At 52.2% G+C, this 60948-nt stretch overlaps 1 protein-coding gene across 2 annotated transcripts; it reads right to left on the bottom strand.

Annotated features, from left to right (window-relative positions):
- Positions 1 to 1711: 1711 nt before the first annotated feature.
- On the bottom strand, positions 1712 to 27335 carry ADRB2 (adrenoceptor beta 2). Of its 2 annotated transcripts, none has more exons than XM_063413526.1 (2): positions 25921 to 27325; positions 1712 to 5025 (listed from the first exon to the last, which is right to left on the bottom strand). In XM_063413526.1, exons 1-2 carry the CDS (start codon positions 27092 to 27094, stop codon positions 4991 to 4993), a joined length of 1209 nt encoding a protein of 402 aa, XP_063269596.1. In that variant the 5' UTR covers positions 27095 to 27325; the 3' UTR covers positions 1712 to 4990. The 2 variants fall into 2 exon arrangements, with proteins under 2 accessions (XP_063269596.1, XP_063269595.1); XM_063413525.1 differs by lacking the exon at positions 1712 to 5025 and adding an exon at positions 17408 to 17756 and having other exon boundaries at positions 25921 to 27335.
- Positions 27336 to 60948: the final 33613 nt, after the last annotated feature.

Genomic DNA, 60948 nt, shown 5'->3' with positions numbered 1-60948 from the left:
TGAGAGCTGGAGAAAATCTATCCCGGGGGAAAATCCATCCTGGGGGAAAATCCATCCCGGGGGAAAATTAATCCCGGGGGGAAATTAATCCTGGGGGAAATCCATCCTGGGGGAAATCCATCCTGGCGGAAATCCATCCCGGGGGAAAATTAATCCAGGGAGAAAATCCATCCTAGGGGAAAATCCATCCTGGGAGAAATCCATCCTAGAAATCCATCCTGGGGGAAAATTAATCCTGAGGGAAAATTAATCCTGGGGGAAATCCATCCTGGAGGGCTGCAGAGGTTGGGCAAGGCTCTGGTGTGGGTGGGTGCTCAGAGGTGACTTTGGGAATGCCCACAGACAGAGCTGCTGACTTTAGGGGTTCTCAGTGGCTCTAAAAGGCAGGGGGTGACTCCAGAGGGATCTGGGCAGTCTTTCAGGCTCTCCTGTGACAAAATTCCCAAATTCTCCTGGAAGTGCTGCCTGCAGCTCTTGCCAGAGCAGTGTGAAACCCCAGGGTGCTGCTGCCTGCAGCATCTTTATGGATTAGGGCTCTCCAGGATCTCCACAGGTTTTAATTGGGATGATTAATTTTCTCGCCATTAATTCAGCCAGAAATGTATCATTTTGATGCTTTCCTTGTTTGGGGACCGATTTTCTCCCCTGCCAAACGCCCTGGGGAAGCTGCCACGCTGTCACTGCCACGCTGCCCTGGGTCACCTGGGGAACAGCTGGGATGGGGAGGAGGAATTGAGGAGCTGATCTGAGATTTGGGGGAAGAAGGGCCCAGGGGACAGCCCAGTGCTACACAGGGGACCCCAGATTCCTCTGCTGTCATCCTGTGAAACCCCTGGGGTGCTCAGCACCTTCTTCATAGCCCTCCACCCTCCTTTTTCCTCCTCCTCGGTTTGTTTGATGCCTCCTCCCCCTGCAGCCCCTCAGGCACTGCCCCGCTGCTGCTCAGCTCCAGTGCAGCCCCCCAGAGTTGCAGGGCACCCCCACACCTGAACAGGAGTTTTTATATTAGGAAAGAGTTGGGGTTTCACCCCTGAACTTTTAAGGAAGAAGAACCAGGAACTCTTGTGCTTCTCTCACCATGACTGTCCCAGTGCCAGCACAGAGGCCCTGCTGGTCCTTGAGCTGTCCCTCAGGACCTGGGGCTGTTTTCCTTTGGGCACCAAGGCACAAACCCCTCCCGGCTCGTTGGGTACTTAAGAGAGAGCCCGGAGCCTCTGGGGGCTTTTGGGGGTGTCTGAGCAGGGGCAAGGGCCCTCCCTGCCCCCTGCACAGCTTTTACTCCTTTGTTCTGTACAGTTTGTTATTTTTGCTTTAATTAAAACCTTTTTGCTTTTCCAAACCCCTCCAATCAGCTGCCTGGCTGATTTTTATAAGCCATTTCTGGGAGGCTGCTGGCCTCCCTCAGAGTGTGATGCACCTTGGTGGGGCTGACAATTCTCTGCCCTCACACAGAAATTCATCACCCCAGCCCAGTCCCAGCTGGAGTTACACCCACCCACCACCAGCAGCACCGGGGATCCCTGGCAGGGCTCTGCCCCCTGCTCCGGTGCACTCCGGGGGTTTGAACCCCCCTGGGTGTCCTGACTGCACCCAGCCCCTCCCTCTGCCAGCCACAGCCCTCCCCAAACTGCCCTGGCGTTTTTGTGTTCCCGCCGGCCAGGTGCAGCCCCTCCCTCCGGAAAAGAGGAAAAAAGCAGAGCGGGAGGAGCAGGACTTTCCATCCTTTATTTGTCAGAACAGTTTGTTCATGAGGGGGACAGAGCCGTGACCCTTCCCACGGAGCCTCAGCTCCCCACGCCTGCCCCAGCTCCCTGCAGCTCTCCTGCCGTGCAGAGCCCATGGATGCCATTCCCAGAGCCCGTGGATGCCATTCCCAGAGCCCGTGGATGCCAATCCCAGAGCCCATGGATGCCATTCCCAGAGCCCGTGGATGCCAATCCCAGAGCCCATGGATGCCATTCCCAGAGCCCGTGGATGCCAATCCCAGAGCCCATGGATGCCATTCCCAGAGCCCATGGATGCCATTCCCAGAGCCCGTGGATGCCATTCCCAGGCAGGGCACACACAGCTCCCCATTCCCCACGCTCCCAGGACATCTCCACAGGGAATCCTGGGGTGTTCAGGCTGGGCTTTGCTGAGCCGGACCTTGGCATTTGTCCCTAGCAGGGATTGCTCCCCACGGGGTCACAGAATCCCAGAATGGGTTGGGTTGGGTTGGGAAGGACATTAAAGATCATTTAATTCATGAAGATCATTTAATTCATGAAGATCATTTTATTCCCACCCCTACCATGGGCAGGGACGCCTTGCACTACCCCAGGTGGCTCCAAGCCCTGTCCAACCTGGCCTTGGACACTTCCAGGGATGGAGCAACCACAACTTTTCTAGGAAATCCATTCCAGGGCCTCACCACCCTCACGGGGAAGGATTTCTTCCCGATATTTTGGGATCCCAGTGCTCAGTGCCAACACTGATCCATTTTGGCTCTGTTTGCCCCTTCCCAGGGGGAGCAGCTGCTGGGCAATGCCGGAGGCTGCTCCAGGGATGGTTTGGATCCTGACAGCCTCACTCATGGCCAGGCTCCTCCTGTGCTGAGCCACGGGAAGGCAGCAGCAGCATCCAGGGAGGGTCCTGGAAGGGGAAGAGGAGCACTGCTCAAGGGGCAGGACAGCAGGTGCCTGAGGAGCAGCACCAGGGGAAAATGGAATGAAGTTTCCAGGAGAAAACGCGGGTGGAAGAATCCCCAGCAGCTCCTGCTGCAGAGCACGGAACCACTCTCCAGGGGACAGCACAACCACCCCGGGGTCATGGAGCCACCCCCCAGGGGACAGCACAACCACCCTGGGGTCATGGAGCCACCTCCCAGGGGACAGCACAACCACCCCGGGGTCATGGAGCCACACCCCAGGGGACAGCACAACCACCCTGGGGTCATGGAGCCACCTCCCAGGGGACAGCACAAGCACCCCGGGGTCAGGGAGCTCAGAAACAGATCCAGCAGTGACTGGAATCAAGCCTGAGGGGTGGCAGGCTGCTGGGCTTGGACAGCTCTGCAAGGCAAAGAGGCAGGCCCTGCTTTTGGGCTGGCAAATGACTGCAGCAAGTTCATCCCCTCCTGGCCCTGTAGCTGCCCTGGCACATCAGGGGCTGGGGACAAGGAGAACTGCCACAGCCCCGTGCACGGCCCTAACCCACCAACAATCCCAAGGACAGAGGTTCCAGGACAGGCTGAGGGACTGGAGGCAGCCAGGAATCTTTGAGGAGCAGGTTTGTGTTGGGAAATACCTCCCTTCAGCAGGTTTGGACAAAGCCTTGGCGGGGATCTTCAGAGGGAAGGGAGAAATCAGGTTCTCCCAGGGCAGCTGGGAGCTGTGCCAGGGATTTCAGGGTGGGAGAGCAGCAGGAGATGTGAGAGCCCCCCAGGGGAGCAATTCTCCCAGAGCCATGGCCCTGCAGAAAGAAAATCAGGACAGAGGGGCCCTGCTGAGCTCCTGCAGCCTCTGTCCTTCCCAACAAAGACCTGCCCAGCTTGCTCTGAGTCCCTGAAAGGTCCAAATTGCATCCCAGGGACTGCAGTTCTGGTCTCAGCTTCTCCTCTCCCCTCGTGTGTCCACTCCCTGTCCATAAAATCCTGGAATGGAAGGACCTTAAAGCTCATCCAGTGCCACCCCCTGCCATGGGCAGGAACACCTTCCACTGTCCCAGGTTGCTCAGAGCTCCACCCAACCATCCTGGGACACTTCTGGATCCTTTTCAGATCTCACAGAACGGTTTTGGTTGGAAGGAACCTTAAAAACCACCAAGCCCAGTCCCCCCACCACGTCCAGCAGGGAGGGGTCCCTGTGCCCTGCCCCTCTGCCCAGTGCCCTCACACAGATCTGGGGGTTTGTGGGGAGGGGGCTCCTTTAGCAGCTTCACATCAAGCAGCGAGACAATAAATAAATAAATAGGATTGCACTTGAGGGAAAGGTTTTGCAGCTGGAAGCCCGAGAGGGAAGGTCTGAGACGGGGCTCCCACAGTTCAGTACCAGCACGTCCTGCCCAGCTCAGTGACCACAGAGCTGCAGCTGGGCCGCCCCCTGCCAGTCCAAAGTGCACGGTTTTTATGGTTTTCAGTCAGTTTTTCCTGCTGTTTTTCTGAGGCAGTAAGTCCCTCCATCCCTTTCTCTGCTTAATGAGTTTTCCACAATCCAAAATCAGGAGCTCGGCGTGCTCCTCCCCACAGCTGCAGCAGGGGGATGGATGTTCTGTCACGTTTGGAGCCTCAGGCGGGAAATCTTTGCTGCAGGCTGGTCCTGCTGAAATGTGATTTCCTGCAAGGAGAAGGATGGCCAGGTCCCAGCCTTTGCAAGGTCCAGGCAGGACAGTGGGAGATTTTTTTGGAGCAAGGAGCCAACAAAGGCCACACTCCTGCCCTGTGCCAATCCTTGTGCTCCTTTGTGGCAGTCAGGGCCCCTCATGCTCTCTGGAGAAGAAGAGGTAGACAGAGAAGACACCAGAAGGAGAAACCAGCACAGAATAAATCGGAGGAATCTTCCATGCTCCTCTCCCTTGGTCTTGGATTCCTGTTTCACCTGGATCCCCACCCAGCACGTGGCCAGGCTGCTCCTGACCTGGCCTCGAGGCAGTGACCTGCCTGTGCCTCTCCCAAACCAGCTGGAGACCACACGTGGGGCTGCTGCTCCCTTTGGGAAAGGGTTTTCCAAGGGAAAAGGAGCACAAACCCTCGTTCTGGCACGGCTCGGACATCCCCTCCTTCAGTTCCTTCTTCCCCGGTGCCCTCCACGGCTCCCAGAGCCTCTCCTGGTCCCTCGGTTGTCCTTCCCCAGCCTCTCCTGGAGGTGCTGGAGGGTGGTGATGGGTTGGGATGAGGCCCTTGCCAAGGCAGTCTCTCCCCACAGCATCCCCCGCTCAGGGGAGCGCGGCCGTGCTCCCACTCCATCTCTGCAGAGCCCTGGCGAGCTCAGCGTGGTGAGGAACACAGCATCATTCAGCTCTCCACCATTCCTGGACATCCAGGGATCTCTGTGGGGAAAAAAAAAAACAAAGGGAAAGGAAAACAGCATTAATTTAGCACAGAGAGGTTGGGGTAGAGGAGGGATTCAGGTGCCAAAGCCAGGAGAGAGATTAAACCTCTTTCCTTGATTGTGGAGATAGCAAATGACTGACAAGTCAGATGAAAAAATGGGAAATTAATTCAGAGATAGAGAAAGGAACAAGTACAGAATATGCCAGTGTTTTTATTTTCTGGAAGTGATATTTTTTTAATAAGGACATGTACAAGATTATCATCTGTGCGTGTAGGAGAAGAAAACAGCTTTAAAGCCAAAATGGATCTACAGAGAGGAAAAAAAAACCCTGTATCTGTTCTTTGGGAACACAATGCCTCCCTCAGAAGAATTCTGGGTATCCAAACCGGAGTTGTATTTCTTGTGCAAATCAAGGATGAAGTTCCAACGTGACAGGGATGATTTGCACCAGTGTCCCCTGCCAGCATCTCTTTAAAAAGATTATTTGCACTCCATCTGCCCTGCAAAGAGTGTTTATCCCTCCTTGCTCCCTTCTTCCCTTCCCTCTTCCCTCCCAACCTGTGCCAGGGACTCCCCACCCTCTCAGGGAAGAATTTCTTCCCAATATCCCACCTCAACCTCTCTCGATTTGAAGCCATTCCCCCTTGTCCTGTCCCTACAGTTCCTGAAGGAAAACTGGAATTCTTGCAGATTACTGAGCTCTTCAGAAAATCCCTGTGTGAGATAATCCCAGCTCTGCACTCCCAGCAGTTCCACAGGCAACTCCAGTGGGAGCAGGGAGCAGCAGCTTCCCCAGGGTGGACAATCCACCAGACACGAAGGGTGGACGATGAGAGCTGGGACTCTGAGGAATGCTGAGCACGCTGGAGATTTTCCAGAACAAATCTGGAAACTGGGAGTGAAGCTCCTCTGCCCTTTTTCATCAGCTGGGAGCCCCAGGGCTCTTCTGCAGCGATCCTATAGATGGTGCTTGTCAGCTTCCAAGGAGAGCTGAGCCCTTCCCGGAGCTCCCGGGGCAAAGGCACCTGTGGAGTTCAAGTGGGAGGGAAAAGGGGATACCCCCAAATAATTCCATTTCTGTGTTCAGGAAACGGAGCCACAGAGCTCAGCAAGGTTTTGCTTCCAGCTCTGCATCCCTCACCACTTTAATTTGATTTAAGAGTGGTTTAATTGCTGCTGTTGTAATTAGAGAGCTTTGCTCATCACAGTGGTGCTGCTCATCACCCCCATCCCTCCCAGGCCAGGGGCTGAGCTCCTGGTTTGGTTTTTCCCAGGGAAACAAAGGAAGTCGATGGAATAATGCCAGGCAGTGGGAACAATCACTTTACACAGGATTTATCCTTTCTTTCACTGGTGACCTGCAGCTCTTTGGGGCCCAAACTGTGCTGAAGCCACAGCTCCTCTCCATCCCCTGGATCCCAGCAGAGCCCCTGGAGCTGCCCTGCCGCCAGCACAGCCCAGAGCTTGCAAACCCTGCCTTGTGCTCAGCCCCGGGACTGAGCCCCAGCTCTTTTGGGGTGATCCAGCAGCCCTGCTCTGGAGCCAAGGGATCAAACTCCTCCTGGCAGTTCCACCCCAGCGCCGACGCCAGCCCGGCCCTCGCGGATTCATCCCCGCGCTGCCGGGAGAGGATTTAGCCCTCCCTGATTTATTCCCCTGTAAAACTGAGGTGCAGGGGGAGCAGGGTGTGTGGCTTGTCCAGGCCCTGATGGAAGGCAGGGCTGCCCAAACGGCGGCATAATCCCAAGAATCCTTATTTATGAGCTCCGAGGGAGGAGGGCTGGGAGATGGCAGCTCGAATAAACAGCACAGCCCTTCTCCCAAACATCTGCCTCATAAAAGCACAAAATCAGATGTTGTCCTGGAATGCTGCTGGCTGCTCCCAGTGACACGGACAGAGCACAGCTCGCCTGACCCCTTCCAACATTTCCTCTGCCCTGGGAGCTGAGTTCCTCAAGGTTCACAAGGCAGAGCTTAATATTCAAAACAGAAGTTGGCCGAGGAAGCCTCTGGTCCTGCCGGGTGCCTGTTCCACCTGTGGGAATCTTGGATTCAGCAGGATGAATCAGCCACATCCCACACAGCAAGGGATGCACAGCCTTGTTAACAACTCCCCTGCTGGAATTCTCTCCTTTCCATTCCCTTCCTTTGGCTCAGGACAGTCCTAGGAGAGGTGGAAACCTGACGATGACGTTTTTGGTCATTAGTCCTAATTAATCCCAGGCTCAAGGACAGCCATCCCACAGGATGAAGAGCAGAACAGAAAGCCAAAATTCCCTTTCCAGTCAATGGGAATGGATTGCTGCACACAGAGTCACTGCATGGCTCCCATGGGACATTTCCCAAGGGTCAAGGAGAGGATGAAGAGGAAAAACAATTCCCTGTGGGTTGTCTTAGTGCTTTGCACTAAGTGGTTTTGCAAATCAGCAGGAACAGCAGTGACAGGACACAGGGAATGGCTTCAGACTAGAAGGGAGCAGGGTTAGATGGGATATTGGGAAGAAACCCTTCCCTGTGAGGGAGTTGAGGCCCTGGCACAGGGCACCCAGAGAAGCTGTGGATACCTGGAAGTGTCCAAGGCCAGGTTGGAACAACCTGGGACAGTGGGAGGTGTCCCTGCCCATGGCAGGGCGTGGGATGGGATGATTTTTTAGGTCCCTTCCAACCCAGACCATTCTGGGATTCTGGGATTCCATAAATCTTAGATTTGCTTCACTCCATTTGAACCCTGTGGAAATCTCCATGGACGCTGGATGTCCATGGAAATGCAGCTCTCTGCAAGGCAGCTGAGCAGCTCCTCCCAAGCAATGCAAGGATTCAGGGTGGAATGAGGGCAGAGCAAGGCAGAATTTCCTGCTCCAGCCCTCCAGGAACCAGGGAAACCTGCCAGCCTTGCCCTGCACCGTCTGCACCTCCACGGGGGTCCCACAACCCAGTCAAGCCTGGCACAGCTCATCTCCAGACTGTCTCCCCTTTCCTTTCCTGCCTCTCCAGCCTCTCCTTGGAAACTCCTGCTATTTTATCCTGTTTCTGCAACCTGTCATCCCCATTTGCCAAGAGTTCCTCACAGAACATTTAAACAGCATCTGCTCCAAGTGCAGGGTGTGAGAGGAATCCTGGGGCACAGCAACAAGAGAGGAACCACCAGGTGCTTCTGCACAGCTCGAGGGTGGAGAAAAACCTGGGAATGCCTGATTAGAAGCCAAGGTGTCACATAAAAAACCACCCAGAGTGTCCCAATCCCAGATCTAGTCTGGTTTATGATCACTTTTACCTAGTAAAGGAAAAATTCCATCTCATCCCTTCCAGTCTGCTGTGCCAAGCCCTGGCTTTTGATCCAGCAGCCAGTGCCACAAAGCCAAACTGGGACACAAATTCCCAGTTAGCTCTTAGGACGTGTCCAGCTTTCCTCACAAGCCAGGCACCAAATTAACTCCACACATCCACTTGCTGGCTGTGGCCCCAAACTTCTCTGAAGATCCAAGTGCTCTGTGCCCTTCACCCCACCTGAAGGCTCTCCCAGCACTGGGATTTCACTCAAACTCACCTGGGTGAAGATCCCCAGCTCCTGCACTGGTGCAGTTCCATTCCTAAACCCCAGACCTGGATTTTCATTTCCTTTGCTGAGAAATAATGTCCCCATCAGATGATGGGTTTGAAGGACTTCTTTTTTTCCAGGCAGAGGATGATCCAAGCACCTCTGGAAAGCAGCCAGGGTGGGAACAGCTGCAGAGCAACAGGCTTTTTACAGCTCTGCTCTCCCACTTCCCTCTCCTTCCCTCGTCCCTGCTTTTCTGAGGGGTTTTTACTTTTGGTCAGTTTTGGGGAAGTGGAAGGACTCGGTTTGCTTTGGGTCCTGTGGGGGTTTTAATCTCTGGACGGATTGAATGTTGTTCCCAACAGAGGGACAGAATCAAGGAATGACTGGGGCTGGAAGGGACCTTAAACTCATCCAGATCCACCCCTGCCATGGCAGGGACACATTCCATTATCAAGGTTGATCCAAGCCTTGTCCAACCCAGCCTTGGGCACCTCCAGGGATGGGGCAGCCCTCACAGGGAAGGATTTAATCCCAATATCCCATCTAAACCAACACAGGCAGTGCTTTCCCCACTGTAATTTCCTTTTCTTGGTGTGATGCCAGCAGAGTGTAGACTTGTCCCTAAGCCTGGCTTACACCCAATTTCCTCTGCAGATATTTCCACTAACACAGACTTAAACCCAAGCCAAACAAGCCAACAACGAACAGAACAACCTTCTCCCTGTAGGAACGACGGATTGGGGTGCACACAAAGGAAGATCTGAGATGGAATTCTGAATTTTCTCCTCCACCTGCCTTTGGGCTCCTCACAAAGGAAGATCTGGGATGGAATTCTGAATTCTCTCCTCCCCCTGCCTTTGGGCTCCTCACAAAGGAAGATCTGGGATGGAATTCTGAATTCTCCACCTGCCTTTGGGCTCCTCACAAAGGAAGATCTGGGATGGAATTTTGAAATCTCTCCTCCCCCTGCCTTTGGGCTCCACACAAAGATCTGAGATGGAATTTCAGCTCCCTGCTGCCACAGTCCAAGCACAAAGCTGTGAGCAAACTGCTCTCCCTGACCCTGCTGTGGGCAGGGGGCTCTGCTGGGATGTTGGGATGATCTCCAGAGTTCCCTCCCAGTTCCTGCAATCCTGGGAAATGCAGAAGTAGGAGCACTGCTGTGTGTCAAGCTCAGGAGGTCACAGAAGGCAAAGAACGTGGAGACACCACCAAATCCTCACCAGAAAATGGCAAAGAATGCTCCTCTAGGTGGGACAGAGCCAGGGATCTGACAGAAGTGGGATTATCAGCAGGTGCCTGTGAGTGCCTGGAGATCCACACCAAAACCACCCCACATTTGAAGAAAGAAGGATTTGTGGACATTCGGATTCCAGCATTGAAAATCCTTCCCCAGACTGGGCGTCATCGCTTGTGGAATTCAGCTCTGAACTCTCACTGCTCCCAGGATTTCTTGGAAAACTTGTAAATGGAGGTGGGGTGGTCACTTTGATTGTTTTATGCAGAATATCTTTGTGACAGGGGAAAATGCAGAAGGGTTTTTATTTTAGGAAGTCCAACAGTGCCTGGTAAATGAGTGCTCAGCCAGGGGTTTGATTTCTACCACGAAAAAACCCTGGGATGTCCTCTCCATCTGCTGTCTCCCACTGAGGACAAGAAGAAAATCTTCTTTGGAAGATTGGGCAGCGTGTTCTGCCCCTCAGAAATTCTCTGCCCAGTGGGGAGCACACACCAGGTCTCCTTCCCACCCCCTCCTCACAGAACCTCACGGATTAAACCTGACCCTGTTTCTCACTTCCCACAGAAGGAACCCCATGGCAAACACATTTATTCATCCTGGAGGAGGGCAAGTGGCAATTCCTGCACTCATGGTTAAACCTCTGATTTTGGAGGATGCTGCTCCAGAGGAGCCTCACGGATCTTCCATCCTGTCAAATCAGGGACAACCAGATCAGAAATGCAGAATTACAGGGAGCAGGGAGAGGGACAGAGCCCAGCTGGCCTCTTGTGCAACACAGCCCCACTGACTCTTTCCAAAGCCTCCCCAGAGTTTGAGTCTCATTCCCAAAATCTCCCCGGGCAATCGCTCACTCAGCAGTGGCTGCTACTTCTTGAGAGTAAATCCCGATTTTTTTTTCCCCTGATCCTTCTCACCCACATCAAAGGGTGGAGCACAGGAGCTGTGCCAAGGCCTGGCAAACACCCCCAGGCTGCCAGGGCCAGACCTGTGTGGAGGAGGCTCCGGCAGGGCTGGGTTCACACCACGCTCAGGTTCCCTGGCAGTGGGGTGCTGATGGTATCACAGGCAGACACAGCAGGGCCCTGCAGAGCCTCTGCAGCTCAGACAGCACCCATGGGTGGGGCGGGCGTCACACCTGGGTAAACACAGCCTGTTTCCCCAGCTCCCCGGGCTCTCCTGCTCTGCTCCATGGCAAGCTCTCTTCTGGAGGGACTGAGCAAATGGTTGGCACCTGCCAGGGAGATATAAAAAGCTTTCCCTGCGGGGTGGGGCTGGGCTCGGTGGTGATCTCATGGTTCCAGTCACGGTGACCTGCTGCACTTGATGGACGCAGCCCTCCCTGCAGCACTCCTGGGGCTGGGGCTGCCTCATCCACCCTGCACAGGGCAAATCCCAGATCCTCTCCACAACAGCGAGCCTAGCCCGTCCTCCTGACTCCCAGAGATGGGGCTGGAAGGAGACAGACACCCCCTGCAGAAGGAAAAGCCCAGGAATGTGCAGAAGTGGCAGCGGTGGCACAAGGGGACACAAGTTTTCATTTTGGTTGTTTATTTGCTGTAATTTCCCTCCTGCTTTGGAAGATTGGGAAGCCCAGCTGTGACCTGAAACCTCATTTGGAAATGGGTGGACCCAAGACTTGTGCAGGAAGGAGAGGAGCATGCAAGGAACTCATCTGCAGCCCTCTGAGGGTCTGACATGGAAGATCTTCTGGTGTATTTTATTTTAAATCAGCTTCACAGTTATGACAGCACTGAAACTTGAAGAACTCCAGCTTTTTACAGAGCTGGGTGTCATTTCCACACCTGGCCCTGGGATTCCAGGGCTCATGCAAAGGCAGGAGGACGGAGCAGGGCTCAGGATCACACGGAGTGGCCAATAAAAACCTGTGCTGTGCAAGGAGGGAGTGGTTTCTGTGCACAGAAATCCCTAAGAGGGGTGTGGGAATGATAACCGAGCTTTCCATAAATTACTGGAAGCCAAACTTGAAGGAATTCCATGTAAGGAAGATGAAAGGAGGAGCGGGTGGGATTTATTCAGCTCCACGTACTTATTCAGCTCCATTATTCCCACCTCCAGAACCAGTCCGGCAGCCCTTTAATCCCTCAGCAGCTCATCTCGAAATTGTCTCTATTATTAACAACAAAGTGCTCGTTACTCTCATCAGCATCCTTTGAAGGAGCCGTGGATGGGGTGAGGATTCCAGCGGAGGGAAGCAGGGTGGGGCAGGGGCAGGAGACACAGGTTGAGGAGGTGACGTCCCTCTGGCTTCTCCCAGACTCTTTTATCCAGGGAAGAAGTGGACACCCCTTCCTCCTGCAAAGACACAGCCTGAAAAACTTCCAGGCAACTTCTGAGCAGGATAAACCATCCCTGTGTCCGCACTAGAGCGGAGAAACCCATCAGAAATCCACAAGTTTCTCTCATTGATTGGAAAAAAGGGAATTGGAACTCCTGGCTAAACCCATGGGGGATTTCCTCATGCAAAGCCCCACCCTGGACCTGGCTTGGTTGTTCATATTGATGCCTTAAGTTTTATTTTACCTGTATTTCAGACTCTGTGCTGCCGAGGAGTGCAGCTCTGAGCTCACACTCAGGGTCACCCAGCTCTTCACAGAGCAGGGACACAAAACAAATCCTTTTCCTGCTGCACACCAAGGACAGCTGGGACAAGGGTTCAGGCCCAAAAGCACAAACAGGTGGGCTGGAGAAAGAAAACAAGGAGGATAGGGCTGCATAACCTGAAGCTGTAATTGGACAATTAAACCCCAATATGCAAATGGACCAAAACTGATAAAAGTGTGAGATCCTGTGACCAGCCAGTCATTTCTGTGACCATTTTGGGTCCGTTTTGGGTCCATTTTTGTGACCATTTTGGGTCCACCTTGGGTGCAGCCCTGACCAGGCTCTTGTCCTGTCCAAGGTGTATCCTAAACATCTTTCAATAAATCTCTACTTTATCCTCTTGCTCTGCCCAGGCTCTGTTCCAGGTCAGCCTTCCCGAGGCATCACTCTAATTAGCATTTGTACAGAAATTGCCATTACCAGCCTGTGACTCCCATTTGCATTGATGCAATCGCCTCTGGCTTCTCTCACCCGAGAAATGAGGAACGAGGCACCCTCGGATGAATCACACCGAGGGGAGGGGGAAGGAAGGAAGGAAGGAAGGAAGCTCCCTGCCAACACAACCTGCTTCATCAGCAGCTGGGGGAAGGGAATTCAGCAGGTTCTCGAGGTCAGTGGAACGAGCTTGCAGGGGCTGCGGTCACTTTTAGTTTAGGATTACTCAAGACTTAAAAAAAAAAAAAGCTACATAAAATGGCTTTCTACTATTTTCTGTTTTCTACATAAAATGGCCAGGCAAGGATTACACACTCAGAGTGAAGGGTTGTGCCTCATCCTTTGGGGCTCCAGCTCCCAGTCCCATCTCCTGTGGGATGTGAAAGGTCTCGTGGCCGCTGCCTCGCAGACACCTCAGAGGGGCAGAGGAGGAGAAGGGATCCATCCTTAGGGGCTGGGGCTCAGATCCCTGCCCAGGAAGCCAAGGATGGGCAATGTGTGCTGACCTGGAAGAATCCTCACCCCCAGCTCCCGGCTACGCTGAGCAGTGCCCGTGCAGGCAGCAGGGTCCTGGCAGGCGGCCGTGGCAGGTCCTGGCAGGTGGCAGCGGGTTGGGCGGTGAGTCACCAGGGCACAGGCTGGTTTCTAATCTGGGCGCTGCTGTTTGTCACCACGGAGCAGGGTGACACACTCACTCCTGCCTGCCTGCCACTCGTACCAAAGCCTCAGCAGGGCCGGGGTCTTGAGGAGCTACACCCAAAGCCTGGGGGAACATTTTGACCCTTCCAAGTCCTGGATGGGGCAGTAACAGCACCAACTCTGCCCAGGGAATGCATACCCAGGCAGCTGCTGTCCAGGGGTGGATACAGACCCTGGACAGACACGTCCATGCTCCGAGGGCTCCCTGCACAGCAGGACAGCTCCTGTCCACATTTGGACCATGGTTCACATCCCCAGTACAGCCACGTTCCTGCCCAGGTCCCCATCCCATGGGCTGCCACCTTCCCATGGGAATTCTGGAATTCCCTGGGGCACAGTGAGCTGTGGGTCCCTGCACTCATACTCTGGATCATCCACCTCGGCAAAGTGACAATGACAGTTTTGTCCTGTTCCCAGGGACACTGCAGAGAGCACGGCCACAGCCCTGGTCACCACGGGGACAACTGCAGGATGGACACACCAGCAGAGGTGGCAGCGCTGACCTGTCCCTTCCAAACAAACCACAGCTCCTGGTGAAGACCTCAGCATGACAAAGAAAGAGCAAATTCAGACCAGCAAAACTCCCGGGAGCAGCGCTGATGCCAAAGCCCGGCAGCATCCCAGGTCCCACAGCCCTTCAAGCGGGAAAACCCCATCTCCCCTTCAACTCTCCTGGCAGCAAAGTGGTCAGAGCCGAGCTCCGTTCTCTGAGAGGTCCTTCCCAGCCTCGGTGGTTCTGTGGTTCCCCACCCCGGGGCAGGCAGGGGCCGGCGCGGCTGTCCCGGTTTGTCTCCGTACCTGTCACACCCTCACTCCAAAGGCATCCCCGGCCCCAGAATGACAGGAACGCCTGGAGACAGGAGGGCTCCACGCCCTCCCGGCCCTGCCTTGGCACAGCAGCGAGAGAGGGAAGCGAAGCTGCTGCTCATTCCCGAGGCAACATCGTCTGCACAAAGCTGCGGGAGCAGGCGGGGAATGGCAGAGGGCAGAGGCACCAGCCAGGCTGCCAGTTCTGAAATGCAGAGATCCTGCACTGAAATGCAGATCCTGCACTGAAATGCAGATCCTGCACTGAAATGCAGAGATCCTGCACTGAAATGCAGATCCTGCACTGAAATGCAGATCCTGCACTGAAATGCAGAGATCCTGCACTGAAATGCAGATCCTGCACTGAAATGCAGATCCTGCACTGACACACAGATCCTGCACTGACACACAGGTCCTGCACTGAAATGCAGATCCTGCACTGAAATGCAGATCCTGCACTGAAATGCAGAGATCCTGCACTGAAATGCAGATCCTGCACTGAAATGCAGATCCTGCACTGAAATGCACAGACCCTGCACTGAAATGCACAGATCCTGCACTGAAATGCAGAGATCCTGCACTGAAATGCAGATCCTGCACTGAAATGCAGATCCTGCACTGACACACAGATCCTGCACTGAAATGCAGATCCTGCACTGAAATGCAGAGATCCTGCACTGAAATGCAGATCCTGCACTGAAATGCACAGACCCTGCACTGAAATGCAGATCCTGCACTGAAATGCACAGACCCTGCACTGAAATGCAGATCCTGCACTGAAATGCAGATCCTGCACTGAAATGCACAGATCCTGCACTGAAATGCAGATCCTGCACTGAAATGCAGATCCTGCACTGAAATGCAGAGATCCTGCACTGAAATGCAGATCCTGCACTGACACACAGATCCTGCACTGAAATGCAGATCCTGCACTGAAATGCACAGATCCTGCACTGAAATGCAGATCCTGCACTGAAATGCAGATCCTGCACTGAAATGCAGAGATCCTGCACTGAAATGCACAGACCCTGCACTGACACACAGATCCTGCACTGACACACAGACCCTGCACTGACACACAGACCCTGCACTGACACACAGACCCTGCACTGACACACAGACCCTGCACTGACACACAGATCCTGCACTGACACACAGACCCTGCACTGACACACAGATCCTGCACTGACACTCAGATCCCACTCTCATGGCATTTCCCAGCCCTCCTCCCTCTTCTGCAATCTATTCCTTCCTTCTCCCTCCCTTTCCAGAGGATCCAGCCTCTTGAGTTTCCTGCTGGTTCTTGAGCCATTTTCCCTCCTAGGACTGATTTCTCACCTTTAATTGTGTCTCCATTTACACTCTCCTTGGCTGTATTTTACTTTGCCTCTCTTATTTGGTCGCCTCCATCTTTCCATTTAACAACTCTCCACAGATTCCTTCTCTTTCCATCACCAGTTTTTCATGTGGGAGCTGATGGGAGCCTCCTTAGACATCTGCAATTGTCCAAACTTGTCCTAAAAGAGTTTTACCATTATCTTTCCCCTCCCAAGTTGTGAGTGCTAAAGAGAATTCTTGGGCAGAGAAAGAAAACATCCCTGAATCCACTTTGTAAACCATACAGAAGGGAAGATTGCCAAAGCTGGGCCGTGTAACTGTGACAAACTGAAATCCCACTTTTGGCACAGCTTTGGAAGGCAGAGCTGGAGCCAGCCCAGCCTGAGACCAAACCTGAGCAAAGCCAGTGCCCCATGCTGGGTCCCTCCCAGGCCCAGGGGGGCATTCCAGGCTGGCAGGAATTGTTCATCCTGCACTGCTGCAGAGCCCAGTGCTTCCCTTCAAACCAGCAATCCTTTCCCCCCATCCTCAATTCATTCTGGCTCTCCTGGCCACCATTTCTGGCTCTCCTGGCCACCATTTCTGGCTCTCCTGGCCATCACCCCCAGTGCTGCCCTGAAATCACCGTCCCAGCCCTGCTGGCGCTGCGCTGGAGGCTCCTCAGCCCCAGCTCTGCACAGTGACCTTTCCTTTTGGGAACAGCACGCTCCCCATGGAAGGGGCTGGAGCAGCCTGTCCCTGTCCCTGTCCCTGTCCCTGTCCCTGTCCCTGTCCCTGTCCCTGGCCCTGGCCCTGGCCCTGTCCCTGCCTTCTCCTGGCCCTGCCAGGCTGTGACACCTCCTGTGTCCCCACCTGTGGCACCAGGGAGATGCCACTGTCCCCTCCAGCCTGGCAAATGCCAGCAGGAGGGGCTGGGGCTGCAGGGAACAGCCTGTCCATCCTTCCCCCTCTCCCAGGGGTGCTCATTGGGGCTGGGTGAGGCCCTGGAGCCCTTTCCCTGCTATAAATAGGAACCCAAGGATCCCCTTTTAGGCAGGGGCTTTCTCTGCAGGAGGGGCAGGGCAGCACAGGGCCAGCTCTGAATGAGCTGTGCCAGTCGTGCCACTGAGGAATGACCTCCTCAGTGAGTCACAAACCTTCTCTCTGTGGCTGTGCTTTCCCTTTCCCTGCCCTCTGCAGCTCCCCTTTGCCTCGGTGCTGTGCCAAAGGGATTTTTTATTGCAAAGCCGTGGGTGCATCCCTGAATCCCGGCTCAGGAGCCTGGCCTGGCTCTCTGAAGGAGGCCACGAGCCCCTCCTGTGCGGAGGCAGAGCCCAGAGCAGGGTTTGGGTTCTGCTGAGGCCTCAGCACCCGGCCAGGCTGATGCAGGTTTATCTCAGCATCGTTCTCTCAGCAGGGCTGACACTTTTCCTACCAAAAACCACCAGCAGCAACAGCCCCTGATTCTCATCAGACAGAGGGCTGGAACAGAGGGGAGACAGCCTGATCCCAGCCCTTCCCTGAGGGGAATGGAGAGGGAGGAAACCTCTGAGCACTGAGAGCAGATTCCCCAGTGAACTGACCCAGTTCCCCCACCCTGCTCCCCTCCGGATATTTCGGGGGTGCCACCAGCCCTGCTGCGTGTGACACATTTCCTCTCACTGCCAGCTATCAGAAATACACACAGCTCCCACTGACACGTGTGATTTCAGGGCCAGACAGCAAGAAACTTACTGAGGTCTCCATTTTTAATTAAAAAAAAAGCCACACATTTCCACTCACGTGGCCAATACAACAGGGTGGGATTTCAGGCTCTGCAGTCCTGGAATCCCAGGGATATTTTGCACTGCTTCTGAAGGCTTCTTCAAGGCTACCCCACAATCTGCTGTCCCATGGGACCTCCATCCAACAGCCACCAAGGAGGTCATGTCCTGACAGGCACCACTTAATCTGATTCCAGGATGGCTCTGGGGGTGATAAGAAATATTTTCAGCAGCGTGGTTCTTGCTTCAGCTGCAAAATATCAAGATGAAGCTGTTCCCACCCAGGGATGAACAAGCATTTCCTTCAGCCAGGGAGGCAAAAAAGAAAAAAAAAAAAGATTAAAGAGAGGTTTTTCACACTCACATACACTTAAGAGGAAAAAATATTTACATGAGGGAAAAAGGACTTGGCAGGGGCTCCCCAGAGGCCATTTGCTGTTTATGCATTTCTCAGGCCTGGGCTGAGGCTGCAGAGCCTGAACCTCCCTGAGCCACTGAGGGGCTGTTTTTGGGGCTGGACATCCCCTTGCTGTGGCTCCTGTGCCTGTGGAATTGTCTGGGAGCCCCCAGGCACTGCCAGTGGCTCCCCAAGGCCTTTCCCTTGGCATTCCTGGGGGATCAGAGCCAGGAGGGGCTGCTGGAATCCTCAGGGGAAATCAGGAGTGGCTCTGAGCACCTCTTCAGACCAGCCACCTTTGCAGGTGACACATTCCCTGTTAGCAATGTCCTGTTTCAACAGGAGCAGGGAAAGGTGGGGCAGCTGCTGCTCCCCCACAGATGCTGAAGGTCTGACTGATGTTTTCTTCCTGCAGTCAGCGATGGCTGGGGCTCTCCATCCCTTGAAAGCACAAATTGTTATAATTCGGGCATCTGATGTGCTTTGGAAGTGCCTGGTGCAATCTCTCCCTGTCCGAGCTGCACAACAACTCCCTGCTGCTGTTTCTGGAAAGGAGAAGCCTCAAAATGTGCTGGGCACGGTGTCCTCTGCTGCCAAGGCTCCACCACGGGATTAAGTGGCACAAAGGACACCAAATCCCTGTCATTGCAACACGCTGGGCTGGCATCCTGCTTTGCATCACTCCTGTTCTGTCCCCAGCCCCACCTGGAGCAAGAGGGACATCAGGAAAAACACAGAGTGAATTTTTTTTACAGAAAGGGTGATAAAGTACAGGAATGATCTACCTGGGGAGGTGGTGGAGTCACCATCCCTGGGTGTCTTTAAGGAAAGGCTGGATGTGGCACTGGTGCCGTGGTTTTGTTGAGGTGTTGGGGATGGGTTGGACTGGATGATCCTGGAGGTCTCTTCCAACCCAGTGATTCTGTGATTCTGTGATTCTGTGATTCTGTGATTCTGTGATTCTGTGATTCTGTGATTCTGTGATTTTGTGATTCTGTTATTTTGTGATCCTGTGATTCTGTGATTCTGTGATCCTGTGATTCTGTGATTCTGTGATTCTGCGATTCTGTGATTCTGTTATTTTGTGATTCTGTGATTCTGTGATTCTGTGATTCTGTGATTCTGCAATTCTGTGATTCTGTGATTCTGTGATTCTGTGATTCTGTGATTTTGTGATTCTGTGATTCTGTGATTCTGTGATTCTGTGATTCTGTGATTCTGCAATTCTGTGATTCTGTGATTCTGTGATTCTGTGATTGATTCTGCAATTCTGTGATTTTGTGATTCTGTGATTCTGTGATTCTGTGATCCTGTGATTCTGTGACTCAGTGATTCTGTGATTCTGTGATTCTGTGATTCTGTGATTCTGTGACTCAGTGATTCTGTGATTCTGTGATTCTGTGATTCTGTGATTCTGTGATTCTCAGCACCCATGACCCGCTGCCAGGGCTCAAAGCACTGGATAAATTAAGGAAATTTTTGTCCACACTGTACTTCCTCCCTGCTCCTTGAGGTGTTGATTTTCTTGAATGAGCCCTGAAGGATTCACTGGGAAAATGCTGGGAAAGGTGGGAGAAACGGCTTTAAGCAAGGACACTTGACTACAGCATAAATACCATAAATTCTCTTTATTTAAACACGTCAGTCAGCAGGACCTGCAATAAATGCTCTGAGTTTTGAACATACAGATCTTCATCTCTGCACTTATCTGGCACAGCAAACCCTCTACATTTCCTTGTTTGTGCACAGCTCTGCGTGTTGCTGTAGATAATGGATATACACACACACATCTCTAAATATGCACTTGTGCAAAAATGACCTTACCAAGGACAGGAAACAAGTGAGCATTTCCTAACCCACTCTCCCTGGCACTGTCAATATTGCACAGAAATTCAGCTGGATGCTCCTGCCGTAGGGAAAGTGGGAAAAGTGAAATTGCATCCAGGGAGAAGCAGCAAATCCACTTTTATTCATGTTGGAGAAAGTATAAAAAAATCTCAGTGCCTCCTGTAAATATTCAGTGCCTACTTAAATACTCCCTTAATACTTCCTTAAATACCCTTAAATATTGTGCTTGATTCAGCACCTTTACACACAACAATTCCAACTGCCAGACCCAGGGGGATAGGGGCTGTGTCCTGCCCTTACAACACTCCAGGAGAGAGAATCTCCCTCCAAGCTGTGCAAACTCCAGTTTCAGCTCTGTCCAGAGCATGGCTGTGTCCCTGAGACCCCGCTGGAGCTGGCTGGGCTTTGTTTGTGCCAGGCAAACACGAGGGGACGACAGGGAGAGGTTGTGCACAGGGTCTGCTGCAGGAACAGCATCTCCCAGGAGCCAGAGCTGGTGGAATATTCCTGCCCTGCTCTGGAATGGGACAAAAAGCCCCTCCAGGTTGCTGTGGGGGCAGCTGGTGCCCCTCAGAACTGTGTTGGTGGGAGGGGGTAGCCAAGTGCCGGCATCGTCAGAGCCCGGGCCGTGTGCTCATTGCAAAATGCTCTCTCTGCCCCAGCGAGAGAGATGAGTGCTCGTGTTTGCTTTCAGAAGAGCTCCAATAAAAGTACAGCAAGGGGGAGAGATGCTGGGGCTGCTGGGCTGAAGGGAGAGCCGGGCGTTCGCACTGGAAGAGATTTTTGCACAGGGAGGAGATGCCAAGGTGGCCACGGAGCAGAGAAACCAAAGAAAGTGTGGAAACAGCCATGAAAGGAGCCCTCATCCTGCAGAACACCCACCTGAGGGAGCCTGGGGTGGCACTGCTGGGAACAGCCAGGCCAGGCCAGCTTTTCACAGGAGCCTGTGCTGCCCTGAGCCTGCAGCACCGCTCTGGCTCCTGTTCCCATGGCAGAGCCGAGGCGTTCCCAACAACTGGGCTGGGCCAAGGGGCTGCCCCAGGGCTGCACAGGCAGCTGGAGAGGGGGACACGGGGGGGACACTGTGACAAGAGCAGCAGAACCCTCCCCAAGCCCCCTCCCATGGCCACAGCCCAGGGACACCACCAGGCACTGCCTGCTCAGCTTCCCTGCTGCTGCTAGGGTGACACTGTGACAGCAGAGAAGGGGACATGCAGGGCAGGCCACCCTCCCTCCTGCCAGAGGAATGAACGTGCTCATAAACCCATCTCCCTGGGAAAGGGATTCATCACCCAGGGAAAATAAACACCGGGAGGCACCGGGCTGGCAAAGGGAGGGAGCTTTGCCTGTCTGTGGGGTTTGAGACTCCTGGCAGCAGGAGATGGAATTGAAGGGGCAGGAGCAGCCTGTGCCCGTGTGCTGGATGAGCCAGCAGGGGAGAAAACAAGGCTGGCAGGACAGAGAGTTTTGTCTGGAATTTGGGGAAAAACAGAGTCTAGGACCTTTGGAAAAGGGGCAGGAAACTCAGGACAGTGGGGTTGCAGGGAGATGCAGGGGGAAAAGTTAGAGGGACCAAAGCCCAAGTAGAATTTAATCTGGCTGCTGCCAGAAAAGACAATTAAAAGTGCTCCTGTAAATACATCAGCAAGAGAAGGCTAAGGAGAATCTCCATCCTTTACTGGGGAAATACAAACCTGACTGGGTTGAAAGCCCAGAGAGGGGGAATGGAATAAATCCAGCTGGTGGCTGGTCACCAGTGGCGTCCCCAAGGGCTTGGTTTTAGGGCCAGTTCTCGATTAATATCTTTACTAATGATCCAGATGAGGGGACTGAGTACACCCTCATTAAGTTCATAGATGACTAAATTGGAGGGGAATGCTGGCTTGCCGGGGGTAGCACAGCTCTGAGAGAGATCTGGATCAATGGGAACACTGGGTTAATGCTGGACTCGACCTTCAAGGCCTTTCCCAGCCTAGAGGGGTCTGTGATTCTGCACCAGCAGGGCAAGAGGGGCTGGGAGGTGAAGGGGAGGCTGCCTGGCAGTGCCCTCCTGGGCCCCCACAGTGAATGACCCCTGAAGCCAGCTCTGCACAGGGAGCAGCTGTGAGGGGACAGAGCAGCTGGGAGGGGACAGAGCAGAGTGCTGCTCACACCTCTGCTCCCCCTGGGGCTCTCCTTCCCACACTGCTAACCCCCGGCTCGTTTTCAAACATTTGGGGGAATTTAGGAGCTGAAGTTTCTGCCCTCCCTCTCTCCTGTGTCTCACCTCCACCTGCAGCCCAGGGTGGGTGAGGCTGGGGCAGGCACAGCCCTGAGAGCCCAGGACAGTGCAAGGGGGCCGTGCTGGACTGCAGGAATTGCTGAACAATTCAGGATACGAGGCGCTTTGGGAACAGCCAGTCCTAAAAAGGAGCTCGAGCCACACTTCCAGGTGGGGATCTGCACCCAGAGCCTTTTCCCTCTGTTCACTTTCACATCTCCCAGTGCCACAGCAAGCAGCATTTCCAGCTGCCCAGGAATGCTCCCAGGAGGCGAAGGACTGGAGTAACCCAGCAGCTCTCTGTGCAGGGGGATGGAGCAAGGACAGCCCTGAGGTGGGAGCTGCAGCTGCCCCAGCCCCAGGCAGCAGCCACGGCGAGGGCAGTGTGTTGTAACAACACCCGAGCTGTGTTTGTGACGTTCACTCCACCAAGACTTCAAAAACAAAAACAATCTGTGTGGCCAAGGTGGATGAAAGCAGTGAATGTAGGGCCAAGCTCCAGCTGGCTGCACACCAACACCTGGGGCTCGTGTCCCCTCTGTGTCCCCACCTGTGTGGCACTGGCACCAGGTACAAGCCAGCAGCACAGCATTTGCTTTAGCCTGCTCTGTTTGCAGGAAGATTTTCATATTTGTAACCAATTTCCCTCCAATGGGGTCACCACTGTGTGTTTTATCAGATGTGTTCAACCTGAGCCAACTCTGCCAGTGTCAAATCTTAAAATCCAATCTAAACAGCGACTCCTGGCTTCAGTGCTCCATTTTTTAATGTGTCTATAAAACTTTTTAATGTAAAATATTTTAACAGGATAAAGCATTTTCTTTCCAATAATGGAAAGGTTTGGCTTTGGTGGTGCCTTAATATTTTTTCCTCCAGTATTTCTCTCTTTTGATTCCAGCTGCCCCCAGAACCGCACAGTTTATATTTCACCAATTTTACTAATGTTGCCTTAGAGAAAAGAAATCAGTTCTTCAACACCCAGACTCCACTGCAAGCCTGAGGTTTCCTGGCAGTGCAGCTGAGCTTTGCAGTCCCTGGTCATTTGTCCAGTGCAAACACCCAAAATTCCCTGTCCCTTCCACATCCACGTGCTCTGGATGCTGCAGTGGTTCTGCAAATAATCCCTTGCTCATCTCTCAGCTTTGGCTACCCACGGCCACAACATTTGAAGTAAGAAGAGGAAGCCAAAAAAAGAGAACAATTGTTTGGACAACAAATCCTGTTCCACGAGTGCTACCGAAACACAAATAATTAATCATTGTGAAAATAGAAACCACAACAGCGGTGTGGGCGCGGGAATTCTCTGTGCCACAGGGTCCTGCCCCAAACTGGTGAGAATTTGGGGGCTGGCCTGACCCCCATCACTGCGGGACTCCTCAACCCTCTGTGCCCTCAAAGCCACAGTGCCCTGGGCACTGCAGAAGTGACAGGCGAGAGTTGAACTGCAGGAAACAGAAACAGGAGATATCGATCTCTGCAATCAGAGAGGGTAATTCTCACTTCCCCTGAACGCTGTTTGATAATCCCAGCCTGCACTGAGCAGGGTTGCATCTGCAGCTGCACCGAGTGTGTTCATACACAGAGTGTGCACTTACACAGAGTGTGTTCATACAGAGTGTGCAGCTACACCGAGTGTGTTCCTACAGAGTGTGCACCTACACCGAGTGTGTTCATACACAGAGTGTGCACCTACACCGAGTGTGTTCATACACAGAGTGTGCACTTACACACAGTGTGCACCTACACAGTGTGCACCTACACCGAGTGTGTTCGTACACTGAGTGTGCACCTACACTGAGTGTGCACCTACACTGAGTGTGCACCTACACCGCGTTCCCACCGAGTGTGTTCCCACCCCAGCTCCGCCCCTGCCCAGCCTCTCCCCTCCCTGTGCTTGTGCAACGCGAGCAAACAGCCCCTGGGTGCCAGCCCCGCTGCTGTCCCCTGTTAATGTTTATCTCACGACCCCAAGTGTCACCGTGTCACCGCCGGTCCCAGGGCACGGCTGGCATCCCCCCGGACGGCACACAGGGGCTGAGGGAGCGCTCCCCGCCGCATTCCCTGCCCCGCCGCGGGGCTGGGCTGCAAAGGGACAGGAGGAGCCGGGTCAGCCCCAGGGGGAGAGGGGGAGAGGGCTCCCAGAGCCGCTCCAGGTGCCTCGTGTGACACGTTCAGGGATGTTTTCCCCGGGTTATGTGGAGAAGCAGGATCAGGACCTCCTTCTCAAGCAGGACCAGGACAGCTTTGGGAAGGAAAGAAAAGAGCAGCAGGAGTCCCCAGAGGCCGGGGTTCATCCGGAGGGGTGGCAGAGCTCGAGCAGTTTGTCCCCACTCCTCGCAGCACCAATGACACCCTGCGCCCTCCCTGCCCATCCGGGGGGATTCCCCTCCAGCCCGGGCGGCACCAGCGCTCGGGGCGAGTCCTGAGAGCAGCCGAGGCCACACGGGGACTGCCGGGGGTGTCGGTAACCAGAAACCCCGCTCCACCCCGTCCCAGCAGCGGCTCCTCCGGGACGGGCACGGGGCTGCCCCCAAGCCCCTCTGCCCCCTCCTGCTCAGCCCCGGGCGGGTCGCTCGCCACCCGTCCCAGCACCCAGCACACCCCCACACCCCCAAAATGACCCGACAACGCCACCAACACCGCCGTGGTGCGGGGCGAGAGCGTGGAAATGAGGGGGCTTCGCACCCCGAGCATCCCCCGGGACACCGCTGCCCTTGGGGCGCCCAGAGGTGCCGGGAGCGGCTTTTCCTGCGCCTTTCCCGAGTATTCCTGAAAAGAACCCCGCACTTGCACACCCTCCCGGCGGCGGGTCCAGCGTGTCCCACCGGGGTGCGCCCCCAGCCCAAATCGCTGCTGCCCTCCAGCCAGGGGCTCTCCTGTCCTGTCCTGTCCTGCCCCGTCCTGTCCTGTCCCGTCCCGTCCCGTCCGGTCCCCTCCCGCAGCCCACCCTGCCCGGGGACACCTGGCAGAGCCTGGCACACGGGGTAAAACCCCCTCCACAGCCAGCCCAAGCGATCTGCAGCCGTCCCGCGGTGGGAGCGGCGCTTCCGAGGTGCCAGGAAAACCCAGAGCCTCCTCCCCTGCCGCGTCCCCGGCTCGCTGTCACCCGAGCCTTGCTCCGGAGCAAACCGGGCGCTTTACGAGCTTTGCGCTGGGCTGTGATTGCAGCCGCGTGTCACCCGACTTCCCAGTGCCACATTCCTGAGTCCCACAGTCAAACGCTCCGTTCGTTTCTATTATTATTATTGGTATTTTTTTTTCTGCAGAAAGTCCTGTAGCGCTTGGCAAAACACAACCCCGCAGAGCACTGCCGCTTTTTCTGGGCGCCGATCAAACTGTCCCAGCGCCGCGCTCAGCCCCGCTTCCTGCATCCCTTCCCCGCCGCTTTGTGGCAGGTCAAATTCAGGGGTTTTGCAATCTCCGCAAAATGCCCCGAGCTGGAAAATCCCGTCATCCCTGCCCCAGGTGCTCTCCCGGCCTGGAGGGCTCCCACAGCCACCGGCGGGGTTTGAGAAGGGCACCGGCAGCAGCCCTGCGGGGCAGGGGGGGTCCGGCCCCTCTCGCAGCTCCCAGCAAGGTCATGAGGTAGCTCAGCCCCAGGCCAGTTCAGAGCTGCCCACGGCCAGAAAATCCCTCCGGGGACGGGCAATCTGCACAGCCCCGCACCCCCCAGCCCGCTCAGGGACCCCCGGGTGGCACCCCAAACCAGGGGGCTGCCGGCAGCCCCTCCGCCCTGCCAGCAGCCCCTCTGCCCTGCCAGCAGCCCCTCCGCCCTGCCAGCAGCCCCTCCGCCCTGCCAGGGTTTGACTCTGGGGTTTGCTTCTTGCAGCCCTGAAGTTTTAGGCTCTCTCTAAAAAAGAATTGTTATTACAGGAGCTCGATTTTCCGTGGGAAAGCTGCTCTGTGCAACCCCCTCGTGCCGCGCCAGAGCCCCCAGCACCCTCCCCGCCGGGCGCAGTACCTTTGCCGTGCAAAAAGTCCTCGGGGCGAGGGAAGGAGCCCTCCTCGCAGAGCAGCTCGCAGGTTTTATCCGGGGCCAGGGGGTAGCCGTTGTCCTCCTCGTTGTAGTCGCTCCTGCCGTTGCTGTTGGAGTAGCCATTGGCGTACATCTTGAGGGCGGACCTGCGCAGGCACAGCAGCTCCTGGAAGGCGTACCTGAAGTCGGGGCTGCGGCAGTAGATCAGGGGGTTGAAGGCAGAGTTGACGTAGCCCAGCCAGTTCAAGAGGATGTACACGTACTTGGGAATGATGTTGTCCTGGATGACGTGCACGATGTTGACGATGAAGAAGGGCAGCCAGCACAGAGTGAAGGTGCCCATGATGATGCCCAGGGTTTTGAGGGCCTTGTGCTCCTTCAAGAAGAACTTGGAGGAGCGGCGGTGCCCGGCTCCCCCTTTCTGCTCCTGCTCCTTGTTCTGGGTGTGAAACCTCCCCTCGCTCCTGTCTATCTTCTGCAGCTGCTTCTTGGCCACCTGGAAGACCCTGGCGTACACGAAGACCATGACGACGAGGGGCAGGTAGAAGGAGATGATGGAGGAGGCGATGGCGTAGGCTTGGTTGGTGAAGAAGTCGCAGCACATCTCGTCCTCGTAGCAGCGGACGGCGTCCTGGTGCTCTGCCCGGTACCAGTGCATCTGGATGGGCAGGAAGGAGGTCAGGCCTGACACCACCCACACCACCAGGATGACCACACGTGCCTTGCCCTTGGTCAGCAGGCTCTGGTACTTGAACGGGGAGGTGATGGCGAAGTACCGGTCCACGGCGATGACGCACAGGGTCTCGATGCTGGCCGTGACACACAGCACGTCCAGAGAGGTCCAGAACTCGCACCAGAAGTTCCCGAACTTCCACATCTCCATGATGATGTGGCAGGCGCCGAAGGGCACCACGGCCAGCCCCATGACCAGGTCGGCGCAGGCCAGCGAGGTGATGAAGTAGTTGGTGACGGTCTGCAGGCGCTGGAAGCGGGCGATGGCCGTGATCACCAGCACGTTGCCAAAGACGATGGCCAGCACGATCACCGACATCAGGATGCCCATGCCCACCATCCACACGTCCCGCGACACCGTGGGGTCGGTGGCGCTCTGGTTGGCGCTGGCGTTGCCGCCGGGCAGCTCCGTCCCCGCCGCGGCCATGGCCCGGCGGCAGCCCCGGGGCGGCGCGGGGGGAGCTCGGCTCTGCTCAGCGCTCGGCAGCCCGGGAGCCGCGCATACGGGACAGGTGCGGGGCCGCTCCGCTGGGGCACCTGGCACGGCTCCGCTCCAGTCCCGCCCCGGCCGTGTCCCGGCCGTGTCCCGGCCGTGTCCCAGCCGTGTCCCAGCCCGTGTCCCAGCCCGTGTCCCAGCCCGTTAGGCGCCGCGGAGCTTTTAAGTGACAGCAGCCCGTGACATCAGCCCTGCGCAGCCAATGGCACCGCACCCGAGCCCCCCCGCGCCCCGCGGCCACCCCCGCCTGCCCCACGCGCGTCCCCGCGCCGTGCGCGCCCCCTGCTCCGCGGGCGCTGCCCTCGCCCGCGGTGTTCTCGTCCCCCGCGCCCCAGGGTGACGCTGCCGTGTCCCCGTGCCGTGTCCCCGTGCCGTGTCCCTGTGCCGCCTGCCCGCAGCGCCGCACGTGCGCTCTCCCTTGTGTCACAAATGTCCCCGCGCTCCCCGCCCGGGGCTGTCCCCACCGCAGCCGTGCCCCCCGGTGTGCTCCCTGGGTGTCAGCAGGACACACAGCTCCAGGAAAATCCCGAGGACTCTGGGGCTCCTGGCAGCGGAGAACGCCACGGGCAGCCCGCTGTCGCTGGTGACACCTCGTGACAGGATGTCACCCAGGTCCCCAGCCCTGTCAGTCCCCAGCCCAGCTGTGGGGTGCATGCGAGTGAAGCAGCCACAGAAATCCCAGAGCTGCTGAAGGGCAGAGACAGCCCCGAACTGTCCTGGGAGCACTGAGCAGGCAGCAGTGACCACTGTGGCCGGCCAGGCGTGCGGTCAGAGCCAGACACTGTCACAAGCACTTCCCTCCAAAACAAACAAAGTCGCTAAATAAGGGCTAAGGAATCCTGAAAACTTCCTTTCAGCCTGACAGGAGATAACGCTGCCTCTGGAGTTTCATTTCTGCCATCGCTCTGAGGCAGCCCTGCTCTCCCAGAGGCACATCCCACCCTGCTGGCCCTGCGTGCCTTCAGAGGAGACAGCTGGAAGAGGAGGAGATGCAGGAGCAGGAGTGAGGAGCACAGCCAGAAGGAAAAACAGAAATTGTGGGAACCACACCTCATCCTCAGCTCCCTTTTTTTTCGGTAAGAGCTGATTGACAGCTCTAGGGAGCACTCGAGGTGTCAGGTGGTGACCAGGTGAGTTTGCTGGGCTGTTTCTGAGTGTTCTGACACCAATTCCAACATTCCCAAAGAATTAAGTCCCCTATCCTAATGAACATAGGGATGTTCATCCTGCAGATGTTCAGCCTTGCAGGCAGCACCGGGCCCAGAGGAAGCAGGGCAAGGCTGATTTCTGTTCCTTGATTTTCTCCCTTGATTTCCTCTTTGCCAATCTTTGCTCACCTTTCAGGTGTGGCTGCGTGGGCCCAGGGCTTGAGATGATTTTTGTCTTTGCACAGCCGTGGCCCTCAGTGAGTTGGACAAGAGACCACAGGTTCAGAAAAAAGGCAGCAATTTGGCTCACATAAAAATAAACTCCATCACCCCAAGTCTCCCTGGCTTTTGAGGTTTGCATGACTTTACCTGTGCTTTTGAGTAATTATTAGATTTCCATCACGTTCAAGGCTTCAGATTGGAACAAATACACCAAGCCTCAGAGATGTTGTGAACACAGCTCAGTTTGGATTTTTTTGGAGGGGGTCTCCCCAAAATGCCTCTGTCTGGGTTCCTTGGACTTGCAGGGTGTCAAAACCAGACAGATCCCGTTGGTTTCGTGCTCCACCGGCCCTGGTGCTTTGTCATCAGGCTGATCTTTTCCCTTTTCATAATTGGATGTGTGCTCCCTCCTCGCTGAGTGGCATTTGAAGAGCAGCCTGTGGGATCAATGAGAAAGCAGGGCTGGGAGAGAGAAATAATCACTTTTACCAGCCCAACTGACATAATTGGAATAAACAGCCAGGCTTTTGGGCATGCAAGGCTTTCCTGAGGACTGTGAGGAGCGTCCCTTTGCACTCTCCTGTGTCAGGAGGGGCAGTAGGAGGGACAGGGACACTCCTGCCTTGTCGAGAGGGGGTGATGCTGTCACCTCTGCCCCCAGGCACGGTGCCCACCCTGTGCCCTGCGGGGGAAGGGGCAGTGGAGGGGGTGCTGCTCCCCTCTGGGGGCTGCAGGATGGTGTGAGGTGCTGGGACAGCTCCTGGAGCTTCCCTCGAGCTCCCACAGGTGCCACCGTCCCCACCCCATCCCACCCGAGGGTGCTGCGAGGGTGGGAAGGGAACTGGAGCAAAGGTGCAGCAGGGCTGGAGGATGCTCTGCTCCTCCCCCAGGGCATCCAGTGCAGGACATGCAGCTCTGAACCTCTGCAGTCCCAGCACTTCCCAGGGAGGCAATCCCAGGTTTGAGAGCAGACCAAGGGAAAAAGGAAACTGCTGGGCAGGAGCGCTGGCCCCGGTGGGCAGTGAGGCACCCTGAGGGGAACACGACACCGCTGGGACAGCTGAGCACCAGGATTTATCATCCCGGGGCCAGAGACCGAGCTGCTCACCCGTAAATCAACACTGCTGGGGACTGCAGGTGACAGAGTGACACAGCGTGAGGGCAGCACAGGAAAAGGGGGGAGCACCAAGATAAAAGATGCCTATCACTGCTTTTTCTTCTCCTTGCTGTTTTTCCCACAGCTGAACAGTTTTCACAAGCACAGGAGATGGCTGTCTCCAACCCACACCTCCCTCTCGGCCTGTCCCTGTCAGTGACCCCTGAGCCCGTGGTGCCAGCAGCGTTCCCTTGTCCTGCCCCCAGGGCTGGTTCCTCACAGGCTGGAGGCTGCAGAAGGGGAATTTCCCCACATTTGGGGGGTTTTGAGTGGCTTCTGCTCCAACAGCTCGGAGGGGACACAGCCACGTGCACTGGGGCTACCTAAATGCAGCCACAAATTCCCAGGAGCCTGGGCTGGAGTTGCACACTCACGGAGTGAGGCCGAGGACGATTCCAAGGCAAATGCACCCGATTTTTGGCTGAATTGAAGGTGCTTTCTGATTTAAAACCTTTTTGCTGCCTTTCTCCCAGGGTTCTGAGCTGCTCAGACAATTCTCAGTGTCGTCAAGCAGGAGGCAAATGATGTGGCACCTCCGCTGGTGTACAGCTCTGACTCCCATGGATAATGGCCGTGGATACAGGAGATATTCCATGAAAACAGCACAGGGAGCTCTGCCTTCTCCACGTCTCCACCCAGCAGGGTCTGCTGTGCCCCCAGGGTGAGCCCTGGAGCTGAGGACACAGGTTCCTGTGTGCAGGGAGGACACACCTCCACCTCACTCCTAATTTTAGAAGGCTGCTCCATGAGCTGATAGGAAAAAGAACTCCGGGTGCCGGAATATGTGCGGAGTCCAAGAGGAAATTTGGTTTTTCCTGAGAGCTTTCTTATCAAATCTGCCTCATATCAAATCCAAAATAGCTGAGTGGCTGCTGAGCTTTGCCTCAACTCCGAGGGGATGGATTGAGCAGGAATTGCTGCAGGGGTGTTCTTCACCTGGGGCAAACCCAAGAGGGTTTAATTTGTTTTAATCACCTTTTCCTCATGGATCCCATGGACCTTTTTAGTCACAGTGCCCACGATTTTCTGTTTTCCCTCAGTGAAACACTATCAACAATTTTTTATTTCTCCAGGCACATTAAGAGGACGTTCACTGGTGTCTGTCTGTTCTTTCTGGGGCAGCTTCACAAGACAGTCCTAAAAAGTTTAGGTTTCTCTGTGGCTACAGCATAAAGGGTCCCATCCTTTCCCTAAAAACCTTGCTGGAAAAGGAAATAACAGTTCAGAAGTGGCTTGGGTTAATCGCTGGGATTGTTTGTAGAGCCTCAGGCTGGCTGTGCCATCAGCCATCCCATTTTACACAGACTCTGGACAGTTCCAGGGGATTGTCACCGGGACTTTGCTCTGAGCATGGGAGCGAATGGATGCCCTAAAATAAAACCACTGGCTGAGTTCTGCAGGATTTGGGGACCGGAGGATCCTTAAAAAGTGTCTGGGATTGAGAACAACCATCGCACTGAGAATCCTGGATGCAGCCACCCCCAGTCCATGCAAAGACAGATGTTTAATTGGCTACCATCAACTCATTTGCTTAACTGGGGGCCGAGTCTGGTGGCTACAAGGGTGGGAAGCACGGAGGTGTCCGGGTGAGGTGAGCAGGCAGAATTCCCTCTCAGCCTGGCCACGGTGTGACCCTGCTGGGGGAGCACACCCCACCTTTGACATTCCCTTCTCATTTTCTCACTCGGGAACTGGCGCTGAGGGCAGAGCAGGCACCACCCGGGCTCTTTCACCCCTCTGGGATGTCAGACAAACCCTGTTTAACCCCTTAAAGAAACCCTGTTTAACCCCTTAAAGAAACCCTGTTTAACTCCTTAAAGAAACCCTGTTTAACTCCTTAATCAACCCTGTTTTACTTCTTAAACAACTCTTGTTTAACTCCTTAAACAACTCTTGTTAAACTCCTTAAAGAAGCCTTGCTTAAGTCCTTAATCAGCCCCTGTTTAACCCCTTAAAGAAACGCTGTTTAACCCCTTAAACAACTCTTGTTTAACTCCTTAAAAAAACCCCAACTCCTTAACCAACCCCTGCTTAACCCCTTAATCAAACCCCATTTAACTCCTTAATCAACCCCTGTTTAACCCTTTAAACAACTCTTGTTTAACCCCTTAAACAACGCCTGTTTAACTCCTTAAACAAAACCCAGTTTAACTCCTTCAACAACTCCTTAATCAACCCCGTTTAACCCCTTAATCAACCCCTGTTTAACTCCTTAATCAGCCCCTGTTTAACTCCTTAATCAGCCCCTGTTTAACTCCTTAAACAATGCCGGTAATTGCTTTTAGATGGGTTATTGTGTGCGGCACCCACCTCGGAGATGGTATCTGGGACCGGGGCTTTGTGCGGTGCCGGCATTAATAGCACGCCCGATTACATCTCTGGCGAGTGTTTTTATTTGCTGCACGATGGTAATTGGGTGGTTTTAATCTGGGGCTGATTTTGTTTTAATTTTTCTGGATGTTGCCAGCCCAGAGGGAAATGGCGTAAGGCTGGCTCGTGTTAAAATTAGCCCTGGTAAACTCAAATTCGCCCCTTTCCCCAGCTCCCGGCAGGATATTGGGGGTAAAAAATGGTTCCAAGTCGGACCAGAGAACTTGTAATTCCTGCAATTCCTACCTCTCCTACCCCTACTATTAACCTTTTCCATGGAGGCACGGACTGAGCGTTTTTAGAACTTTGTATCCTCCAGGATTCCTCCCCATTCCCCAGAGAACAGGATTTTTCTCCCTCAGCTCACTAGAAAGTATCAAAAGCTCAGCTTTTTGCCTTAAATAAATCCATCCTTGTGCCTGTCTGAGGACTTTCTGATTGCATCCCTGGAGATGCTGCTGCAGAAGAGGAATTCTCCAGGAACCAACTCTCATGCCTGCAGTTTTATCTCAGAGTCACTTGTGTCCATCTCTGAGTGCAAGAAATCCCTGAGAAAAGTTTTTTCCACTTACATTTCCAGTTTTAGGAATATTTCTTCCCCCCCAAAAAAATATCTCTTGGCTTCCCTCCTGCAGCTGAGCTGCTCCCAAGGGCAGGGCAGAAGGCCAGGCCAGGTAAACCAAGATAATAATGAAGATTTGAATGCTTGAGGTGAGCACAACAGCGGTGCTGGCTCCCTGCCTTCTCCCGAGAATGAAAGAAATCCGTGCAACCTTCCTGCTGTGCCAGTTAAATATTCCTGCAGGGAACCCGGCCCTGCCCAGCCATTGATCCCCCACTTCAAAGGTCAAAACCATTCGGTTTCATAATCACTTGTGCAACCCTCTGGTGGAAGTGGGGAGCTGGGAAAGGTGTCCTGGAGGAGCAGGCGGGGCAAGGAGGGGGATGCTGCACTGCCCAAACGCAGGGCTGGGTGGAAATGTGGGTCTGGGGTGGGATTTTAGGAAGGGGACAGGCAGAAATGCCTCTGAACTCTCATGGGGCAGAATTCCTCCCTCCAGGCTGCTGCAGTTTCATCCCTGGGGTTTCTGGCTTCTCTCCTGAGATTCCCATTCTCCTGAATATTGCTCTGAGCTCTTCTCCCCGCCTCTGCCCGGTCCCTCAGAGCCAGGGGCTGGAGGCTCTCCAAAGCCCATCCCTGTGCCTGACAGCCAGAGAGCAGCAGGCATGAATTCCACAGAACTGCACAGGATTTCGGGGGATTTACAGATGCAGATGTAAAAAAATCGACTTCATCCTTCCAATCCACCTCAACACCAGAGCCTGTGTGAGAGCAGGGAGCTGCTGTGCTGGGCTGGCCCTGTCCCTCCTCCTCTTCTCCATCTGCTTCCCAGCAGGAGCACTTTTATCCCGGTTTTTGCCCTCCTGAGCTCCCCGTTCTCCTGCTGTCCCTGTTTCTGATGGATTCCTGGGTCACCCCGGCTGAATTTGGGATGGAACCCGTGGGATGTGTGAGTGCTCCCGGCGGGGCTCTGTGCATCCCTGAGCATTCCAGAGGCTCCATTCCTGCAGGATTAGCTGGGAGAATGTGGGGACACGACCCGGAGACTTCCCAGGGCACTCAGGATAGGTTTGTGTCTCAAGGCTCAGGTGGGATCCAGCAGCAGCTCCACGTGTGACAACACAGGGACAGGGAACAGGGACTTTTGTCAGTCACCCCTTGTTTCTCACCAGGTATTTGCACAGATGCTCCTAAACTGCTCTTGCACTGCTGAAAGAAAGAGATTGAGGAGATCACAGCACCACAACGTCCCCAGTGGGGCTGGGGGTCATCAATGTCCCCAGTGTCATCTTGTGGGTGACACTCAGCTTGGCCTAAGGCAGGGCAGGAACTGATGGGAGCACCAGGCTTTGTCCCACAAAAACACGAGGAGACTGCAGGGAAGGAACTCCTGCCCTGGAGAGCAACTCACTCCTTTCATTTCCACAGCATTTTAAATCACTTCTTGAGGGTCTGGCTGAGGTGTGGGACAGATCCAGTGCCTGGTGTCAGGCAGTGCTCCCAGGTTTTCATCTGGAAAAGAGCCCTGTCCCTGCCCAGATCCAGTTCCAGGGTGGCCGTGGCTGACAGACCCTGGTAAGAAACATTTGACAGGAGGGTTTGCATTCCCTTTCCCTGGAAATCTCAGCTCATTCCTATTGCATGAGTTAAGGCAGCTGCCGAGTTCAAGTGGGTGCAGTTTTAAAAGGGAAAATCCTGCTCGAAGCCCAAAATAAATAATTATGGATACAGCCATATGAAAAGTAATCATAAGGCTTTAAATAAGCTGAACTAAAATAAACAGCACCCCTGTCCTTTACCTGCTGGCAGCTTGAGTCCAGCGTTCCCAGCCAAGGATGGGGATGGTTTTAGAGCAGGTAAAGGAGCTCAGAGTGGCTGCATCTCTCTGGAATCTGGTGCCAAGAGTCACAACCTCCTCCCTGAGAGCAGGAGTGCGAGCAGCAGGTCTTGGGGCTGGCCCCCGCACTGTCACCACCAGCCAAGACACCCCCGCTTTCCTTTCCCCCAAAGATTTGTAGCTCATTAATTACCCAGTCCTCACAGTCTGGGTTATTGTTATAATTATAAACGAAGTCAGCAGCTTTTGTGGGAGATGTGGGAGACCCCAGTTCACAGGAATTTCACTGAGGGGGAGGAATTCCAGCGTCTGCCCGGCCCTGACAGACCCAGCCCTCAGCTGTTTGATGTTTCTCTGGAGATAAAATCTTTCCAAATTTGTGCAGGGCCTGGAGCTGGGGGACTCAAATCCTGTCAGTGCCACAAGGAAGGGCAAGAAACAAAATATTCCTGCCTGGAGCCCTCTGTGAGACACCCTCAACACGGGGCAGGAGCTTGGCTATGAGCCCTCCAAGAAGCACAGGGAACTGCTCTGGAGTGCAGGAGGGATCTGTGATCCTGCACCTGGGTATCCCTTTCACAGGAAATGTTCCTTTAATCCCGGATTCCTGCTCCTGAGCCACCAGCAGAGACACCAGAGCTGTTCTGGATGCACAGCCAGGGAGCTGGAAAAGGCCTGGAGGGCACGGCTGCCATCCTGCAGCACAGGAACAGGGAAAATCCTGGGCTCTCTCCTCCAGGCAGGGGATTCCCTGAATGCTCTGGACTTTCCTGGCTCATTCATCCACTTTTGCACGTTTTAATTCCTTAATGTCAGCAAATCTGTGCCTGCCTGCCCCCAAATTCACAAACCACACCTTTGCACGTGGTCCCTGCACCTCTCTTTGCTCCAGGCTTGGAGTAGTTGGGGGATATTGGTTAAAACCCTTCTTGTTCCTGTAGTTCAGGAGAGCAGAGAACTAAAAAGGGCAGCTTAAAGTGCCTTTCCTGGAAGAAGACATGAGATTTAAGAAAATCAGGAATCCACCTGGGGGTGAACATTTGTTTTATTGTTGTAGAGCTGCAGGGGTTGGGTCTGAGGGGACTTTGGGATGATGGAGGGTGCTGAGGACAGGCTGGAGGAGCTGCTGTGGCTGTTAATGAACCTCCTCTATTCCCCAGGGAAAACCTCTGTGCCTGGACATGACTCAGAACTGCTGGTGGGAAGGAAAATTTGAATGCACTGTCCAAGATTTTTTTTTATTATTATTATCCCTGCAGTGCTTCAGGAGAGAAGGGAAAATTTGCCTTAGAATGGACCAGAGACTGCACTGAGTCCCTGTTAGAGCTTGGCTGACAACAGGCTCTGGAATATTGTAATTAACTTTAAACCACGTTAATGAGGTAGAAAAAACAAAGGGGAAAGAAATGAAATGGCTGCTGCAAAAATGTTTTCACCTACTTCCAAGAGGGGAGCAGCTCTTTCCTCATTGCTTTGGAAGGAATCGCTCCCGCTCAGATTAAAGGTTCATTTTCCAGCACACCAGGATGGGATGTGTGAGCTCACAGAGAGGGAATTGGGAGGATAAATGTTCCCACGGAAAAGCTGGAATGAGGGGGAAGAAGCAATGTGCAATTAGAGGGAATTCTTGCAATATTGACAAGCCAGCGCTGTCTAATAATTGATTTATCAGTGCCCAGGCAGCTCCTGGAATTACAGGACGTTCAAACTTCTGCTTGCCTGCTCCAGGGCTGCTGTTCTTGGTATTCCATGGGGATGGACCCTGTGTTCCCTGCCTGGGAAAGGTGATTCTGCCAGCTCCTGTTCCAGTCTCCAAGGGATCCCTAAAATCCCCATCCCAGTGGGGCTGGGCTCGGCTCAGGACAATCCCAGGGGACAGAAATCCAAACTCATCCCCTTGGGTTTCCATCCTGAGGAGGGATTGGGCCATCAGCTGGCAGCGCTCCAGGCAGGGAATTGTCTTCATATCTGACCATGTAGGGAATGAAGGACGAGAGTCCCAAAGTGTTTTAATAGGAAAACAACACGAAATGCACATCCTGCAACCAGGGAAGGGAAATCCTCCTCCTGCATCCAGGGAAAGTTTGTGAGCTCAGCGCTGAGCTCTCCTCAGTGCTCTGAGAAATTGCTCCTTACATTTTAAATCCTGCAACATTCTGGAGTTTTAGCTCAAAGATATCCTGGAAATCCCAACTGGAATCTGAACTTGCAGGTAATGAGGAAAATTATGCATTAAAAATGTATGGAAAAGATCTTTTGGATGTCCTGCTTTTCCTAAGGAGACAAATCACTTAATGGAAAAGAAAAACAAAACTCAGTTATGATAGGGGTGATATCTCTTCCTGTTTGCCACAAGAGAAGCAAATCAATGGGTTTTAAGGGCCAGGAGGAATATTTCATAATCTGAAAGGTAAATCCATAAAAACTGTGGATTTCTGGCTTCAAACACAAAATTTAAACTGTAGCACTAAGATAAACCTATATGGAAAAATAGTTTTGTTTTCTATATAAAAGTAACATTTAGAAGGCATTTATTGATTCCTGGTTATGGTAAGACTGACAAATACATAAAGATTTTTAGTGCTGACCTCCTCTGTCCAAAACTTAATTTAATGGAGATGGAAACAACTCTGTGAAAAAAAATATACACAGAAAAAAAGACTTCTCCTCCTGTTCCAGGTGTGCAAAGCTTCCACACTGTCCATGGAGGTAAAAGTTTGGTCAGAGGTATAAAAACCTCCCTGACACCTTTCTTTACGTCCCTTCTTTCTGCTGGGAGGTGTTTTCTGGAATTCTCCTTTTCTTTCCAGCTGAAGGGCTGATCAGAAGAAGAGAAGACAAGACTTGGTAACCTTTCAGATGATTAAAAAAAAATAAATTAAAACAATAAATTAAGGAAGGTGGGAATGGGGATCGGGGTTGTTAAAGCTGAAGCCACAAGGAGCTGCTGGAAGTTTTCTCCTCTCTCACTTGGTGGTGCCACCTGGGGATAGGAATGGAATGAGGAGCTCCTCGTGCAGGATGGATGTTCCACTGCTGGTACAGGACATCATCCCTGCTTCATCCCCCTTTTTTCCACGTCTCCTCGATCCTGAACATCTTAAATTCATCTGGAGACGCTTGGAACGTGCGGGAAGCTCCGGGGTTTGTACAGCACATTTGGCTGAGGCCCTGGCCAGCATCAGCCCCATCCCAGGGTCTGTGTGAGCCTGGTGCAGAAAGGATGAAGATCCTTCCTGACGTCAACAGAGCCTCTCACCACGGAAAGAAAACCAAAGGGAATTTCTGGCACAATCCAGAGTGAGACATAATTTTGTGATGACCTCTCCCAGCTCCATCCCTTTGCTTGGCACCAGGTTCAGTGTCTGACACATGAATTTAAATTTCTATCCATCTGCAGGACTTAGAAGAGAAAAAAACCCTCAAGGTCCTGGTCCTCGCTGCTTTCTGCAGAAGCAGAGGAACAGAATCAATATAATTTTTTTTAATCCAAGAGAAGAGAAATATGGGTAGATTAGGCCCAGGGTCACACAGGAAATCAGTAGCAGAGCAATTCCCATTTCCCAGATTATCTCTGTGTGCTCTGAAGGGTTTTCTCCCACTGCCACAGGAGCAGTGAGGAAGTTCCATCCCACTCCAGCCTCTTCCAGCTGCTGTTGGTGCACTTGGAATCCCAGGAAATAAAACTCTGGAATTCTGTTTGTCTTGGAAGAACCTCAGGGAATCACGGGGGAAGTTGGAAGTGAGTGGTGGAAGTGACCCCATCCAGCTCTCTGCATGATCCCTGTGGAAGCTGTCGCTCCTCCAGCTTCCCTGGATCTCTCAGGATGAACCCTGAAGTGCAAAGGGCTGGCTCCATCCCTGTGACATTCATCACAGCACCCAGCGTGTGTCCTGCTGAAAAAATGACAGAATTCCACCAAAACCAGAGCACAGGGATGCAACTCGAAAGTCTATCCATGACTTTTGTACTCTCACTTTGACTTGTTCAGACAGGGACAATTAAATTGTCTTAAAAAGTCCTTTAGGTGCCCCCAAACCCTCTGAAATGTCAGAAATGTGCATCAGACCTGATCTGGAAGCAGGAAACGTCACAGGGGGACTTGAGAAAGTTTGCAAAACTTTGGAATACGGGGCTTGGAACATCCTAACCCATATCCATGGTGTGAAATCTGTTCTCCAGGGGGTTCCTGTTGGCTTGACCTCTTCTGGGGAGCTTTTCCTGCCAGGAGCCATCCCAGTTCGTACCCAGGAGAGCCCAAATCCAGCCCTGGAATGTCCCGGGGGGCCCTGCAGCTCCAGGCAGGCACAGAGGGGCTCTGACAGCCTTATCAGCCTCTTCAGCAGACGACTCAAAGGAAATACCAGCAGCCTTTGAAGCTCTGCACCGGGCAGGGACGCGCTGCCAGCTCGGCCCCGCTCCAATCCCGGCAGGAAAAGAGCAGGAGCACAGCCCCGTGCCCAGGGTGAAGCTTTTCCAGGCATTATCCCGGGCACTGGGGTTTGTTTGCTGTGCTCAGAGCAGGCCAGCAGGACCTGGCCGTGTTTTCTGCGATTCCAGGTTTTTCCATGGCCTGCTGACGTCAGGAATCCATCTCTGATCCCGCAGGGAAAGCTCCAGCAATTCATCATCCCGGCCTCCTGCCTCATCAACACCCGGTCCAGGTGGGAAAACAGGATCTGGGAATGGGGGAGAGGATTGTTCAACAGTGGGGTCACCGCTGGAACAGCTCCAGGACTCTTCACTGCCACGTTCCCACTTGTGTGCCTGTGGATAAAGTGCTTTGGAAAAGTCAGGAAGAAATTCCTGCACATCTTTAAAGCACAAACTTCTGTAGATCCTGGAGAACAAGTAATGCAGCGATGAAACAGAATTTTTTAATTTTTTTTTTTTAATTTCAAATGGGTTTGGGCAATATCCAGTGGGTTTTGGCATTAAAAGGAGAACAAACAGAAAGTCCATGCAAATCAAATCCATCCCGGCAGAGTTTTTTGGATTAGACATGAATTCAAATTTGTTAATTAGAATTAGACTATGACATTTGTGCGTGTTGGCATTAAATGACGCCAAGGCCGTGTCACCACGTGTGTGCTGCCAGCCGTGGGTGGCACAAGGTGACATTCACTGCCAGACCTGGCCAGCCACACCACAAACATCTGCACTCACATTCCAGACCTGCACATTCCCATCCTTTCCTGGGGGTTTTCCCCACTGTCCACAGGCTCAGCATCCCCAGCACTGCAACCCCGCTGCACCCGAGGCTGGGATGGCCCCGCTGCTGCCCTGCCCCACTCCTGAGCCTTCGGCCTCTCTGTCCCCCCCCAGCTCAATCTGCATTTCCTGCAGCTCCTTCGGGCCCTGCAAGGTCACCCCAGAGCTTCTCCTCTCCACGTGAGCAACCCCAGCTCAGCCTTTCCATCCCTTTGAGCATCTCGAGCTTGCTCCAGTCCGGGAAGGCACGGCAGGGGATTCCATCAGACCACGAGCAGCTCACAGATGATGTTTTCACCATCAGCTGTGATGTTCTGGACTGACAGCATTTGCCTAGCTAGGCCTCTCTTAACCAGAGAATGAAATAAAATGAAATAAAATGAAATAAAGTGAAATAAAGTGAAATAAAATGAAATAAAGTGAAATAAAATGAAATAAAATGAAATAAAGTGAAATAAAGTGAAATAAAATGAAATAAAATGAAATAAAGTGAAATAAAATGAAATAAAGTAAAAATAAAATGAAATAAAGTAAAATAAAATAGATACAATAAAATAAAATAAAATAAAATAAAATAAAATAAAATAAAATAAAATAAAATAAAATAAAATAAAATAAAATAAAATAAAATAAAATAAAATAAAATAAAATAAAACAAAATAAAATAAAGGCATTGCCAACACTGAACCAAGACAGAAATTGCAGATGTTTTATTATTGCAGTGCCCTGAGTGTCAGTGCAGACAACAACCTCATGTTTCCTCACAATTCACTGACGTCCTGCCCCTGCTGTGTGTTCCATGAGGTTTTTACTGACTCCAGCAGAACTCCAGTTCATCTCCAAGCAAAACCTCCATCCCTAAAGGATCGGGAGCCTCCTGCAGCGCTGGAGCTGCAGTGAGAAGGGCATGAACAATGTCAGCACCTCCATGGCACCTGCACCCCCTTGTCTGCAGCTCCTCGGTGCTGAAGGAGCTGGAAAAAAAATCTTTTCATGAGCTCTGTGTTCCCAGGGCAGACTCTTGTTTTTATTAGAACATCTTGGACAGAATCTCGTCTCACTTGCATTGATAAAAATCCGGTTCTGCTACTCCAGACAGCTGAAGGGTTTCAGAGACATCCTGGTGTGCCCCAGCAGAGACTGTCCCTGTGCTCCCTGTGCTCCCTGTGCTCCTGGGGAAGTGGATAAACAGCAGCTGGAACCCACAGGTTGGATAAAAACCATGGGCAAGCATCACACGTCAGGCCATTCCCAGGAACAGATGATGACAGGATCAGGCAGAGCTGTTCCACTTTGTTTAGTGTTGCTCTTGCCCCTGAAACTCTGTTTTGGCTGGGGAAGCAGGGTAGAAAAGGAGAATGGATTCCCAGCCCAAAATAACTGAGCAGCCACACTTTCAGCTTCTGGCCAGGGTTGGTAGAGAGGGTTCATCACTGTGGCTTCAATTCATTTTCAGAGAAGGGACAGAGGCAAAGCAGCTGAAGCTTTGTGTGGATCTCATAGATGAGTGTTGCTTTTACCTTCTCCTGAGGGAAACCAGGTGAAAATTGAGGGATAAATCAGAGCTCAACAGGGGCTGAGCCTTCCCTGAACTTCACTGCAAGTTCAGGGATGCTGGGACACTCAGGAGCTCAGAGGACACCTGCAGCCCATGGGGAATTTTGACCCTCTGGGAGCTGCAGGATCAGGCCCAGTGCTGGGAGTTCATGACTAATTCTGGGATTCCCAGAATTCCACAAGTTTTGTTGGGATTTCACCTCTTTTCCTATTCCCACGGCACAGGGGATTTTGAGAAAGGAATGGCAGGTGGAAATCAGCTCCCTCTGAGCTGGAAAACACCACAGCACCCACCCCAGGCAGCAGCAGCTTCCTAGACAGGCAATTCCAGGGATCAAGCTGGCACTGGCCACAGGAGTAAATGAATCAGAGAATGACTGCGCCTTCCAGGGCGGACAATAAAGATAAAATCAGGATTTGAGGTTGTTTGGCTTTTTGTGAGCTTCAGGAGAAGGAAGGGTTTGAGGCAAACACGTTCAATCGGTGTTGGAGATCTTTCCGTGGCTGTTTTATGGGACCAAAGGTCTGAGCCTGGCCAGGAGTTTCAAGGAATGAAGGATTCCTGTGGTGAAGACTAAGTGGAAATTTAGCTGTGTTTTATGGACTTTGACATCATTTTTGTTTTTAAAACAACTGTGACAAGAGCAGAGGCTCCAATGGAAGCAGCTCAGGGCTCTTGCCAGGTTAGTGGTGGATTCTGAGTGTTTGACTCAGGGTTAAACAGCTCAGGAAATCTCATTTCGAGCTTGTTCCACAGCCCTGAGCTGCTCCCACTTAGGAATTATTTCCTGACATTCAGCTGACACTTTCCTTCAATTAGTCATTCCATTTCTCTTAACGATCCCCCTAATTGCTTTCCTTTCCTTGTTGGTGTGTGACCCTCCTTCTGTTTGCAGTGTCCTATTAGTCACTGCCTAATTTGTGCCACTTCCATGTCCCTTCACGTGTCAGCAGCTTGAGCCTTCCCATTTATTTTCATTTACTTCCAATTATTGTGTTTCTCTGGCCTTCTTCTCACTGGTGTCTCCAAGGTCTTACAGAACCTTCCAGTGCCTGCTCTGTCTCTTATCCCACTGTCAGCACAGTGACACCCAAAAGTGGCACTTCCCAGAATTCCAGAATCATTTTGGTTGGAAAAGACTTCCAAGACCATCAAATCCAGCCTGTGCCCCATCCCCACCCTGTCCCCAGCCCAGAGCACTCAGTGCCACCTCCAGCCCTTCCTGGGACACTCCAGGGATGGGCACTCCAAATCTCCCTGGGCAGTGCCAAGGCCTGAGCTCCCTTTCCATGGGGAAATTCCTGCTGCTGTCCCCCCTGAGCCTCCCCTGGCCCAGCCTGGGGCCGTTCCCTCTCCTCCTGTCCCTGTTCCTGGAGCAGATCCCAAATCCCCCCGGCTGTCCCCTCCTGACCCTCCTTTTCTCCAGGCTGTTGTGCTCTCCCACAGCCTTGGATGAAGACATGCCAGGTGCTCCCAAGACCATTCCCGTGCTCTATTTTGGGTAGAAAATGAGAGCTGTTGGTCCAGCTGATGCCACCAGGGCTGTCCCAGGTGCCTGGAGCTGCCAGCTCAGCAGGACACTTTTGCTTTCAGCCTTTAGCACAGCGCTGCAGGGAAGTGAAGTGTGATGGTTTCCAAAGGGATCCTGCCTGCCCGAGCCTCTCCCAGCTGGTTCTCACAGGTCCCAGTCACAGAATCAGCTCCTGCTGCCCTGGAGTCACTCACTGGAGCTGATCTCAGCTAATCCCCGAAGCCAGCTCCACCCAGATACCAGTGCACAGCCCTTTCCTCTGTGCTCGCACCAGCACAGGTTTCTGCCAGGCTGGATTTAGCTTGGAGAGTCCTCGCTCTTGTTTTTGATGTTTCACAGGTGAGGACACCAGAATACAAGAATTTCACCCTGGAGCTGGCAGAGAGCTGCCACTGCTGCGGGATTTGCATCGCTGTGAATCCGATGCCAGCCGGGGCACCAGACACACCCAGCCTCTGCTGGGGGACACCAGGAACCCAAAATCCCTTTGGAGCTGGTTTTTAACCAGGTTTTTAACCACCTGATGAGGTGCCACAGGCAGTGTTTTTCCAGGCACACCCTTTCCCAGGCTCTCTCCATCACCCCACTCATGTTTTGTCATGTTCTCCCTCGATCCCATAATAATTTCCCTCTAAAGTCCAGTTCCACGTCCAGGAATATTTAGCTAAGATCTCTACAACCTTTTCCTCTGAGCAGATGCTGCTTCAGAAAGGTTCACCTGATTTTTTTTTCCTTGCCTCTCCCCCCTGAGCTTTGCCTTCCTCCCTCACTGAGCAAAGTGTGCAAGTGCAGCCACCCCGTGTGAAAACCCACAGATTCCCATGAAGAAAATCACCTTTATTCCCTTCACCCCACCAAGATCTGCACCACAGCAAAGCTGCAGGAGAACAGAGGTGTGAGAGAGAGGTAGGAAGCACATGGGCAAACAAATTCCTTGGCTGTTGCTCATATTCTGCTCCTTCAGATTTTATTTTTTTTAAAAAATCACCTCTGAAGCGTGTGAAAGAGGGAGTGTTCCCATCAGAGGAGCCGTGCTGCAGAGTGTTCTCACACTTACTCACACCTCTGAGTCACGAACAACACGAGCAGGAGCTGGGCTGATTTCAGGGCTGATTCCAGGGCTGGAGAAGCTGCACCTCAGCCTGGCAGAACTGAGAGGCAGAGCCTGGACCCCCCTTCCACATCCCGCTGCTCTGGGGGTAAACTGGGCAGGGCTGGGTGGAGGAGGCTGTGCTCGAGGCTGGCCTTTCACCACCTGCACCAGCCTCTTTTGGACAGCAACACCTTGATGCACATTTATTTATTTTGTGATGCCCAAAGCTGCACAGAGCAGGAGGCAGAGCCAGCCCCACGCTGTCACAGCACGGGGGTGACACAAGCCCAGCTCCAGGTGATGAATCACAGCAGAGGAGGCTCCATCAGCCCTGCAGCCCCAAACACACAGGGGTGGGCACGGAGCTGGCAACAGCCACACCTTCCACGGCTCCCACAGCCCAGAGTGATGATTTTGGAGCCCCAGGGCACGAGGACGAGTCACAGCATCCCAACAAGTCACTGCTCGTCGCTGATGTCCCACGGGTGGCAAACTGCAGGGCAAGCAGGGCTGGCTTCAGCTGTGCTTGGCTCCTCTGCTGGCTGGTTCCTGGAATCCCGGAATCCTGGAATCCCAGAATCCCGGAATCCTGGAATCCTGGAATCCCGGAATCCTGGAATCCCAGAATCCCAGAATCCCAGAATCCCGGAATCCCGGAATCCTGGAATCCTGGAATCCCAGAATCCCAGAATCCTGGAATCCTGGAATCCTGGAATCCTGGAATCCTGGAATCCCGGAATCCCGGAATCCTGGAATCCTGGAATCCTGGAATGCCAGTATCCTGGAATCCCGGAATCCTGGAATCCCAGAACCCATCCCAGTTGGGTTGGAAGGGTCCTTGAGGATCAGCTCCTTCCAGCCCCCCATCACAGGTATCTTCCATTGGAGCAGGTTGCTCCAAGCCCTGCCTGAAAACCCTGCAGCAGTTCCTGAGTGCTGCTCTGTGGGCACACATTTTAATCAAATTAATAATTGATGCCACCATTTATAAACTTTTCATAGCAGTTTTCCATGTGAGTCCCCTTGAGACTCCTGGAAATAATGTCAGCAGTTTAATTTTATTCATTTATGAACGTGACTCAGACTTTTTTTTCTTTTTTCAATATTTACCAAACTCTGGACTCTCAATTTCTCTGTCCTTCTTCAAGAGCAGCTTTCCAACTGTTCCCCTCCAAACTATTCTTCCCTAAGTTCAGCTCCAGCAATGCCACAGGTTGGCTGTGAGGTGTTTTCTGGGATGCATCAGCACCCTGGGAACTTGGAATTTTCAGGAGTTTGGGTGCTAAATGCTGACATGGAGGTGATGTAAAAGATTGTGTAAAAATGTAAAAAATGTAAACATGTGAAAATGTAAAAGCCTGGGTCAGAATTTAGGTTGTCTGATGTCCCTAAGCTGTCCCTGGGGACACGCTGCGAGCCTTTCTCCTCTCTCAGGGGCTGGGTCCGCAGGGCTGACCCGGGTTTTGAGCAGAACGAGCTAAAGCAGCTTCTCCGCTCTCCACGGCAGCCCTGGCTCCAGCCCGAGCAGCCACAGCCGGCCCGGGCGTGGCGCGCAGCTTTGATGTCCCGGCCGGGCCCGATGCCTTTGCTTTGCTTTGCTTTGTTTTGTTTTGTTTTGTTTTGTTTTGCTTTGCTTTGTTTTGCTTTGTTTTCTTTCCTTTCGTGCTCTCCGTGGGTTGCCTGGCGTCTTCCCGGAGCGAGAGCAGTGCCCTTCACCCCGCGGGGCTGGAGAGCTGCCCGCATTCCCCGGGAATGGGCTGGATCTGTGGGAATGGGATGGATCCCGGGAATAGGGTTGGATCTGTGGGAATGGGCTGGATCCGCAGGAATGGGCTGGATCTGTGGGAATGGGCTGGATCCTGGGAATGGGCTGGATCCATGAGAATGGGCTGGATCCCCAGGAATGGGATGGATACCCGGGAATGGGATGGATCCCTGGGAATGGGATGGATCAATGGGAATGGGATGGATCCCTGGGAATGGGATGGATCTGCAGGAATGGGCTGGATTCCGAGAAATGGGATGGATCCCTGGGAATGGGCTGGATCCACGGGAATGGGATGGATCCCTGGGAATAGGCTGGATCCGTGGGAATGGGATGGATCCCTAGGAATGGGATGGATCCCCAGAAATAGGATGGATCCCTGGGAATGGGCTGGATCCCCAGGAACGGGATGGATGCCTGGGATTGGGCTGGATTGCTGGGCTGCTCTTCAGCCAGCTCCCTTCACTCTGCTGCATTCACAGCCTTGGGATGCTGCCATTCCCAAATCCCTGCTGCCTGTGGCAGTGTCCGAGGCGATCCAGGGTGAGGTGTCCCATTTCTCCCTCTGTTTCTCCAGGCTGTCCCTTCCTTGCCTCTTGTCTTCCACTGAGCACGTTGTTAGTCTGATCCTGGTTTTGCTCTTTCCCTTCTCCTACAGTTCCTTGTAGTCCTTTTTTCCTGGGTAATTCTCCTCCTGGTTTACCAACACATTCCCTCTTCCTCCACTTTCCAGTCCTTCCCCAGCAGCTTCCCACATGGACTATCCTCCCACCAGCCACTGCCAATTTGTGTGGGTGGGAGAAACCCCCCCACAAATCCAAACTGGGAATTTCTCTGCATTATTGGGAGGATTTCTGGAGCCCTCCTTTCCCTCTGTCCAAAGGGATCAGGTCTCTCCTTCTCCCAGGAACTGGGATGCTCAACTGGGTCATCTGTTCTCATGCCAGGAGCCAACATTCCCCTCTTTGCCTCTCCTGATTATTTGGTAGCTGGATAACAACTCTGGGAACATTGGGCTCCAGGGAGAAGTTTGTGTCGCTCCAAGGTACTCCACAAACAAATTATCAGGATCTATTTCCTCCGCTTCACCTCCCTGCATTTTTGGGGGATATTTGTGGGATAAGTGGCCTTTGAAAGAAGCTTTCCTCCTTGGTAGCCTCTGGAATTTGAAGGAAGCAGAGTCTCCCAATATTTCTGCTTGTCCCTGCCTACTTTTTTTAAAAGAAGCCCTCTCCTCTCCCAGGGCACGGGCTATAAATATCCCTGAATTCCTGGAGGAATGTCCACATCCCAGGGAAGGTGTGCACAGTTCCTGCGCTCCACTTCACCTCTGCAACGAGTTCAGCCACGAGAAGGCACAGAAGAACTGGAGTGCTGTGATGCTTCTTCCTGGGGAAATGGGGATGTTTCATAAGCTCCTGAACACTGCTGGAAATGATGATTTAACATCAGCAAGTGGCAAAGGACTGAATCATAACTCCAGGGGAACAAAGCAGGCACGCAGGGCCCTTTTCCAGTGTCCCCATTGCTGTTATTCCATGTGGCCCTGGACCTGCAGCCCTTCATGGGGAGTCACCAGCTCTGCCCAGTGCCAAATCCACATAAAACACCTTGACTTTTCCCTTGCACAGCTAATGAATTTCATCCAAATGAAGCAGCAGGGATAATTGGGAAGATGTGTCCTGCCTGTTTTCCAGAGTTTCTCCCCCCATGTGGCAGCACCTCCTCAGCAGAGCTGCCCCATCCCCGTCCCTCTGCAGCCTTTTCCCAGCAGAGCCTCTCTGCTCTGCCTCTGGAGAAGGGACCCAGTGAGCTCCAGGAATAAAGGCCACCAAGGGCCACCTGGAGTGCTCCCACATCCAGCCATTCCTCAGGAGGGCTCGTCCTGCCAGACAAGAGCTCCCTGCTGGCCCACAGAGCATTTCCCAAAGCCCATTAGAGGCGATGGAAACGCTCCTGCTGCTGTGGATAGACTTGGCAGGAGGCCTTATTAGAAAGGATTTCAAGTGAATCCTTGACATTTTGCTGTCTTTGACTCTCCAGGAAAGCTCCTTTCAAGGCAAGTGAGTCTCCCAGTCCTAAATCCTGAACCTTTGTATTTCTGGGACAGGAAAAGAATGGAATACTGAGGATTAGATGTAATATGTGTCTAAAGCCAGCCCAGGAAGGGAGCAGGAAGGGAATTATCCTGCTGGAGCAGCTCTGACACTGAGCCTCCAGGTACCTGCACAGTGTTTCCAATCCTAAATCCTTCCTTGTTCTTCCAGGAGCTGTACAAACCACAAGCTCCAGTTAAATACTCAGACAGGCTTTTAAAGCCTCAGGCGCCTTTCCTGACAGCTTTACCTCCTGCAATGAATTAACTTCCTTCAAAGCTGTCAAGGATTCAGCAAAAGCCTTGGAAGTGCACTGGTGGTTCCAGAAACTTCCTGAAGAGCCAAGCCCTTGCTGACTCCTCTGAATCCATCACAGGTGTCCCAGAAATGCCCTCAGAGCATAATCTCACTTCTGATCACTCAAGGCATGAGTTATTTCATTCCTGAGCCTGGGTGTGTGGATTTGGGATTTGTGGAAAAATGCATTTTTCCCCCACAGCAATCCTGGGGTGCAACCCTGTTTAAAGCTGGCACCCCTGGCACTGGGCTCTTCCCAGAGCTCCTGCTTCCCTAGGAAAGAAAATTCCCTAAGCATTTTCTTTGCTAGAGCTTCCCTAGGAAAGAAAATTCAGAATGCCAGGAAGGGGAAGAAAAAGCCCCATGAAAAGTGCAAGGCCTGTGCCAGGGGCTGTGCCAGGGGCTGTGCCAGGGGCTGCCAGGAGCACACAAAGGGGCTCAGTCTCTCCACAGGGATGTTCCTTTGCAGGCTCCCCTTGGTGCCAGGACACCTCTGCTCCCTATTCAGGAATTGCTGGTTGGAATCCCAGGACTTGGAGCCATTTGAACTTGCCCCAAAATTACAAACAAGGGCATGTCCCTGAATGAATCACCCTTTTCCAGGGGTTTCTGCTCTAGCTGGGTGTTATCCCATGTGACTGATGTTCCAGGACATCCTCCAAAAGCTTGGGGTGGCTCCAAGCAGGAGGGGGAACATGGAAACGGCCAAATATCCCTACAGGAAATCTGTTTTCATCCATCTGTTTGCATCCAGTGTGGCCATGACCCAACGTGGGTCATGTGCCAGAGCCAAAACCTGACAGATTTTCCTGATTTCAGATTTCCTCCATCCCTCTGCCGAGTGCAGCACGATGCAGGGCATGGGACTGTGACCTCTGCCCCTGCAGGCTCCCAAAGCACCTGAGCTGGGGCTACTGAATAACTTTTAATTTATTTTTTTTTTCCTGCAGAATTTATGTAACCTGCCCCACGATTTTCCCTGCCAACAGCTCCCAGTGAGAGGAGGGGGATGGCACCCGGATCCTTTGGGATCTGCCTCTCCAGGCTGTGATTCCCATCCCAAACCTGCGCTGTGGCACAGCATCCTCTGCTCCTGCCCTGGCCGGGGTTCATGGCCCTGGCTGGGGTCCAGGTCCCTGGGACACCTCGGGAGCGATTCCTGTTTTTAGGGGCTGCTCCCGCACATCCCGCACGTCACCGGTCCCGGCCGGCACTGCTCTGAATCACCGCACAAAGAGACAAAACACCGCTCCTGGCAAGCAGGGCAAGACGGAAACCCGAGCCTTTCAATATTTGCCGAAGGTTTAGGCCGTGTAGTTACGGTTTTAACGAAGGGATCCAGGCGCAAATTGGGCGTAAGTCAATTAACACTCACTAAAAGGAGATGTTATCCTAAAGCCCCTGGGGAAATGGCGCTGTTTATCCAATATTAAATAATAACACATGGCCCATGCAGCCACTGCCAGCTCAGGATCCTGCAGCCAGCTCATTATCCCCTCAAGGAGAACTTCATATTCCTCTTTCCCCTTTTCCTGATGGGAATAGTGAGGCAAAGCGAGAGGAAATGACTTGTTGGTGTTATCCAATTGCCCTGTCCTAAGTTCCCCCTGTCCTGGGAAGAGCCAAGCGTAAATGACCTGAAAAGCCGTGCAAAAGGAGACTCAAAACTTTCAACTTCACCTTTTGTTTTTGCACGCAAGTTAACCAGAGATAACCAGAGCTCATATCTGATATCTGTATTTCCACTGGGAATTGCTGGCAGGGAAAATCATGGGGCAGGCTACATAAATTCTGCAGGAAAAAATATTTAAATTATTTAAATAGCCCCTACTCAGGTGCTTTGAGAGCCTGCAGGGGCAGAGTTCATATTCCCAGTGCCCTGCACTCCGCAGAGGGATGAAGGTGGAGACCAGAAATCAGGAAAATCTGTCACATTTTTTACCCGAAAAGCCATGATTCTGAAAAAACTCCTCAAAGTTTAACAGCCATGTCCAAATCTGTGGAGAAAATCTGGGTTTCAGAGTTTTACCCTGAGCAATGAAGAGTTTCCTCCCCAAATATTCCTTTCCATGGGATCCCCATCAGTCTGCAATGATGGAGCTGAGCAGGGCACAGAGCTCTGGGTATAACTCAGACTTCTGCCCATTAAAACACGAATTTCAGGAGAGGGGGGAATGTTGAGTGCTCCTGGGTGTTGGAAAAATCCTGGAGAACTTCCAAAGAGCAGCTGAGCTGCCTCCACCCTCCTTTTCCCCTCAGCAGGAGGGGAGCAGAGATTGCTCCTGGATGGTGCCTTTGCTTTGCTGCTCCCTGTTTTCCTTTCCTCCTAATGCTGCTTTTCCCACTGAAGTCCCATTTTCCAGCTCCTTGGAATCCTCCCGCCACCTTCCCGGAGAATGGCGGGAAAGGTTGAGCCTTCCTGTTTACAAGCAAAGAAAATTCCCTTCCTGGCCAGCCCCTGTTCCACCTCCTGGGCAGAGCAATTAACATTCCTAATCGTTTTTCCAGGCAGAAGTGTAAAGACAACATTTTTCCTCCTGCTGAAGACATGAAAGGCAGGATGCAGAGTACAAAAACATGTTTGGAAATCTTCCACCGATTCCAGCACAAATCCTCCATCTCTGTGCTCATCCCCATGTGCAGGGGCACTTTGTCCCACTGTTTCCAGGCTTTTCCCCTAATCCTATTCATGGAGCAGAGACAAATAAATAAATTTACAGCTGCCCCTTCTTCCAGGGAAAATGGAGCTGGTGATGGGTGCAGCTTGTTCTGGCAGCCCCATCCCACAAAGCTTCTCCCAGTTTCCACTCCCAGCCAAGAAAAAAATCCCCATGAAGGAATTTTGTGGCTGGTTGCTTTTCCTTGGCTCTCCCTGAGCATCCAAAGGAGCCATCCTGAGTTTGGCATCTCTTTCTTTGCTCTGCGAAGTGCCAGAGGTGTTGGAGAGGGCTGAACATGCCAAACTCCGTGGAGAATGTGCAGCTTCTGAGCAAAATCCTCCTGCACAGCTCTGCCAAACCATCCCAGCCCTGGCCTTCTGTCCCAGTCTCATCCCTGCCCATGTTCAGAACCCTCTGTGGAAGGGATGATGACAATGAACGGATGAAAAGTCAATTTGACACCAATTTCCTGGAATTCCAGTGGTCCCTAACAGCAGCAGAGCCTCCTGATATTGTCACCTGGGTCTGGTGAGGGTGAATTCAATATCTGGGGTTCTCCATGTGCATCCCTGGGCTGCTCCAGGACTCCCCGAAGCCAAATTCAATATCTGGGGTTCTCCATGTGCATCCCTGTGCTGCTCCAGGACTCCCCGAAGCCAAATTCAATATCTGGGGTTCTCCATGTGCATCCCTGGGCTGCTCCAGGACTCTCTGGAGCCAAACAAACTCCCCAGAGGTGCCAGAGGTGCAGAGGCTGGGAATATTTCTGAAAGAAATGCTCAAGGTTTAAAAACCAGGTCAAAAATCTGAGGAGAAAAAATGGGAATTTCACAAGCCAGGAGCAGCTGTCCGTGGAGATGTGGGGCTGGATTCCTTCCCTCCAGTGCTTGTAAAGGTGCCCCTGGATCCTTTGGGATTTTGTTATCCTGGGCTGTATCCAGCTGGGAGATGAAAGCATCCAGGGGTGTCATGGCAGTGAGGGTCAGTTATTCTCTGACACACACAGAGCCCTCAGCTCTCAGCTGATCCCACAAAATGCCTCCAAGGGAAACCAGCTCCCACTGGGAAAGGTGGCTCAGTACCTTTATTTATAGCTCCTCTCTGTTTTTTGGAGCTCCCACCCAGACATTTATTCAGAGAACTGAGCAGAACCTGAATTCCACCCCCCTCTGGTCACCCATCTGCCCTGGGGTATTTTCCTTCCAGTGCAATCCCTGAATTATTTCCAAGAATTTTGCACCTGGCTCAGCCACCCATTTTCCTTTGCTAACCAGCTCTCTGCTGATTCAACAATCTATTGTGGCTCACAGCGATTTTTATTTATTTTTTAAATAAATTGAATGCTGATGGAGGAACAGAAAGAGTTTCAACACCACCACACCCTCCCACACTGCAGAAATCCAACTCCCAGCTCAGGCAGGGCTGGATATCATCTACCCAAATCAAGAGATGGTCAGGACTGGGCAATTTTTTCCCCTCAAAAAAATGGTGAGAAGGGAATGGACAGAACTCAGCAGGGATTTGGAGGAGGGCTGGCTGTTCCCACCGGGATGGGAGAGAGAAGGAGGAGCTGTTGCTGTGCTCTGTCCCTAAATCTCTGCTGGGAACATCCAAACTCCTCCAGGGCTCCTTCCCCCTCGTAGGAAGCAGCAGAACAAGGTCCCTGCCTCCTCTCTCGTGGAGATCTCATCCAAAATGATGCAACTCGAGAGGAAAAAAAAACATCATTTATGGAGGCAAAATTAGGACTAATTCCCCTAAATTGGGATGTGAAGAGCAGAGTGTTCCGAGTCCCACAGATCCCAGAGATGAGCAGCAGCCTATTAAGGTGTCAGCACAATATCCACACAAACACAGCTCCTCACATTGGCAACAGCTTTCAAATCCCTTTTTTTGGCTGGTAGTGGATCTCTTGGGGAGGATAACTTACTTTGAAAATATTTGCTTTGGTTCTCATGAAAGGGAAGGAGTTTCAGGGCTGGTTTGGGATGCTCCTGGTGATGTTCAGGCTCTCCAGCCCCTCTCTGTGAGTGGCTCTGGATATCCCCTGCAAAAAGGGCTGGATTTGTCCCCAGAACTGAGCCAAAACCCCATTTCACCTGGGAGCCAAAGAAACTTCCACATTTGGAACCATCACAGGTGCCCCTGGCTCAAGATCAGTCCCCCAGTCTGCCCTTCACAAATTTTAAATATAGTGCTGCATGATTGCCACTAACTAAAGAAATCAGCCAGGCTGCCTTCATCAAAGCCCTTTTGGGGAAGAAATTTTGATTCTCAATTTGTCAGAAAAACACTGAGTATATGGAAATTTAAATGCTGCTGGGGAAAATTTATGCTCCTAGCTGATTGCAGGCATCAAATTAGAGCCTACTTATTATTTTTTGTCATGGCATCCAAAAATTTCAGGGTGAAAAGACAGAATAATTTACAGCCAGAAAACTCCTCCCAGTAACAGGCTGGCAAACTGGTCTGACAGACTGGGATTGTGCTCTGGTCACTGGTGATGAGGAATTAAAAAGAGGAATTAAAAATGTGATTTTCTCCCAGATCATCCTCACTGTGTCCCCTGCCATAGGAATGTGTCACCAAGCTGAGTTAAGGCCAGAATGAGATTTGCTGCTGCCTCAATTCCATAAGTGCTTATGGTAAATTTTTATATTAATATTAAAGTTTTGAATGTCTAAAGGCTGCTGTAACACCTTGGATTTGACCAGGGAGGGCTTTGGGGTTATTTGCAAATCCATTTGTTGGCTTAAAGATTTTTTTTTTTTAGTGAGTTTCTTACTTCAGCTTCTGTATTTTTGAGTCCCAGGCACGGCTTTTTAATGGTTTTGAAGCCTCGGTGATTAGGAAGGGATTAGGGAATCCCTCTCCCGGGAGCCCGTGCTGGAGATCTCCAAGCAGCACAAATGAGCTCGGATGGAGGCGTTAATTAGTGATTTACACCCCGATCCTCCCGGGGACAGCCCGGGAATCAGCGCGGTGTCTTTACTGACAATCAGATCCTGATTTCCTGGAGATGGATATCTGAATCCTTCAGGAAATCAGCATCAGAAGTGCCTAGATCCCCGGCACTGGTGAATAATTCCTGTTTTCATGGAAATTCTGGGTAACTGCAATATAATTCAGCATCTCAATTTCTGTATAGATTCAAATATCTAATTGTACCCACAGAGCTTTTGAAACCTTTAATCCCTGAAGAAGGAAAAGGGAGGTGAGAGGAAGGAAAACAGTTCATTTCCTTGCCTTGTGACATATTACTCTAGAAAACCACAGGGTTTTTAGGTGTTGCCTTTGTCCTTCTTCACCTTTTTCTTCCATCTTCGTCATAGGTTTAGGTGGTTTTCTGTAATTAAGTGAAAAATATCTGCATTGCTGGCCTTAGATGGTCGTTGTTAGGTCAAAAACATAAATAATCCAGGTTTCACCTTGGTATTGGTACTTATCACTTAAATAACCTCAGAAGGAGTTAGAAGCAGGCTGTTTAACCTCGTTTCTCTAACCTGCTAGTTAGAGCTCATGCCTGTAAATACTGTAAATACATAAAGTATAATAAACAACCAAGTCTGTACTCAAGGCTTCCTGTGTTTCATCCTGATCTTAGCAGAGGGAAAAAGAGAAAACAGAACCTTTGCAGAAAAGCTCTGGAGCCATCGCCACCTTCAGCCTCTGCAAAGTGCCCCCAGCAAAGCTTCCAGAGTTTCCCCCTCCAGGCAATAATGACATCACAAATGTTTCACTCCTTTATTCAACCGAGGTTTGTTGGAGAGCACTCAGCGGTGCCCCAAAATAGCCATCATTAAAGGCTTCACCAGAGGCTTTCCCGAGTGTTTTCCAGCAGTCAGGCATCCAAAATCCAGGTGTGGAACCTTTTATTGCTGCCTGGAACAGGCCATAAAAGCTCCGTGCTGCTCCTGGGGCGGGAGGTGCTGCCAGGGCTGCCGGGGTCATTCCAGGCTGAGGCAGGAGGAACAAGGTGTGGATGCTCCCCACCCTCTGTGGCAGTCAGGGACTTCAGAAAATATTAATAATTCTTTTAAATGACTATTTTATGGGTGAAGAAGGGAGATAGTCTTGGTGAGAAACTGCTGTTGGAGCTCCGTGTGAGGTGTCTGGTGTGACTCACAGGATTCCCACAGGGCAGAGCCCTCAGGTTGCCCAGTTTCACATTTTCCTTGCTCTGCTTGCCTTGGGAATGCCACCAGGATTTTGTTATGGCTTTGTTGTGTTTTCCACTTACCTGAACAGTGATTTTTCTCTTGCTGTTAATGGTGGTGCTGTCACAGCTTCAGCCTCTCTGAAACCCTGAGGAGGCTGCACTGGGAGCCTTGGTGGGCTCCACAAACAATTCTGCCCCTCAAAGCAGAGGCACATCAACATCTGCCCTCTCCAAATGCTGAGATCACCAGGACTGGCCAAATCTGAGTTCCTCTCTCCTGCCAGCACCAGGATTTGAATCACATCCCACACTTTGTGTGTCTCTAAGTGTCTCCATCATTCCTTCCTGTATTTTTTGGGGACAGGCACTGTTTCCCCCCAGCCCTGAAGCAGGAGTGGCCCCTGGCCCCATGGCCTGCCCTGCTGGACAGATGGAGGTGGCAGCTGGCTCCCTCCTGCCCCAAAACTTTGACTTTTTTGCCTCTCCCCTTCCCACCTTCCTCCTCAGCCACAGTTTCCACAGCCAGGCAAACAGACCTTGCTTGCTCTGGGATATCTTCCAAGACAAAGATGAGGCGTTGCTTTTCTTTGACTGGTTTGTTTAAGATGTAGAAACCAGTTCCACAGTGGGACTGGGCCCAGCTTGGCTCAGTTCCCATCTCCTCATAAATCACGGGCTGACTTGGGAGAGTGCTTGTGAAGCCCTGCTGCAAAAAACCATTTGGGACATTTCTCTCTCCCACCACCTCCACCCTCCTCTTTGAAGCCACTCCAGGAACCCACAGATGGGTTTTTTTGGGATCCCCTGTTGCACCCAGGCAGGACAGCAGCCACTCTGAATGAAGGAGCCTTTAGCTCAGACAGAAGCTGGAGGTGCTCCCAAGTTTCCAAAATTCTCCCAAAGGTTTTCTTGCAGCCTCCCTGCAGCATCCTGGGACACCTCCCCTGCAGCAGCAGCAGTGTGACATTTCCTGGAGGGAAGAGGGGTGGATAAACTCATGCAGAGCCCAGAGTAAAGGAAAAGCAAAATTATTCCTTAAGGGCAGCAAGAATATGGTCCTGACACTGTGAGATGCACCCGGGGAAGAGATGAGCTGGGAAGAAGAAATACTGGAAGTATTCCAAGATGTGTTTGAAAGGTCCTGGCCTTTCCCTATTTTTGGATCCCTTCCCCTTCCTCTCCCAGGTGAAGGTCCCCAAGCTGCCAGCACCCATGTCCACTGCACAGGTCTCTGTCTGTGCAGCACTCGAGGGAAAGTTATTTTTGGGATCATTTTTCAGCAGATGATGGAAACTCTTCTGTCACTTGCACAAACAGAGAATTATTCTGGCCAATGCCCAGATGTTTCTGGCTGCTTTTGAACTCTGTGCTCATCAGCAGCCCCTGTAGCTTCAGGGTCTCTTTGAGCTGGTGACTCCTTCAAGAGAGGCAGCAGGAAAGGAGGGAATTTCACTGAAAATGAAAGTGCAGGGGAATTTCACTGACAATGGAAATCCCAGGACTCTGCTGGGAAATACAAGACAGAAAGTGGGAAGACAGAAGATCACAAACCAAGAAGGATGAACATTTCCTGCATGCTCCTTCTTCAAGGAGGATGAAGATGATGAGGGCAGAGGAGGAGCTCTGCCACATTCCGGGAATCTGGGTGGTATTTCTGGATCACAGACACCCTGAGCACCAAATGCGTCAGATCTGTTGGATGTGATGCAAGAACACGGTGACGTTTGTCCTTTTCACTTTCCCCGGAGTTTATTTGCAAAGGTTTGGCCTTAGAAGTCCATTTAAGACAGGCTCATTGAGAAATTATGCTCAAGTATTTATTCACACTGATAACTCGGAGCATTTGGCTCCAAGCCTAACAACACACTTGTTGGGAATTAATTCCGTGATAATCTTTATCAGTTTGTGGTAGACACAGCAATAAACCTCCTCTGTGGATAGATTAATAACTGGAGAGCTGGTGAGGCATTAAATCAACCTCAAAAAGCTGTTTATTGTGTGTATCCTCCCCTGCAGCAAGGCTTACCCAGCCTGGGCAAAAAAAAAACTCTGGAAAAGGAGAGTTTGGAACAGGGAATTTGAGGCTTCTGATGCAAAAGCAGCTCAGGCAAGGGTGGGGGAGGAGTGTGCAGTCCTGGAAATGAACTGGAGCAGATCCTTGTGGCAGCTCATGGGCAGATGTTCCTCCCTCTCCACACACCGTGGGCTCCAAGTGGGGATTCTAAATCCAGAATAAAAGCCCAGGAAGAGCCCCTCAAACAGGCACCGACCCCAGGCAGGATCTGGTGGGATTCCAGGGGAGCAGCCAGAGCCACAGGATTTGCAGAAGGAAGGGGCTGCCCAGGGAGCTTTGGGGTCTCCATCCCTGCAGGTGTCCAAGGGACTCCTGGATGTGGCACTCACTGCTCTGGGCTGGGGACAAGCTGGGGATCAGGCACAGCTTGGATTTGATAATCCTGGAGGTCTTTTCCCACCTGAATAATTCTGTGATTCCATAAAAACAGTGCCACTTGTTCATGTCTTGTAGCTCTGTAAGTTCTAGAGGTTTCTATGCTTAATTTTCCTGCCTTCCTTTAATTTTCCTGATTCTTGAGTGTTTCTGAACTGTAGAAAACAATTCCTGCCTGGAGGAAAAGCCCCCAACATTCCAACCTGATCATGTTGGCTTGAGAGCATCCAATCTTTGCAGGGCCAATCCCACCCTGAGGGATCAGCAACTCCTGCTGCCAAAAATCCACGGGAAAAGCACCTCCTTTATTCCCTCTCAAAGCCATGAGGCCAAGAGGTTTTTCCAGGAGTGCTCTCCATGGCTGGTGATTTTACCCACGGTTTCCTCAAGCCTTGGAATTTGTTCTGGGCAGAAAGCAGCACCTTTAGGGTGGGACAGGAGTCAGACTGAGCCCGTCCTGCTGCTCTGGAGCTCCCAGTGGAGCAGGACAAGGAGTGTTCCCTCCTTTTCCAAAGCAGGACACGTTGTCCTAGGGAAACAAATCCATGCTGCCGCTTCTGATCAAGCAAATTAGGCAGACAATTATTTTAATGACTTTCCACGCCCCCTTTATTTAAATAATTAATTTGTTTTTCAGGACACCAAGAAGTTACATAACAATTACGTGGGGCCAGGATAGGTTGGTTTCCTATGGAGATTGTTTATGACTCCCAACTTGCCAACAGGAATGAAATTCCTGTGGTGAATAAAGGGGGAAATCCTGGCATCTTGGAATATTTCACCAGCTCAAATCAAGCACCTCTGGCAATGATACCACGAGGGAAAGGCTAATGGAATAGAACTATTGGAAAACCCAGGATTCATTCCCTGTCTCCTCTCCTTTCCAGCAACACTTGGATCAGTTATTCAGGGAAGAGGCTCATCCTTCCACAGGGCTTTGAGTTCAGTTCAGATGCACCAGGATCAGCCCTTTAATGTCATATATTCATCATGGGACCCTTGGGATTTCTTTAAGGCTTGGGAACATTTACAGTGGAAGAAGAGGTATTGGCCCCTGATGCCTTTTGAAATCTATTTTTATCTTTTAGAACAAAATATGATATTATTAAATATAATATTAACATGATAACATTTTAAAAAGCAACATGAACAATACCAGCAAAGAAATAATGGAGTCACCAAGAGAGTAATGTGAGTTTTGGCAGCTTCTCCTTGAAATTTTTTTCCCGGAAAAATCTGCCCAGCTTGTTGTAGCCAACGGAATTTGTCAGGGATCTGTGGTCAGGTAGAAGCTGCACACGTTGTATCTGAGAATGTCAGCAGAAATATTTCATTATTCCATCTATTTTTGTTGGTGTTGACAACAGTTGCCATCAATTGGGCAACATTTGCTGGCCACTGAGTGCAGGTGCTCTCTGTAGAGGCACTGGGAAGGACCTGGGCTGTTTCCAGACACAATTTTTGGGCTCTCTTGGCAGATGCTGAGGGGTTTTTTTTAATGCCATGTGCTATATATAAAATATAAAATAATTCATGTATAATCTAAGACCTTAAATAACTCAGGCCATACATATCTATACTATATTATAGATATTCATTCCACTCACTGCTCACATCTGAAAATCACCAATTTAGTGTTACTCAACCATTTTTAAAATCCCTGAAGGATTTTGCCTTTCTGCCAGACCTGATGGGGCTGAGCTGGTTTTGAAAAAATTTTTCTTTCCAACCTTTATCTTTAATAAACATGCAGAGCTATGAGGACAAATATCCATGGCTGCGTTCTCCTTCTCGGAATCACAGAATCCCAGACTGGGTTGGGTTGGAAAGGACCTTAAAGCTCTTCCTGTTCCAACCTTTGGCCATGGGCAGGGACATCTTCCACCAGGCCAGGTTGTTCCATGCCTGTCCAACCTTGCCTTGAATATTTACAATCCAAATAATTGTATGACTCCATGATTCTATGAAAAGTAAAAAATAAAATAAAACAAAATAAAATCCCTTGGAACCAGTTCCTTTTTTCTTTTCTTCCCAAATAAAAGCACTGGAGGGATGTGCATTGCAAGTGAGCATCTCCACCTGCTAAAATTTTTACATTTTTAATTAATATGATTGTTTTCTATTAATGATGAGAAATGTCACATTCGGAATATTCTTGTCATAACAGGGACAAATTCCTGCTCCTGGCAATCCCATTGTTGGCCACCACCTTGTGTCCAGGGTAAATTCATTCCCTAATTTTCATTCCAACAACAAACATAACTCTGAGAGCAGTCCCTGCTGGAGATCATTCATATTCCTGGAGCATTTGCATGAGGGAAATATGAAATATCTTCCCACATTAAAGCTGTCCCATGAATGAATGTCCCTTCTCCACTTCCCCTCTGCTGCAATTTCACACTTGAGGGACAGAAGTTCCCTGGGGCCAGGGAGGTTCCTCACCCCTGGGTCCAGAGGGGAATTTCTGCCAAATCCATGCCCTGGGAAAGCTGATAATGGATGGCACAGGATTTGATCCTGTGGGATGGGCTGGGCCAGGGGCTCCCTTTTCCCTCTCTGGACTCTGAGGCAGTGATGTGTTGTAATTAACTCACACTCTATGAGTTAATTACATCAATTAGAGGCACGGCTCTGAGCAGAGGCCAGCACTGGGACGAGAGAGGATGCTCAGACCTAGAGGTCGAGAGAAAACCAAGGAATTATCCAAGGAATTTCCCTCCTTTGCTTATGCCAACCGCAGTCTGGGTTGCTCTGCCTAATTTTCATTGCTGCCAGGCTGCTCTCCTCACCCACAGCCCTGAACTCTCCTGGATGGAAACAGATCCAGGAATCTGAGCAGCCCCAGCTCCCTGAGCAACCTCCACATCGCTGTGTAGGGCTGGGAAGTTGGAAACCCACGGGAGCTGAGTCCTTCTCACAAAGGGACTTCCTCAGCCAAAGGGTGAGCATGGGGAAGCAAAATGAGCTTTGGAGGGACGTGCTTGAGAGAGAAATCCTGATTATTAAAAATTGATTATTGCCCTTATCAGCATCTGTAAATAGCAATGCTCATGGCATGGATTGATCTTCCTGGGTTTCCTTCCTCTGCTGATTTTTGGTTCTGTGGCCTGAACAGGGAGATTGGGCAGGTTCACCCTCATTCCTGATCCATCCCCGTTTTTGGCCCAAGCTTTGTGAGGACAACAAATCTAACAGTACAAGGCTGATTGAATAACCCTGTGAGATAATGTTTATTAAAAAAATTAACAATGCTTATACAACCGCCCTGCTGAGATCAGTCTGGAGCGTGGGGCTGGAGCCAAGGCTCCTCCTCTGTTCCCTGGGTGAGGAGCCGGTGCCACGCTGGGATGTTCAGGCAGGTGAGATCCCATCTCCTGCTGCCACACCTGGAAAGACACAGGCTGTGCCATGAGAGCGGGGTGCTGGCACTGCCAGGCAGTGATGTCATGGTGCTGTCACCCACCACACCCTGGAATTACTCTTGTTTTGGCAAGAGGAAGAGAAAAGCTTTTTCCTGTCATCATCAGGTGTGGAGGTCTGGGCTCCTGGGAATGTTCCAGAATCCCAGCATGGGTCAGGTTGGGGGAGACCACGGTGGGTCCCTGGTGCCACCCCCTGCTCCAGCAGGGCCATCCCAGCCTGTGCTGGTGCCTGGGATTTCCTCCTGGAG

This window comes from Prinia subflava, chromosome 16 (genome assembly GCF_021018805.1).
Source record: "Prinia subflava isolate CZ2003 ecotype Zambia chromosome 16, Cam_Psub_1.2, whole genome shotgun sequence".
NCBI classification, from domain to species: domain Eukaryota; kingdom Metazoa; phylum Chordata; class Aves; order Passeriformes; family Cisticolidae; genus Prinia; species Prinia subflava.
Note: the sequence above shows the minus strand (reverse complement) of the source record. Positions and strands in the feature narration are given on the sequence as shown.

Excerpts from the sequence above, each read along its gene's own strand:
- ADRB2 (XM_063413525.1), bottom strand. The coding sequence starts at position 27,094 with ATGGCCGCGGCGGGGACGGAGCTGCCCGGCGGCAACGCCAGCGCCAAC. Across the intron at positions 17,757-25,920 it reads GGACTTTTTGCACGGCAAAG|GAAATGCTTGTTCATCCCTG; the intron begins GTACTGCGCCCG and ends CCCTGGCTGAAG.